The sequence below is a fragment of the Hippopotamus amphibius genome, chromosome 4, assembly GCF_030028045.1.
Source record: "Hippopotamus amphibius kiboko isolate mHipAmp2 chromosome 4, mHipAmp2.hap2, whole genome shotgun sequence".
NCBI classification, from domain to species: domain Eukaryota; kingdom Metazoa; phylum Chordata; class Mammalia; order Artiodactyla; family Hippopotamidae; genus Hippopotamus; species Hippopotamus amphibius.
In genome coordinates, this window is record NC_080189.1 from 110,827,727 (window position 1) to 110,898,720 (window position 70,994).

General features: G+C 45.5%; 3 protein-coding genes across 4 annotated transcripts in view; 2 read left to right on the forward strand and 1 right to left on the reverse strand.

Annotated features, from left to right (window-relative positions):
• Nucleotides 1-7,360, forward strand: part of LOC130851301 (dihydrodiol dehydrogenase 3-like) — a 14,226-nt gene extending 6,866 nt beyond the window's left edge. The window contains exons 6-9 of the mRNA XM_057731414.1: nt 1,819-1,928; nt 2,866-3,031; nt 5,269-5,351; nt 7,318-7,360. Coding sequence (XP_057587397.1) covers nt 1,819-1,928; nt 2,866-3,031; nt 5,269-5,351; nt 7,318-7,360 — 402 coding nt within the window. The remainder of the gene's footprint in view (nt 1-1,818; nt 1,929-2,865; nt 3,032-5,268; nt 5,352-7,317) is intronic.
• A 13,540-nt stretch (nt 7,361-20,900) lies between these two features.
• Nucleotides 20,901-34,628, forward strand: LOC130851343 (dihydrodiol dehydrogenase 3-like). The gene is made up of 9 exons (XM_057731509.1): nt 20,901-20,984; nt 23,155-23,322; nt 24,183-24,299; nt 25,546-25,623; nt 26,038-26,160; nt 29,225-29,334; nt 30,245-30,410; nt 32,655-32,737; nt 34,589-34,628. The coding sequence occupies exons 1-9, from the start codon at nt 20,901-20,903 to the stop codon at nt 34,626-34,628; spliced, it is 969 nt and encodes a 322-aa protein (XP_057587492.1).
• A 7,715-nt stretch (nt 34,629-42,343) lies between these two features.
• LOC130851724 (aldo-keto reductase family 1 member C15-like) lies at nt 42,344-53,939 on the reverse strand. Of its 2 annotated transcripts, XM_057732409.1 has the most exons (9): nt 53,770-53,937; nt 51,526-51,693; nt 50,523-50,639; nt 49,582-49,659; nt 48,686-48,808; nt 48,022-48,131; nt 46,749-46,914; nt 44,527-44,609; nt 42,344-42,687 (listed from the first exon to the last, which is right to left on the reverse strand). In XM_057732409.1, exons 1-9 carry the CDS (start codon nt 53,854-53,856, stop codon nt 42,645-42,647), a joined length of 975 nt encoding a protein of 324 aa, XP_057588392.1. In that variant the 5' UTR covers nt 53,857-53,937; the 3' UTR covers nt 42,344-42,644. The 2 variants fall into 2 exon arrangements, with proteins under 2 accessions (XP_057588392.1, XP_057588393.1); XM_057732410.1 differs by lacking the exon at nt 51,526-51,693 and having other exon boundaries at nt 53,770-53,939.
• Between the last annotated feature and the right edge of the window lie 17,055 nt (nt 53,940-70,994).

Below are 70,994 nucleotides of genomic sequence, written 5' to 3' on the forward strand. Positions count from 1 at the left end.
GTAGTAGGTCCCTGCTGTTGTCTGTTTTATATACAGTAGTGTGTTTCTGTTAATGCCAAACTCCTGATTTATCCTCCCCCCATATTCCCTTTGGTAACCAGCTGTGGGAGTAGAAGCCCCCAGACGTGGCTCTAAGCGGCAGGTGCGCTGGGGGAGCGGCGAGCTCCTGCTGGGAGCGGAGTCTCTGTGTTCCTCCCCAGGAGCTGTCCGAGGGGACACGTGCTCTGCCACCCAGTGTGCACGCGCACCACGCACAGTGCTGGCTGCCCTTGCTTCCCCTTCGCTGCGCAACATGGGTCAGCGGCTCAGATTCCGGCCCTGTTTCCCAATGTGCTGCCCACAAAGGCTGCTGCGGCCGCTGCCGCCAGGCCCGCCTCCGCTACCGGCTCGGACGTCCCTCGGGCACTGAGCTCCCAGAGCTGCTGGCCTGAGGCTGCCAGCGTCGTACCCCCAGCCCCACTGTGGGGTGCAGGGAATCGCTCAGATTTCAGCCCCCCACCCGGGTGTGGGCTCCCCGCCAGAGCTTGTGTGCTCCCAGAGCTCCCAGTGGCGGAGCTGTACTCACTGGGAGCACGCTGACCAGGGGCTGCTATGGCCGGGCCGGGCCCTCCCCTCCGCACACCGTGACAAGGGGGCTCCTAGGGCAGACCCAGCACTGTCCTGTTCACACCCCCACTGAGGCCCAGACCTCTCTGCGGGCGCTTCCCGCTGTCTCTGCACAGGCCGGCAGCATCCTCTCCCCAGCTCTGTGCACACACCAGCAGGCATGCCTCTGGGGCTGGGAAGTGCAGCAAGGTGGCCAGGACCCTCTGTGCTGGTCCCTCTCTGTCCTGCCTGCTGCAGGCCGGCCGCTGCACTCTCCCCTGAGCCTCTGAAGCCCCCCATGTGTCCCAATGGATCTCCAAGCCTGTGAAGGAGGTTCCTAGCGTGAGGGAAGCTGTCCTCTTTCACAGCGTCCTCCGGGGGTGCAGATCACATCCCAATTCCTCTTTTTCTCTTTCTCCTGCCTGGTTACCTGGTGACCTTTCTGGTTTTATGAGATCCTCTGCCAGCATTCAGTTGGGATTTGGCAAGAGCTGTCCCACAGGTAGATGTATTTTTGGTTGATTTAGTTATTGGAGTCGAATTGCTTTCCAGTGTTGTGTTAGTTTCTGCTGTACAACCAAGTGAATCAGCTCTAAGTACACATATATCCCCTCCCTCTTGGGCCTCCCTCCCACTCCCCACGTCCCCCCCCACCCCTCGCCAGGTCACCACAGAGCACCGAGCTGAGCTCCCCGTGCTGTGCAGCAGGTTCCTATTAACTATCTAGTTTACACATGGTAGAGGATGTATGTCAATCCCAATCTCCCCATTCATCCCATGGGAAGAGCAGAACTCCACATTCTTCTATTCTGCCCTCTTGATCTCCACCCTCGCAATTTCTTGCTTTCTACCCAATTCCATGTCCAAGGCTCAAACACTGTGTCATGTCCCAGGTGTGCAATTAGGCATGTCTCCTGGCAATGCGCAATAGCATTTAGGAATCCAGAACTGGTCCCTAGAGATGCTTGTTCTCAGGAATGTCATAACTTTTTACGTTTTCAGGAAACAGAGATAGAAAATGTATCGTTTTCAAAAACAATCATCACTTGATGTTGATATTTCCAGTTCAAAGTTAATGTTACAATTAAATTGTAGCATTTTTTCCTTCAGCATTTTTTAAGCTTTCTTTTTACACTTTTTCCTTTTGCATTTTTTAAACTTTTAATCTTTCTCTGTCATATGAATATCACCTTTTCATGTAATCTGACACTCTTCTATGTTGTGATTCTGCAGGTGGAATGTCACCCTTATCTCAACCAGAGCAAACTGTTGGATTTCTGCAAGTCCAAAGATATTGTTCTTGTTGCCTACGGTGCTCTGGGATCCCAGCGATTACCTCAATGGTAACGAACATTACTGAAGGCAGCAAGGAGTTTACCTAAAACTCCATGTTTGATGACATATGTTCAACCACACCATACTCAGTGCTCTGGAGATAATTCTCAACTTGCTTGGGGGAGAGAGGGGAGGGACGGAAGGTATCCTTCTCTGTTATCTTCCCATCACACAGCCATTTTTGTTTTACGTTGTGTTCATCTTGTACATTATTCAATAACAAATGCCTGCATTAAAAACTATACATAATGCCCCATTTGAGACCAAAGACCTAAGCTTATGTCATGATTTCCTTATTTATTAACTAATGAACACATTTCTAATCAGACACTTTCCAAGCCTCACTTACTTTATGTCTACAATTTGGATAATAATATAATAACATATAACCCCCAGGTCTATCATGATCACAAAAATTACACTTAGAACCGTGTTTGGAAACATCTATAAAAGTACTGCACAATGTAAATAACGATGAAATGAATAGCTCTCATGTTGGGACTACTCAATGTTTATCAATACCTGAGAAAGGTGAAAATTAAAAAATATTTTGCAGTCTTTTCCTTCTCTTTCTCTATCATGGCCTTGTCATTACTTTGGGGCTATGATTATAGAAGAAGAACAGACCCTGAAAAGCAAAAAAGAAAAAGATCCATGCGTTTAGCAGTACTGGTCCCAACTCCAGCATGCATCCAACAGACCTGGAGAGCTTTGTAAACCCAGCCTGGGAGGTCCCGCAGTTGAGTTTCTGATTCGGTGTGTCTGCAGTTAAGCCATGGAGTCTGCATGTCTCACAAGGTCCCAGGTGACACTGAGGCTGCTGGCCCAGGGACCACAGTTTGAGAAGCACTGGTCTGGCGTGGACCTACGTGGTGTCTTTGGGAAGCCAGCTAACAAGCTGAATACTCAGTCTCAGCTCTTCAGCATTTCCGAATTTCCTTGCAGGATGAACCCGAATCTCCCAGTTCTCTTGGACGACCCCGTTCTTTGTGCCATTGCGAAAAAGCACAAGCAAACCCCAGCTCTGGTCGCCCTTCGCTACCAGCTGCAGCGTGGGGTTGTGGTCCTGGCCAAGAGTTACAATACGAAGCGGATCAAAGAGAACATGCAGGTGATGAGTGGGGCTGGGGCACAGGGCTCCCCACCAGGATCCTTCACGAGGATTTGTCCGGCTCTCAAGACCATCTCTGGGCCAAGATGAGTTACCTGTTATTTCCCGTGCCCGTGTGCCTCATGTATATTCCTCGTGGCTGTCTCCTCCTGCTGTGGCAACAGGACAGGTGGCTTGGCTGCGGAGGGTGAAGATGGGACAGAAAACAGAGGTTTTAGTTCCAACTTCACATCTGCAATTTGTTCTGTCACCCTGTGCAAGTGACATCTTCTTTTCTTCATTCTCCAATGAGGAAATTGGATTATGTGGTTTTCTTAGACCCTTTGGGCTGCTACAACCAATAGCACAGATTGGGTGGCTTAGAAACAGCGGAATCTGATTTCTCACTGTTCTAAAAGCCGGAGGTGAGAGATCATGGTGCCCGTGTGGTCAGGTGAGGATGCTCTTCCAGGTCACAGACGTCTCCTTGCCTCCTCACATGGTCGAAGGGGCAACAGAGCCCTCCCAAGTGTCTTATATGATAGATGATGTTATTTAACTCTCATTCATGAGGGCTCCAGCATCATGAGTTACTCACCACTGCAAGGCGGCCCGTTCTAATACCATCTCAGTGGGGGTGAGGTTTCCAACAGCTGGGCAGCACACAGATTCTAGCAGCAATCTTCAACCTCTGAACCATCATGGTTTTATGCTGCATTTCTCTGGATAGTAACACAGTTTCATTTTCATACTTGTAGTCTCCCTGAGTTTCTGCCTCTCCGAAGAAGATCCTGTTCAAGACTAAGTCCACTCTTGCTAGGGTGTCTGGCTTTTGATTTCTGTGTAGGAGACCATGAATACACCGTTACCTCAGCTGTACAGCCAAGTCTCCCCAGTTGAGGGGTCTGATGGAGAGATCATGTATGCATCTCGTGATTCTGTGGTGTGAGAACAGCCTGCACTCAGCTCAGCTGGGCTCCCTCACGTGTGTGCAGTCAATGCCGAGCAGGTTGGCAGTTGTGCTCTAGCCGGTGGGGTGGCTGTTGTCACAGCAGCCCGCACCCTTCTCCACACTGCTTTTCGTGTGTAGCTGATGGACTGTGGCCACTAACCTGGTGTTCATCTGAGCACAGGGGTGAGAGCCCAAGGCAGTGACTGGGAAAAAAACCCTGTCGTGTCTAGGCTCAGAACTGCCTTAGCATTTCCTCTTCCAAATTTCATTCTCCAATGCAGGATACAGGTCAGGCCAATTCAAAGGGCAGGAAAGTATTACTCTGAAAAATTGTTTTTGTCTTTGCATCCAAATTTAACTCCATATTACAGCTGGAACTGACTTTCTAATGTGATATGAAGATGGATATATGTGGGTTTCTGTATGTTTAAGCGGAAATCTAAATGCCCCTATTTCTCACAGATTTTCATGACCAGCTCTGTCATATATCAAGTGTCCAGAAGTGCATTTCTGGCCTCTCTCTTCTATTTAACTATTTACTTTTCTGCACTCTCTTTCTGTAGTGGAAAGTAGTCTTGCTGTTCAGAACGGTACTTTGTTCTTCTCCAAGGTTGTCTTGACTGCTCTGGTTACCTGTTCTTTTATGTAAAACTGAGGATCACCTTACCCTCTTCATACACAGAAGAATGTATGTTTAAGGCTTTGGTTCCTGTTGCTTTGAAACCCTAGAGCACTTTGAAGCAACGTGATTCCTTTACAAAACTGCACTTTCCATTCCGTGACCATGATATGAATGTTTAAGTGTTTGGGTGTTCTTTAATCTTTTCAGCACATTTCATACCTTTCTCCACAAAGGCATTGGAGAGGCTTTCACAGGCGGGTCCTCCTTCCACTACTCGCTTAAGCTAAAAACTGTGTCATGTGTAGGGCTGGTGGGAAGAAAAACGCTGTCTCATGTCAGCTCCAGTGAGGTATTTTCTCCGAATTGTCCACCTGCCCCTTTCCTTGGAAAAAGATGATTCGAGTTTCTTTGTTTCCTGTCACAAGCAATTCACTTAGAAGGCTTTGGGACGGAAGCACTGTAGGCCTTTGTTCTGTGAACTGGAGCAGAGAAGGAGGGGGAGTGGGAAGGAGAGGTGAGAACCCAGCAGAAGGGCTCCCAGGCTGGTCCACTTGGAAGCTGGGGAGAGGCAAGGCTTCCCTGCACCCTCTTCTTGTCCCCATCCAGCTGGAAAGTCCTCCAGTGCCCAGGGGGAGGCCAGCTCCTGGGGGATAAATTAACGTGAAACTTCTTTCCATTCTGCAGGTGTTCAACTTTGAACTGACTTCAGAAGATATGAAAGCAATTGATGGCCTCAACAAAAATTTAAGATATTATGATTTACTCATGTAAGTGACTTGCAGATGTTTCATACACACTGTGTTCTGTAGAGGCAGGTCAGCAGCGGAATTAGCTTTCTGAAAACTTAGTGTCAGGGAGACAAGCCTGATTTCCAGTGTAGAAGGAAACCAGGGCTTCCTGTAGACCTCAGCCCAGAGGTTTCCTCCAGGGCTCAGTCTCTGACGTGAGAGAAATGTGAGCGGGGCCCAGGGCAGCCCTTGAGTAAACTCACCAAAGTGCACATCATGGTGAATTCACTACTTTATGTCCCTAATCTCTGTGGCTGGTGCACTTCCTCTCAGGGCTGATGCACCCGTTAGACACCCAGGCACAGTGCCTCCAGCCCGCTATTCTCTTAGGGCCCTATGACAATGCTTCATCTTTAATTATTTTTACAATCGGGGGAAACGATTAAATTAGTAATGACCGTGTCATCATGAGTCCAGCCTGGATATGTTCTTTCCTATCTGAACACAGCTGTGAATGTGTGGCTGGTGTGTTTTATGGAGGAGGCACCCACGGAGGCCAATGTGCATCGGGGCTGGGAGGGCTCCGGGGGCCGGTTCCACCCACTCCCCTAGATGTGTGTGCCTTTTCTCCCTAATGGCCATGTCCTTCCCAAGACACCATCCATTCCTTTCAAACTTATTTCTTTATTGGCCTTTTCCCCCCATGTTACAACTCCCATTTCCTCATCCCTGTAATCTCACCAAACCGAGTTACAAATGGATCCTGAACTTAACTGACCCTCCAGTGAGTGACTGCTGTTTTCTTAGCGGCACACACCCAGGTTAGATCGCCTGGGTCTCTCTGGTGTGTTGAGTCAAGACTCACCCCACTGCTGCCCTTGTCCATCAGGGGTCCCTCCCCTGGGGGCCCCTCCCTCCTTGTCTTTTTCTTCTTCTCTAACGTGGAATTCAGCTGCTCAGTTACTGCAGGAGGAAGTGAGGACTGAAGAGAAGCAAGACTAGTCAAACAGGGAGAAGTTTGGAAGGGAGTTGAGACAGGAGGGGACACAAAGTAGTGAGGAAATGGACATTCAGTTTCAAATCGAAAATCTCAAGAGTCTCTTTCTTGTTTGTAAAGAAGACATACACACACACACACACGTGCACGTGCGCGAGGGTGAGACAAAAATTATTCGCCCTGTGGCTGTAGAAATATAGAAATGTGTGTGTGTGTGTGTGTGTGTGTGTAATATGATTCTGAGGAAAGACTGGATTAATGAGAAAACGGTGGAAAGTTCCTTTCCTGTGCTCGGCGTCTGTGAAGTGTGTTTCCACCTTCTCCTTCAGTAGGCTGCGGAGGCCCGGACTTACTCATCTTTGTGGACTTAGGTCAGCGGCACAGCTCTTTGCACAAGGAATTGCTCAGAATGCACTCTTTAAGGAATTGAATGGGGAAGGACAGATTTAGAAAGAGAAATCAGAACATGAAAGAAAGGAAAACAACAGTGATACTCATTACTGAATAACGTGTTCTCAAGTAGTATAAATTAAGAAGACAGTAATCACATTGTGCAGGTATGATTATTTAGGTATGTGATATCTCTTCAATAGAATAGAATTTCCTTCACGGAGGCACCCTGTTTTGGGGAGGGTGCTCAATATTTGTTTGTTGAATGGATGTATGAAAAAAAGCCACTAACTCCTCAAGTGCGACCCTTCCCATCATCTACGCTCAGACGTTCCGCCTGGGGCTGACAGGACCTCCATGTGCGGCCGTAGTTCCCGCCCCGTGTCATACATTGTCCTCTGAGCCAGACTGCTGGCCGCGGGGGAGGGAAGGTTGCAGGTGCCGCTGGGGACTGGGCGCAGGCGCCGTTTGCACAGGGACGAGGCGGCTGCGCGTGTGCCTGTCGGGGTGGGAGGAGGCGCGTGTTCCTACACGGGGAGTTCTCCCCCGTCCACAGAGTAACGCTGCCTTTGACGACATGGCAGAGTTAATAAATGAATCCCCCTCCTTCTCCTTCAGTTTCGCGGACCATCCTGAGTACCCCTATTCTGAAGGATATTGACCCTGAGCCATCCACGGTGCCTTCTGCCAGAACTTCTTGCTTCTCGGGCTGTGAGGAGGATTTCTGTATTTGATGGAGGTGTTTAAAAGAAGGGTTTGAACTTCTGAAATTGTGTTTTTCTTTTAAAAAATTTATGAAATAATAAAGACTTCAAATAAGGATACTAGTTCTTCCGGATAAGAAAATAATACATACAAATTGCAGAAAAGTTGGAGAATACAAGGGAAAGGGTAGAAAATAAAGATAACCTGTGATTCACCCATGTAATAACGTTGGTGCATTTTCCTTTGTCGATGAAAAAAGAAACAATCTAAGAAAGACAGGAAAATTTCATTCCAGGCAAATTTGAGAATTATGACCCAGGAAGAGCATGTGAGGAAGCTCTGAGAGCTGCTCTGTGCATTAGAAGTCAAGGCGCAGTTACAGAAGTGTTGAGACAGAGGGCTGTACATTTAATGACATGTCATTGACAGTTTACATGATCCAGATCTGAGTGCCATGATGGTGGGTCACGTGACCGCTGGCAAGAAGAAGAAGGAATGTCATCTTCTAAGCCGCCGTCTTGCTGATGCTAGGAGAACGTTGCTCTGTATGGCTGAGCAGGTGTTCCCGCTGATGGGGGAGCTTTGGTCCACGCGGAATGCAGACACACGATGCACAGTGAGGGGAGAGAGGAGGGCAAAGGGCAGAGAAGAATCTTTTATGTCGAAATGTTCTTGACTTTTCATAAAGTATGTATTTTATTTCACACCTTCATGATATCCCTATAAAAATACATGTTTCTTTACAATTGGAAATAATCTTCAACATACAGGTTGTATACTTATTTTTTTACTTCGCATAAGTATTTTTGTAAGCTATCAAGTATTATCTGGTGGTTGCCAAGGGGAGGGTTGGGAGAGGTTTGGAGTGGGTGGTTGGGGTTAGCAGATGCAAACTGATATATACAGAATGGATTTACAACAAAGTCCTATTGTATAGCATGGGCAACTATATTCAATAGCCTATGGTAAGCCATGCTGCAAAAGAAGATGAAAAAGAATGTATATACTGTATATGTATAACTGAGTCACTTTGCTGTACAGCAGTAATTAACACAACATTGTAATTCAACGATACTTCAATAAAAAATAAACTAAAAAACAATTCCAGTATTATATTTTGCTTGTTGTAAAGCAGTGCATCTTATATATTTATTTTCTTAAAACTATTAGAAGTTCTTTATTAAATTTTTTTATTGAAGTATAGTTGATTTACAATGTTGTGTTAACTTCTGCTGTACAGCAAAGTGATTCAGACACACACACACGAGCACAGGCGCTCCCGCACGTGCTTGAGCGTGGGGCAAAAATTATCCGCACTCCGGTTATGTTAAAATGTCCATAAATTCTACAGCTAGTGTGCGTGAGTGTGTGTGTACATACACGTATATATACACATTCTTTTTCATGCTCAGCATTTTGATGAATTCTTATATATTTTACCACTCATTCACTGATTTACTCAGCCAAAGTTTATTGAACATTTTTTAGTAAGACATTGATCAGTAAGTAAAAGAGACGATTAAATTAAAGTAAGAAATTCTTGAGTTTACAGTCTAGGGGAGGATGAAGACTGTGTATGAAATCAGGAGTGTTTAGCTATTAGAAACGGGTATGTGTCTTTGGGAGGTAATTCTGCATAATCTCTCGCAGTTCTGTACATCTGTTAGGCAGAGGCACTGACTACGCTTCATCCCACACAACTTTTTGTCTGTACAACAAACAGCCTTGCAACATAGAGACAGTGGCTCCCTCCAGAGAAACGGAGAGTGTGTTTACTGTTCAGTAATATGGAGAAAATATCTCCCTCCAGAGACAGGGCAGGGATGCTATAATTGATGCCTGCTATAATTGATCCAGGGCCCTAGACTCAAGGTTTTTCTCCTAGAACTCAACTCACTGCATGTTCAGGTATCACCTGGGCCCCTTTGCTTCAACCTTTAGAAGCGGGGACCCAAGAAACTAGCAGTATGCACCTTCTTGGCGGTGAACACTTTCACATATATACGTACACCAAATCGTCACATTGTAACCCTTAAGACCACACAGTGTCGTGTGTCAGTTATGTCTCAACAAAGCTGGAAAACAAGACTCCTATTTTGGCTACAGCAATTGTTGTGGGTGATAAACACTCCTTCTTCTATCAGCATGTGTGAAACCAGGGCAAGCTGACTTGGTAGCTCCCAAATTAGGCTGAAATCTTATGTTCTCCAAGACTCCCAGCAGTGATATGGAGGAAACAAAGCAGGGAAGGAGAATGGGTAGTACTGGGAGGTGGGAGGGTTGGGTGCTATGACAAGATGGTTAGAAAATATTTCACTGCGATGGATACACTTGAGCAAAGATGAAGGCAAACGGTGAGCTCTGCAGACACGTGGGGCACAGGACAGAAAATGCTAAGGGGGGATGAGTGTTCCTGTAACACTTAAGTGACAGCAAATTGGCTCAGGTGGGTGACGTTCAGTGAGGAGGGAGACAGAAGTTGGAGACAAGGGCCAGATAGTCCCTGTCACGTAGGCTTTTGAAAGGACTTTACTCTGAGAGAAATGGAGAAGGATAGAGGCTTTGAGCTACGTGATCGGACAGGTGCAAAGGACTTTGTAAAGGTGATTAAGATTGAGAGATGGGGGATTTTGTGTATAAAAACAGATGATTGAACTTGGTGTACCCCCCCCCAAAATAATTAATTAATTAATTAATTAATTAAGAAAAAAAGACTGAGAGATGGGGGATTTTCCTGGCTTACCCGGGGAACCCTAGCGTGATCACGAAGTCCTTCTAAGGGGGACCTGGGAAGGTTACAGTCAAAGAGGAGATGGGAAGATAGTATTAGATGAGAGATTCGAAGATGTTATGCAGCTGCCTTTGAGGATGGTGGAATAGTCCCCAAGGCAATGAACGATGGTGTTCTGTAGAAGCTCCAAGAGGCAACGAAATGAGTTTTCCCCGATGAACTCAAGAAGAAATGCAGGCCTGCTGGCATTTTGATTTTAGCCCATTGAACCAGGTTTTTTAAAAATTAATTAAATTATTTATTTATTGGCTGCACGGGGGCTTTCTCTAGTTGCGGAGAGTGGGGGCTACTCTTCATTGAGGTGTGTGGGTTTCTCACTGCAGTGGCTTTTCACATGTGACTCTCGGGCTCTAGGCGCACAGGCTTCAGTAGTTGTGGCGCATGGGCTTCGTTGCTCCGCGCCAGGTGGGATCTTCCCAGACCAGGGATTGAACCTGTGTCCCTTGCATTGGCAGGCGGATTCTTAACCACCGCGCCACCAGGGAAGTCCTTGAACAGGATTTTGAACTCCTGACCTCCTGAAGAGTATGATTATAAATTGGTGTTGTTTCAAGCCACACCGTTTGTGGCAATTTGTTGCAGCAGCCACAGTAACTAACACAGACATGGTGCAAGTCCCCCCACCTCCTCTGCTGTGTCACAGACTCTCCTCCCTCTGCCAGGCTGTTCCCGGAGCACAAGAGGCACGCTATTATTACCCCATCATAGAACATTCGCGAGTGATTCCATTTTCTTCTTGAGCAACTGCCCAATTCTGTGGTCCTCGTTACAGCCAATTCTTTGAAAACTGTGTGTATTCTGTCTCTAATTCCTCTCTTCACACCATTACTTGAACCCACTCTAATCAGGCTTTTGCCTTCTTCACTCCATCAGATATGCACTTGACCTTGCTAAGGTGAATTGCCAAGTCCAATGGTCAATTTTCTGTCCTTGCTTGTCCCATTGGAAGCACTGGACTCTTTCCTCCTTCAAATAGCTCTGTAATTAGCCAAGACAGAACCATCCACCATCTCTCATACCTCACGAGCCTCTTCTTCTTAGCCTCCTCTGCTGGTTTCTCATAAGGCCGGCAGTTCCCCACCCACAAGCCTCTGTCAAGTCCAAGTGCACTCTAGTTGTGTTCACACAGAACACAGCATCCACCCACTCACACCACAGGTAGCTCATTATGAGGCCACTTTCTAGAGACAAATACCACTGGCTTCATCATTCTATTTTTATTTTTTTAAAACAGACCATGTCGATACAACCTTTGATGAGCAAATATCTGCTGTTCTCTGCACACTGGCAAGCCTCTTATATGAATGAGTGAGGAGACATAACAGCAATTTTTTACTTCTGGAGGAGGAGAATGCTTATGTATAATTCAAGATGTCGTCTTCTCTCCCTCCCTTCCTCTTATTCCCCCCCCCCCCCATTTTTTTCTGGAAAGCATTTCTTGTGAAGAGAAATAAAATGAAAATTTACCTACTTTTGCCTCTCATAGTCAACATAGAATTGGCAGTGGCTAAAATAAGAAAACAAACAAAAAAGAAATACTCTACATCAAAATAAGTAAAATTATCTCTGTTCTGAGATGACATGATTGTGTATGTAGAAAACCATAAGATAAAACAAAAAACTCTTAGAGCTAATAAACAGTTTCAGCAAAGGTGTAGGATACAACATCAACACCGAAAATTCAGTTACTTTTCTACATACTGACCATGAACAATTCGAGAAGAAAACTTAAAAAGCATTTCCATTTAAAATAGTGTGGGAAAGTACTTAGAAATAACAACCCAAAAGGCAAAGAATGTATAATTTCATAAATTTGTTTGACGAAAGTAAAGACGCAAATATTGGAAGGTCGACCATGTTCGTGAATGAAAGACTTAATGTTAGGATGACAACACTAACCAAAGTCACCTGCACATTCAACTGAACTTTATATAACCTCAGCATCATTTTTTGCAGACGTAGAAACCTCACCCTAAATTTCGTATGGAATCTCAAGGGACCCTGAATAGCCAAAGCAATCTTGAAAAGAAAGAAACACATCTTGGAAAAGAAAAAGTAAAGTAAAAAGAGAGAACAGATTTGGATTTCTCACACTTCCAGATTTCATAACTTACTACAAAGCTACTATCATCAAAATAGTGTGGGTAATGGCATAAAGATAGGTATAAAGACCAATGAAATAGAACAGAATACAAAAATAAGCGCTCACAAATGTAGCAAATATTTTTTCACAAGGTTGCCAAGACCATTATGAAAAATGCAGTCTTTTCAACAAATAAGGCTGAGAAAACAACATATCAACATGCAAAAGAAGGAAGTTAGACCTCTACCTTGTACCACACACAAGCACACATACACACAACCCTCAAGATACATGAAAGACCTAAACATGCAAGATACAAGTATGAAACCCTTAGAAGAAAACCTCAGGGAAGAGCTTCATGACCTTGAATTTGGCCACAATTTCTTGGGTATGTCACCAAAAGCACAGGCACCAAAAGAAAAACCTGATAAATTAGCAATCGTCAAATTTCAAACTTTTTTCATGTCAAAGGAAACTATCAAGAGAGGGAAAAGTCAACCCACAGAATGAGAAGAAAAATCTTTGCAAATCATATTTCTCACAAAGCTAAATAGAAACACCCTAAAACTTTACCCCAGATTGCTTTTGCTCAACTGCCACAAATAGTGCTTGGTGACCTGGAGTCTTTTTTGCTTATGATTTCCATACCTAAACTTTTGATTATCCCTGCCGACTGATGCAAAATGTAAAGTTTTTATATATCCCCTCTATTTCAGAGTGTGTTTTGACTACCAAATTTCTCTTCACTACTGAATTCAAAGCATTTTCTAAGAGCATTTGCATTCACACCTTGAACTAGTCCCAGTGTCTCCCAACTGGCCGACTTGGACATCATAGAATTTGTCACAGTCTCTAGTTGAGCAACCTACACTTAGGACTGGAAATCCATTGCTTCACAAGCCTCACACCAAACACTTTGGTGTGTTCTCGCCACACCCTTCAGTAGTGACGTTTGTTTTTTTCTGTTTTTCTTTTATTTCTTTGACTCTAATTTTCCATACAGTGCCTCCAAAACCAAAGTGATTGAGTGGACAGGATGTTCCTAAGTTCCACGTGAAGGCAGCCAAGGTGCTTTGGTCACCTCCCCCGGTTCCTGCCTCTGTTCCCTTCCCTTCATGTCTCAGAGCACTACCTAATCTTCTTGGTCTTTGTCTTTTTTGCACTCACAGAATCTCAGAGGTTAAGGGAACTTGAAGACCAGTCACAGTCACAGAATAAGTGAACGCATCAGATCACAACAGGAATAAAGTGTGACATCAATGACCATCTTTATTATACAAGGAATCGATAATAACATAAAAGAAAAGCTCAGATGCTCAAAAATGCTTTCAAAGAGCTCTTCTTAGGTCCCATGCATTCCCACATCTGCTGGGATGTCACCCAGTGTGCCTCCAATGAGAACAGTTTCTTCGTGACCTGGAGCCAGTACGTCTCTTGTTCTTGATCTGGTGACTATATAGTGCCCACGACTTCCCGACATAGTGTTCATGATGCCCTTCCAGAAATTCAGGTGAGTAAGAAGAAAACACGGTTCTTTGTTTTTCTTGGAACTGATCTTTCTTGGGAAATGGTAGCAGAGAGCTTACTGTATTCTAGATACAGAACCACGTCTTGGGGGCCCCCTATCATCAGGGACGGGCTCCACAGAGACAGCCACTGTCCCAGGTGCTTTGGTCCATTCGGGTCCAGCTGCTCTGCAGGGCGGTCCGCCCAGCCCCGGAGGGAAAGGGATGGTTACTGCTTGGAGGTGTCAACATCTAAATGTTGATATGAAAGAGAGACAAGTGAGAAGGCTTAGCAGAATTTCCTCTATGAGTGTGTGGGTGGATGCCAGCTTGGACCTGCACTGGAGAAAAGACCCCACATCAGAAGACTCTTTTCCTGTTCACCAGACCACAGAGGATTTCTCTCAGACAGTATGTGAGAGGTGTCCCGTGTCAATCTGGGCATCCACAACAGAAACAGATATCAAGGACTATTGCTCAGAAATGCAGTGTCATTTATGCTCTTATCTGATCACAAACTGTTGAAGTTGCTTCCAGTCAAGGCTGTGGTCCTCGTCTCTAAAGCGTCTTCTGGTCTCCCTGTTGGCGCAGGACCCTGACCGCGTGGATCCGGCCCCGGTGCACAGCCACGCGCGTTGCCTGCTCACTGACCCGCAGATGCCAGATTCCCTGTCACGTGTGTGCAGCGTGGTAGAAAACAGAGGCCATTTCTATGTATCTCAGCACTTATTTGCCATGGAAACTGTATGTTCTACAGAAGATGAGGAGAAGGGGAATCTTCGATCTTTTTTCGTTTTAGAAATTAATTAAAGTAACAACCAGTGTCCTTTCCCAAAGCATGGAAAACTGACCATGGCTTAGATCTGTTGAAAGAGTAGAGAAGAAAACAGAAATAATATAAGTCACAGACACACTCGAGGGGAAATGTGTTGATTGGAGCAACAGCACCAGTTATACTCCCCAACATTTTGAGTGATTGCTGTACCAGGGAGCTCTCTCAATGAATCAAACACCCTGTGAAGTGATCTCAACTGTTAACTCATATTAGGAATAAAGAAAGCACCCTGGTTATAAACTTGCCTGAGGCCACGTTGAAGGTGATTGGGTCATTTTTGTAAACTTCAAGAGACACCATCTTATGTAGACGTTTGCTCATTTCTCCTCCTTTCCTACTTCCCACTGCCACCCTGAATCTGACAACAGGGTGGGTAAGGTGGATAATTTTGGGGAGGAAAGAGAACCATTGGCAGAAATCTTCTTGCATTACATTTGCACTTTATGGACAATGGGTAGTTATTTGCAAGAAGAGAGATTGTTAGAGCTCTGATTTTCCAGCTCTCCCCAAGAGCGCCTCGTGGTTACGGTGTGCCCACCTGCTCCAGTAGCACACCTGGAGGCACACTGCAGGTGTGCTACTGGAGCAGGTGGGCACACCGTAACCGCTTGGTGTGCCACCCACATCCTGCCCGCCAGGCGCAGCTCCGCTTTTCTCCCAGTGGATCACCTGCTCCAACACGTAACGACCCCATAGAGAGCCGCCAGGTTAGGAGTTCGAAGGATCGTCCCATGTCCTGTGAGGAAGTTATCCAGAATGGGTGGCCCCAGTGAGCACCTCACGTTGAGGACGGTCAGAACTTGCCCCACGATCTCAGCTGTAGAGACCACAGATGGATGTATCTGGGGTCAAGCGTACACTAGTGGGTGTTCCACAGCCTGGCGTGCTCTCTGATTGTGGATGTTATTTGGATTTCGGCTGACGACTTTTCTTCTTTGGTCAGCCCTCTGAGTATTCAACTCCCCTGCCTTCTGCACCACTGAAGTCACTCATTCCAGTGGCAGGTGTCCGATCGGAATGTTGTGGGATTTTAATATCCAGACACACTCAACAGCAATTACAGTGTTGCTGACAGCAGTTTGAGGCACCCAATTCCCAGTTTATGACAGAGTTCACATCCCCAAGGTAATGGGCTATTTTCTAACCTTTGCCGTGTTCTCATCTTTGCTCAGCCATATTGCATTCTGTCAAGAATCATAAAGAACATAAGATGTCAACCTGATCTGTGAGCGAACCAATTGGATTTCCCTGGTTTCACGATGCTGGTCAAGGAAGCACTGTTTAATAGTCCCAACAATTGCTGTAGCCAGAATAAGAGGATCATTTCCCAGCTTTGTTGAGATGTAATTGACATATGGCATTGTATAGCCTTAAGGTTTACAATGTGATGATTCGATGTACCTATGTATTGTGGAAATGTTCACTCCAACAAAGTTTGTTGTGCTAGTTTCTTGGGTCCCCATTTCTAAAGGCTGAAGTGAAGGGGCCCAGGTGATACCTGAACTTGCAGTGAGTTGAGTTCTAGGAGAAAAACCTTGAGTCTAGGGCCCTGCATCCATGACAGTAGGCCCTGCGCATCCCTACCCTTTCTCTGGAGGGAGCAGTAAACACACCCTCCATTTCTCAGGAGGGAGCCACTATCTCTATGTTGCAAGACTGTTCACTGTACGAACATCTCAAAAAAATTAGTGTGGAGTGAAGGGTAGTCAGTGCCTCTGCTCATCAGATGTGCAGAAAACGTGAAAAACTGCTTACCGTTACCTCCCAAGGGGCACTTACCCGCTGCTAACAGCTAGGTACTCCTGATTTCACTCGTAGCCTGCACTGGAATATAAACGCAAGACATTTAAAACTAGTTTAGTTCTTATCTACACTATTTGTTGATCAAACAATGTCTTGTGCACGACGGTTTTTCAATAAAGTTTTGCTGAATGCATCAATGAATGAATGGCAAAATGTGCAAAAACTAAAGAGAATGCTAATGCATAGACAAATGATGGAGAAATTAAGTTGATTAATGTGATACACTACTTAAAACAAGCAAAATGCAATACTGGATGTTTACAATAATATTTGATAGCTTCAGAACATACTTATGAGAAGTCAAAGGAAAGTATTCCATTTGTATGTTGAAGATTATTGTGATTTGTAAATAAAATACAAACACATTATATGCCAATTATGTCTCAACAAAGCTGGAAAACGATGCTCTTATTTTGGCTACAGCAATCGTTGTGAGTGATGTGTAAAGGAAAATCATTCAGGAAAATGTACCCAACGTTAAGTATTTTCTAATGGGCTAATTACAGGTTATCTTTGCTCCCTATCCTTCCCCTTTTCCCCCCAGGTTTCTGGAATTTGTAGGCATGATTTTAATGAGCGGAAAAAGAGACATCCTTACCCTTTTCACCGAAATATAGTTGGCTTACAATATTATATGATTTCAGGTGTACCACCGAGCGATTTGTTGTTTCTATAGGTTACACTCCGTATAAAGCTACTATTCAAGATTGGGTATATTCCCCAGGGTCCTAGGTTGTAGGGTTTTCCCTTTCAGTGTTTTAAATGTATCATGCCACTCCCTTCTGCCTACATAGTTTCTGCAGAAAAATCAGGTGAGAGGGCTTTTCTTTGTATGTGACTCGTTGTTTTTCCCTTGCTGCCTTTAGAATTCTCTCCTTATCTTTAACTTTTGCCATTTTAGTTATGACATGCCTTGTGTGGGCCTCTTCGATGTTATCTAGTTTGGGACTCTCTGTGCTTCCTGCCTCTGGATAGCTTTGCCCTTCTTCAGGTTCAGGAAATTTTTAGCCGTAATTTCATCAAATATGTTTTCTGCCCCTTTCTCTCTCCTCCTTGTGGGACCCCTATAATGTGAGTGTTAGTATACCTGATGTTGTCCCAGAGGTCCTTTAAACTGTTTTCTTTTTTAACATTTGTTTTTCTTTTTGCTATTTTTATTGGATGATTTTCCATAATTGCATCTTTCATCACTTATGCATTCTTCTATATCACCTAGTCTGCTATTAATTCCTTCTAGTGCGTTTTTCATCATAGCAATTGTACTCTTCAGTCCTGACTGGGTTTTTTTGTTGTTTTTTTTTTTTAACATTTTCTAGTTACTTGTTAACAGGCTCACTGTATCCATCAATTCTTTTCCCTAGTTCAGGTATTACTAATGCTTGTTACTAATGCTTTGAACTCTGGTACGTTATATTGGTAAGTTATTTATGTGTTTCATTAGCTATTTTTTTCAGGTGTTTTTCCTTATTCGTTCATTCGAAAAAAAGTCCTTTGCCTTCTCATTTTGCTTAACTTTCTCCATCTCTATGAAATTGTGGGAAACCGTTACCAAGCCCTGTCTTGAAGAGGTGTCCTTGTGTGGAAGCCACCCTATGCAGTCTGTGTGTGCCCAGAGGCTTTGGTGGGAGGGCTGCATGTGACGTGAGCACGGGTCATGCCTTTCCCCAGGTTGTGCTGGCATCTATCACCTTGGTGGGGGGTGGGGGCGGGGGCTAGAGCAAGAGACAAGTCTGAGTGCGCCTCTTCCGGTGCTCAGTGGCTGTCACCATTGTATCGGGCCAGGCGAGGTCCCAACCTGCTGGAGCCGAAGCCCCGGGGGTTGGGTCGAAACGGGTTACATTCCCTTTCAGTGCGCCCTCTCCCCCACCCCCAGCACTGGCACCTTTGCCCACCAGGGGAGCAGCGTTGGAGGAGGATGGGTTGGAACAGGCCCTGGTGTGGGCTCTGTGCGTGCTGGCGCACCTGGCCCACAGTCAGAGCTCCAGAACACTCCTCATCTGTCCCCCTCTAACGCCATCCTTGCCCTGTTCAAGTGTCCTGCAGGTCTGAGCCGGCTCTGTCCCCACAAGGGCCGCTCTCCCAGCACGGGCAGCCCTTGCCCTAGTGCGGGGCTCACCGGCAGCAAGAGGCGCTGACGTGGGTGTCTGGCCCGGGCCAGGGGGCACCCGGGGCTGTCCCATCACCTGGCCAGAGTCCTGAGCAGTTGCGATCTGCCTCCTCCGCCTTGTTCCCAGGAGCAAGGCAGCGTGTGCACCTTGTTCAGGAGGAGAGTCCAGGCTGCTTCCAGGCCTCCTCTTGGTCCCACTGTTATCACACCGGGTCCGGAGACACAACTTCCCAGTGTCGGCCCCAGGTCCGCAGTGCCCAGTGTGTGGTCTGAACTGTCCCCTCTCCAGAGAGGATCTCCGAGCCCCTGTAACCCCCTCCTCTTCTGCGTCCCTCCTCGGGGCACAGGTCCTGATCTGACGGCTCCTCTTCCCTTCCGCCCCGCCCAGCTCTGTGTGGAGGCTTCTTTCCAGCCTCCCCTGTGTGAGACCTTCCTGCTGGTCTGCAGTGTGTTTTCAGGGACAGTGGCTCCCCATGTGGATGTGATGTGATGCGCTCCTGGGGGAGGGCAGCTCAGCATCCTCTTGCTCTGCCATCTGCGTCCCCTCCCCAGACAGTGCTGTTCAGACGCGCTGTGTCCTCAGTGTAATACCTGTGATTGTTCCAGAACAGTTCCTGCCAGTTTATTTTCTTCCTTTCGTGGACTATGTTTTCCTCTCTTTCTTTCTCTTTCTTTTTGCCTTTGTTTATTTCATTTTCTCTTTTTATATGCTGTGTGTGTGTGTGTGTGTGTGTGTGTGTGTGTGTTCATGATTGGGTACTTGAAAGATCCGCCAAATACCCACTCTTGGCGGGTCTGTTCCAGTCCTGACTGTTCTTCAATAACCAGGTCGGCGTGCTCCTGGTCTTGAGATCAGCCCAACAGGAAAGTGAAGGGCTCCTCAGTTCATTTCTGAGTCTGCATCTTGCCTGGCTTGTGTGTGGCTTTTTCATTCCCCTGAATACCTGAATGCCTTCCTATCCCCCAAATTCTCACGCCAGGTCTACTCAGGGTTTTACATGGTCTACTTTATGTGTCCTCCACTCGTCCCTTGTCCCTGGCATCTGAACATATACAGTCTCCCTGCATTTCTAATGAGCTATTCCAGCTGCCCTTGGGTTTAAGCTTGGGGTTGGATGAAGCAGACACCAGTCTTCAGGCAGCCCCCAAATTGCTTGGAACATTACAAATAAGGTTTTCTGTGATCACTGTGGTTTGAGGGAGGCCGCGGGACGCTGAGCTGCTGCTCTTTACACATCAGGACTGCCTGCCCCGGTCGGGGGATGGGTGAGGGTGAGTAAATACACCAGGAAACGTCCTTCCACGCTGTTCTGGATTTTTCGTAACTGCATGTTCACTTTGCTGTTCTAGGCTTTTGTTTGACTGTTTTCCAGAAAGCCTGTGAAGTTTTATAGCAAGTTTTGGGGTTTATCTTTCTCACGTTTCCATGGAGAATTCTACAGTTCCTAGCTCACCATTTAGCTTACCTTTATCTACATGTTCAATTTTCACTGGCTTCACAACATTCCATTGTATCAATCGTTCACGATTTCCCGAACTGCTCCCAAATTTACTATAATTTAACTTGTTTAGATGTTTTTCTTTTATGAATAATGTTGAGCAAGATAAGAAATTATACAAAATATCATTTATGTCATGACAATTTTCCAAGGGCATTTAGCTAGATGAAAGATATGAACAAAGAGTCTGCTAGCATACAGCACAGAGTAGAAACCTTTAATAATTAACCTCTGATAAGCACTTCACCATAATGTCTGATTTTGTATCATTTTTCAGGATTTCACCCCCATCCACAAGCAAAATAATTTTGCTTGTGGGACATGTAATAAGGCACGTTTATTTTCATTTGAACTTTTCATTCCTCATTAAGTGCTAAGATTTTGAAAAATGCTTATTAGTCAGTGCTTTAAGGCGTGTGATTGTGCGCGTGTGTGTACCGTAAGAGAGTTGTTTCAATTAATGTTTGGTCAAGATTGGGCTTCATAATTCGAAAAACAGAAAAGATTGGTATGTGGAGGTTTCTTGTCTAACATACGGTCAACAGTTGTTCAGTAAATCCCATGTAGTAATTTACAGTAATGACAGTGGATCTAGAATTGTAAATTTAGTTATTAAAAATACGAGGTAAAATTTTCCAAGAAATTAATGATTTATAAATCATCACATAATACTTAAGATAATTCTGATAAAAACCAAACAAGTTAATTGGCTGCAATTATTTCTTACTCCATTGGTGATGATTCAATCGCGCGCCTCCTACACTATATCTGCTGACACTGGTCCGTGCAGCTGGAGTGTTACCTTCCTGTTATTCATAACCTGCGAAGGCAGAAGGAACATCAGAGTCCGCTCAGCCAGAGGAGCAGCAGACAATGGATCGCAAGTGCCCCCCTCTGAAACTTAGCGATGGCCACTTCATTCCCGTGCTGGGATTTGGAACCTATGCACCTGAGGAGGTAACAGCCGTGGTCTCGGGGTTGAGGTATAAAAAGAAAAGGGATGTAACATAAGTGAATGGGGACTTGGGTTTTCAGGTGGTTGAGTTCCTGTGTGGCACTGGGAGGCTCATTTTATTCCACTCACCAGGCTAGAACCACTCACTGTGAAAGGGGAGGAAGCTTTCAGTCTTCACCCTGCATCATGCTTTGAAGCTGTGGTCACCACCGATTTTTCTCGCCTCCCACCTGCCCTGCACCAGTCTCCATCTCTTTCCCAGCTTGGCAGAGGAGCTGAAACCCAGCTGTCAGGAACACTGACTGTAGCTGCTTGGCTTTCAGGGTGATTGTAATGGGAGGGTTTCTCTGTATGTTTCATCAATTCAAGGAGCCTTTCCTCCTTCCAAAAAGACAAAACCCAGAGAAATAGTTGACATCCAAGGTCCTGAAGATGAGGTGAATGAAAAATCATGGGAGAGAACTTCTTTTCCGCTATGGGGTGCCTGCTGAATGTCAGGTGAAACTGTGTTTTGCCTTGTACCTCTGTTTCTGGTGGAAACTTGTTCTAATGGAAAATATAAGATCACTTAAGGGGATAAGCTACAGTCTTACGGGGCAAGGTTTCAGTTCTTGGTTTTTGTAACATATTTTTTATCAAACTATAATCTTCAGTGCTTGGGTGGAAGGGGGGTAAAGTGGACAATTTGCTAGACTGGAAGCCAGAAAGTTTTCTGTCCATCTTGTCTTTGGAGTATGTAGTTGTATGAATAGGACCTGGTGCTTAAACTTTGAGTCTCATGTGTTTCATCTATAAAACAAAAGGTAGGTGGTTGGAGGTGTGGGCTTCATCAGCTGCTCAGGAAGAGGAACTAGCTGGCCTCTTGCCCAATTCTCAAACTCGGTCAAGATAGCGTTTTTTTAAAACTTCATTTCAACGCTTCATCACAGACAACCTGGACAACTATTATAAAACTATTAAAAACTAAAAAACAAACAAACAAACAAACAAAAGGAAATATCCAGAGACATTTTGGAGACAGAAGACAGGGCTTGTTTACTTTGTAGTGCACAGTGGGATGAGGGGAGGGAAGGGTCCAGGCGATCGCTGAAGCTCACTTGTTCACTCCTTGGTACATTTCCGAATGCCCGTGTGTTTAAGGAAACGCAGTACCAGACCCAACAGAGGGCAGTTAAGCCAAGTATTTACCTCCTTGAAAAAGAAACGATTCTGAATCAGATAAAAAAAAGTTAAGCAATTATATTCCAATATTAAAAAAAGTGGAATATTATTCAGCCTTATAAAAGAAGTTATCCTACCATTTGCCACAACACAGATGAACCCAGAGAACGTGAAGCTAAGTGAAATAAGCCAATCACAGAAAGACAAATACTGCCTGATCTCTTTGGATAGAATCTTAAAAGAATCAGACTCACAGAAGCAGGGAGTAGAGGTGCCCAGAAGCTAGGAACACAGCTGAGAAAAATGTAAAGATGTTGGTCTAGGGTACAAACCTTCAGCTATAAGATGAAAAATTTCTTGAGATCCAGTGTACAGCATGGTGTTATAGTTAATAATCGTTGGTTCTGTTCTTGAAATTTGCTGAGAGAGTAGATCTTAGGTGTTCTCACCACACTCAAAAGGTAGCTATGTGAGGGGATGGGTCTGTGAAGCAGCTTGGTTGTGGGAAGCGTTTCACAGTGGGTACTTATATGAAAACACCACTTTGTACACCTTGAATAGACACAGCTTGTATTTGGTGTGTTCTGTGTGGCTACACTGGTGGACAGAGGACTCTTAGAAGCTTTCACCTTATTTGTTGATGCTTTGTACCATGGACCTTATCCCTTTGTTGACTTGCTTCAAACACCTCACAAGCATGGATTGTATCCATGACTACAGCTATATGCTGAGTCTTTTTGGATCTTGCAGCAAATCACTGAAGCTGGAGGTGGTCTTGGGGACCTCTGATGCCCGTGGTGAATCAGGGGTTTCCTGGGATTGAAGGGGCTCCTGGATGTGCACTTAACTACCTACCAGGACGTTGAGGGCAACCGTTCTGGGATCCTCAGCACACGTGCAGAACTAACCAGAGGCGTGAAGAAAGGCTGCTGCTGGGGCAGATTAAAGCTTGTGCCTGAGCAATCTCTTCATCCTGTGGATATCCAACGACTCCCTTTGTTGCTTGTGTAGGTTCCTAAGAGTGAAGCCTTGGAGGTCACCAAATTCGCTATAGATGTTGGGTTCCGCCATATCGACTGTGCTCATTTGTACCAAAATGAAGCGCAGGTTGGAGAGGCCATTCGAAGCAAGATTGCAGATGGCACTGTGAAGAGACAAGACATCTTCTACACTTCAAAGGTGCTGTGTGTGGTGTGTGTGCAGATGTGTGCAAGAGGTTGTGTGCAGGTGACAACTATGTAATAGGATCAGTAGTTGTCTGGTGAATGGTGCTTATTGGTGAGACTTGTTTTCCACCCATATTTATATATTAAATCTAGTAACCCCACTCCCCCCGCAAAAGAAGAGCGTGATGGTAACCTTTTCTTCATCGACGTCTTCAAGTTGTGATTGTAGAGTAAAGTCACTTTACTTCACTGAGCCTAGATCAGAGCTGTGTGATTTCGTATGGACTAATGAATCAGATAGAACTGTGCTCACATTATAGCTTTCCTTACCATCTTTGTGACTTTCTAAAATGTCTTCAAATTCTAAATCTCCGTTCTCACTTTCATCAATAAGAGAGGGAAATAGGAGAGGCACTTTGTGTATCATAGAAGATCTAGCCGAAGTGTCTTGAATTACGTACTGCTCATATTAGTATGTTCAAAGCACCTTTCCTATAGTTGTGTAAACAAAGGGATACCAATTATGCATGAGAGGGCTGATGCTTTGATAGAATTAGATGAAGATTGTGCACTGCTTCTCAATTCTATGAAACACAATTCAGGTGATGGGTATGGTAATTATTTGATAATACTTTTTATTTCTTGGATCATTTCCTTCCATTGTGAATGATGTACTGATGATAAAACCAATGAAATAATAAAGAATACATGGGTTAGTTAGATCGGAAATGGAACTGAAAAGGAAACTCACTGGTTTTCCTTTGTGGTCATCCATTTCTAATCGGGAAAAATGTCTACTTTTTAAGTGAAAGAAGAAAAACAAAATCACCTACAGCATTATTTAACACAGTTTCCATTCTTTAACCTCTGCAGCTTTGGTGCACCTCCCTTCGACCAGAGCTGGTGCGACCAGCCTTGGAAAAGTCACTGAAAAATCTGCAACTGGACTATGTGGACCTCTATATTATGCATTTTCCAATGGCTCTGAAGGTGGGCAGTGTGTGTAATCACATCCATGTATTCCTTGTGTGAGAATGTCTGTCTACTTGCCTGGATGGTTGGATTAGGCTTTTCCTCTGTAGGATGTAGCGATGCTTACATGGATGACTACACGATATAGGGCAGAATTCCGAAAATCATAATTTCTGAATATCTTTTTACTGAGTTTCTTTGGAATCCTTAATTTCCTTTCGATGCCTCCAAGAGTAAAGAGTTCAACAATCTCACACGCTCTGTCTCAAACACTTGAGGACATAAACATAGGCGTGTTCAGCACAGGGGACTGGTTATGACTCCGAGCCCCCTGGGGGTTGCATGAACACAGAGTTTGGTGCAGCCGTGCTGAGCAATGAAACTGCCCTGCACTTGAACAGGATGCGTTCATCTCCGCTTTCACCCTTTCACATTGAGCAGATGTGGTGGCGGTCTCTCTGGGAGAGTCTGAACCTAGCAGCCTTTATAGGGACCTGGGAGACCTTGCCTACACTGTTGGCTGTCTCCATGATGAGTTTTATAGACTGCACTTAGCCATTAAGAACTGTATTATGTAGAACTCTTGATTTTAAAAAAATCTACTCAATTTCTAAATTTCTATTTACAGAGATCTACTCAAGCCATCCTGTGCAAAAGAGCTTATTGGACTATGTAGTTGGCAAGTCCCAGCCATGGATAGATTTAAGGATTTGCAGGACTCTTCAGAAATGTCTCCCTTTATTTTTTCTGTCCCTTAAGTTCCTATTACTCTTGGTTTGCTTTATTTTTATCTCAACATTTTCCATCAGTGTCAAATTAACATTGATCAGGTCAAGGTCATGAACATTTGAGAGTATGCCGGGATCTTCCACCTTCCATACTAACTTCAAGGGGATATGTGTATAAAAACAGATGATTGAACTTGGTGTACCCCCCGGAAAAAAAAAAAAGAGAGAGAGAGTCTTGCTGGCTCATATGCCTGCCCTGGTGCTATCAGATGTTCAGAGGTAAAAGGAACACAGCACTGGTTGTTAGGCTTAGGTCAAGATTGCATTGCAATTTTTTCCCGGAAGTAAAGCCATGTAACTCTTTGACATTTTTTACATAAATCACTATGAGTCCACTTTAGGACCTAGGAAAATCCTATTTATTAAAACATATAGTAAGTGTAGGAGATCTAGAATGTTGCAACAGCTGCCTGGCAGCCTGGCTGAGGGTGGGGGATTATTTTGTGACGTCTCTAAGATGACTGCTTCTATTCCAGCCAGGGGAGGAACTTTTGCCAAAAGACGAAAATGGAAAAATGATATTTGACACAGTGGATCTCTGTTGCACGTGGGAGGTGAGTCCGTGGAGGAGAGAGCCCGGGGAGGAAGCCAGGAGAGGGGCGCCTGCTTCACTTCTTGCACCTGTGAGAATGGGCTGTGGGCCATCAGATTCCACACTTCATGAACTCTAAAGAGCTGTTACACTGGGGATGCGGTGGGGGAATCAGTGCTGACATGTTAGAGGAACGCAGGAGAATTTGGGACAATGAAGATGAGCATCTCCTTCCTTCAATGTGATGGATCTTCTCCCAGGTTTTGCTAAGGAGGAGGCAGTACTTCTTATTCTTGCGTCACGACCTTCTTCCCCTTTTTTCTTCTTGATTCAATGCTAATTCTTGACAGGAAACCTTGTTAACAGATTTTTTTTAGGTATTTATTCTTGATCTATAGCCCATTCCAAATCATGTTCACCCCCACTTCCTCCCCAGGCCCTGGAGAAGTGCAAGGATGCAGGACTGGCCAAGTCCATCGGGGTGTCCAACTTTAACCGCAGGCAGCTGGAGAGGATCCTGAGCAAGCCGGGGCTCAAGTACAAGCCCGTCTGCAACCAGGTGAGGGTCTCGGTCTCCTCTCCTTCCTGCTCTTCATAACCTCCATCTCGTGCTACAGTCAGGTGTCTATTTGTCCTCCCCTCTTCTTCATCCTACCTTTGTGGGACAGAAGATTCTAGAGAGCAGAGCCTCTGTCTGGAAGGGTGTGAATTGATCCCATGATGGTAACTGTGTTTGAGAAAGTCTTGGTGGAAAAGGTGAGGAGGGCTTCCTGTTAAGTTGTGGGTAGGAATTTAGGGAAGGGAAAGCAGATGAAAGAGGGTTAGAAGAGTTACCCAGAACGTAGAGCAAGGAGGCATTTCCCTGAGCTCGAAGGATGACCAGTAATTGGATGCTGAAAGTGCCTTGGAAGGAATTGTGTACAGGCAGGTGGACCATGAGAGCATGGAATGGGAAGTAAATAAAGAAAGAGCAAAGATCAGATGAGATAGGTGCTAAGGGTTTGTGTGGGGGGTTGGATGCCCGAATCCTTAGTCTTGGTGTGTCTGCCTTAGGAGTCTTCAACAGGAAGCCTAGTGCGCAGACAAATTTGCTGGAGACTATGAAGGTCATCCAGGTTAGATGGATGACATTAAAGGCTTATGGTGATACTAACAGTAGATGAAATATTCGCTCAGGAATTGGAGCAGATCTTGTGATTTACTCGGTCTTGGTATGGTTCTCCCACTGATTTCTACCGTAAAATTGACTGTTTAAACACATTTTCTCTGTTTGAGTCTGTGCTCTTATATTTCTGTTGTATTTTTACCTTATGGTGGAGAGAAAACTTAGTGTGAGAGTCATCCTCTTACGTTTTAAGTATACCATGCGGTGCAATGCCATGCACTATTGTTAACCTTAGGAACAATGCGGTAGAGCAGACCTCTAGGATTTATTCATCTTGTGTGGTCGAGACTTCACACCCATTCATAGCAACTCCCAGTTTCCCCTTCCTCCAGGCCCTGACAACCACCACTCTACTCTTTACTTCTACCCGTTCACCAATTTAGATATTAATGTTTGTCTTTCTGCGACTCTTGTATTTCATAGAACGTAATGTCCACAAGGTACAACCTGAGGTCAAGCAGTAAGACGCTTCTGCAGAAAATGTAGCGTGTAAAATTCAAGGATTGTGTAGAGATACATAGATAGATAGATAGATAGATAGGATAAGTGGATAGATAGATATGTGCGGTGAATCAAAAATTATCTGCACTCTGGCTGTAGAATTTATAGAACTTTAACACTTCTATAAATTGTGTGTGTGTGTGTGTGTATGGATATACATATGACATCAATGTCTTCGATTATAAAAATTTTTTAAAATTAATGTGATTTTAGCATAAATTTTGCCTCCAAGTTTTCATTGAGAAAATTTTCAGGTATTAGAAATGTTAGGAGTATGATAGAGAACGTCTGTTCTCCTTTTAGTATGCAAAATTTGTCACATTTTGCCACATTGCCAGGGGTATATGAATGCATATATATTTATATATATAATATTTTGTCTACCTTGATCACATTGTGGTTCACATGTCACTGTGAGTCATGCTTCTCGAGCTCTTTTTTTTTTTTCATTTTTTCATGTGTTTATTGGCCATAATGGGTTATTTACTTGCTTTTATACTTTTGCTGTTCTTCTGTTGGCTATTAGAGTTAAAGTACGGTATTTCAGTACAATGAAATAGTATTCCAACATTGAGGAGAATGGGGAAATTACATGAATAAAATAGAAATATTATTATACCATTTCAAGTAAAATAATGCAAATTGCTATGTAGTGTAGGATTTCATTTTTCATTTGGATAATAGATATAGAGAATATGAACATCCACTGCTGAAAGGGCATTTTCTCTCCTAACTCCTGTCTTCTCAAGTTCTTTGAACCTAGCACGGTGGTCACTCCATCATTTATTTTTAACCATGATATCTAGACAGGTTCGCAACAAACATAATAGATGCATTAGACTATCATCTTGTGATGTTAGTTAGTTCTTTTCTTTATTTCCAGTTCCTATAAAAGAGTAGATAGATCGGAGCTCCTCACTACATGAAGGTTAAACATTTTGACAAGATCACGTCCTTCGCAGGCGGAGCCCCTCTGATTTCACCCCAGTGGGAAGCACATAGTGACCAGTGGTCCCGCTGTGAGTGACGGCACTTTGTCCTCCTGGTGACGCTGGTGGCAGCTGGATGTGCTGCTGCGAATGTGGATTTCCCTGCTGAAATCACCTCGTCACCTGTTGCATGATAATTGTTGTCAGGGCAAGTGAGACTCTCCCCAAATTTTCACATAATCGTTGAGAATCCATCAGTGACTTTCACCTGAATGAATTATTTCATTGGGATGTTTTTCAATACTTTCCATGTAAATACTCTTTTTAATCTTCTGACCTAACATTTTATTGTAAAAACATAATTCCGTCATTAAGTCAGCAGAAAATACCTTATTCCTATCAGACAAGGGAAAAGTGTCACTCCTCCCACTAACTGCCAGTTTCTGAGAAGGGGTTTATTGTAATAATCAGCATCCGTGGGGGCAACTATTTTTGTTCTTTTGCTGTCTCATCACTGGGGACTCAGGGATGTTTATTTGCGGAGCCTGTTACGTGCGCTTCTACTCATTACTCCTTTTGATGCTCACATCGGCCCAAACGTCACCAGTGGGATCCCCAGCAAACGGGCTCTTCTAGTCCTTCACACGTTTCTTCATGGCTCTTGGGACAAAGTCTTGCTTCTCGCAAAATGCGATGTCCAGGACTCAGACAGTTGTTTTCCTGTCTCAGATCTGGAATTAGGCTTGTCTCCTGGTAGTGTATTTAGTAACTGAGATCTGGTCCCTAGAATTGCTTTTTCTCAGGATTGTCATTCTTTTTGTTTCTTACTTTTGCAGGGACAGAGGTATAAAATGTGTTTTTTAAAAAATCATAATAAAAAAATCATTACTTGATGTTGACACTTCCAGTTTAAATTTAATGTTACACAGTTTTTTTCTTTAGATTTTTCTTAACTTTTAACCTATGTCTGTCCTATTAACATTACCTTTTCATGGACTCTGGCACTCTTCTCTGTTGTAATTCTACAGGTGGAATGTCATCCTTATCTCAATCAGAGCAAACTGTTGGATTTCTGCAAGTCAAACGATATTGTTCTTGTTGCCTACGGTGCTCTGGGATCCCAGCGATTAAAAGATTGGTAATGAACCCTATTGAAGACAATGGGAAGTTTACCTAAAATTCAGTTTTTGATGAAATATTTGTAGTCATACTGTACTCAGTGCTCTGGAGATAACTCTCAACTTGCTTGGGGGAGAGAGGGGAGGGATGGAAGGAATCCTTCTCTGTTGTCTTCCCATTACCCAGCCAATTTTTTTACATTATATGTGTCTTGTTGTAGTTTAATCAATAACAAGTGTCTGCATTAAAATCTATATATAATCCCCCCGTTGAGACCTGAGACATCAGCTTATTTTTTAACTAATGAACACAATGCTAGTAATAGACTCTCCAAGCCTCCCTTACCTTATGTCCAAAATCAAGACAGCAACATGTAACTCCCAGGTCGTTCATGATTGAGAAAAAATTACAATTTGAATCCTTTTTGTAAACACCTGTAGAAGTATTGCACACTGTAAGTAATGATGAAATGAATAGTTCTCATTTTGAGACTACTCGAATTTTATCAATACCTGAGACAGTTAAACTAAAAAATATCCCAATCTTTTGCTTCTCTTTCTCCTTTCATGCTCCTGTACTTACTTTGGGGCTATGATTGGAGAAGAAAAACAGCCACTGAGATGTAAAATAGAAAAAACACGATTGTGGAAACCTTGATATCAACTCAACCGTGAATCCAAATGACCTGGAGAGCTTTGTAAACCCAGGCTGGGAGGTGCCGCAGTTGAGTTTCTGATTCGGTGTGTCTGCAGTTAAGCCATGGAGTTTGCATGTCTCACAAGGTCCCAGGTGACACTGAGGCTGCTGGCCCAGGGACCACAGTTTGAGAAGCACTGGTCTGGCGTGGACCTACGTGGTGTCTTTGGGAAGCCAGCTAACAAGCTAAATACTCACTCTCAGCTCCTCAGCATTTCTGAATTTCCTTGCAGGATAAACCCGAACCACCCAGTTCTCTTGGACGACCCCGTTCTTTGTGCCATTGCGAAAAAGCACAAGCAAACCCCAGCTCTGGTCGCCCTTCGCTACCAGCTGCAGCGCGGGGTTGTGGTCCTGGCCAAGAGTTACAACACGAAGCGGATCAAAGAGAACATGCAGGTGATGAGTGGGGCTGGGGCACAGGGCTCCCCACCAGGATCCTTCACGAGGGTCCCTCTTTGTCCGGCTCTCAAGACCATCTCTGGGCCAAGATGAGTTGCCTGTTATTTCCCGTGCCCGTGTGCCTCGTGTATATTCCTCGTGGCTGTCTCCTCCTGCTGTGGCAACAGGGCAGGTGGCATGGCTGCGGAGGGTGAAGATGGGACAGAAAACAGAGGTTTTAGTTGCAGCCTCACATCTGCAATTTGTTCTGTCACCCTGTGCAAGTGACATCTTCTTTTCTTCATTCTCCAATGAGGAAATTGGCTTATGTGGTTTTCTTAGACCCCTTGGGCTGCTACAACCAATAGCGCAGATTGGGTGGCTTAGAAAAAAGGTAAACTGATTTCTCACTGTTCTAAAAGCCGGAGGTGAGAGATCATGGTGCCCGTGTGGTCAGGTGAGGATGCTCTTCCAGGTCACAGACGTCTCCTTGCCTCCTCACGTGGTCGAAGCGGCAACAGAGCCCTCCCAAGTGTCTTATATGATAGATGATGTTATTTAACTCTCATTCATGAGGGCTCCAGCATCATGAGCTACTCACGACTGCAAGGCACCCCATTCTAATACCATCACGGGGGGGTGAGGTTTCCAACAGCTGGGCAGCACACAGATTCTAGCAGCAATCTTCATCCTCTGAACCATCATGGTTTTATGCTGCATTTCTCTGGATAGTAACACAGTTTCATTTTCATACTTGTAGTCTCCCTGAGTTTCTGCCTTTCCGAAGAAATTCCTGTTCAAGACTGCACCCAATTTTGCTAGGGTGTTTGCCTTTTGATTTCTGTGTAGGAGACCATGAATACACCATTACCTCAGCTGTACAGCCAAGTCTCCCCAGCTGAGGGGTCTGATGGAGAGATCACGTATGCATCTCGTGATTCTGTGGTGTGAGAACAGCCTGCACTCAGCTCAGCTGGGCTCCCTCACGTGTGTGCAGTCAATGCCGAGCAGGTTGGCAGTTGTGCTCTAGCAGGTGGGGTGGCTGTTGTCACAGCAGCCCGCACCCTTCTCCACGTCCCTTTTCGTGTGTAGCTGATGGACGGTGGCCACTAACCTGGTGATCATCTGAGCACAGGGGTGAGAGCCCAAGGCAGTGACCAGGGAAAAAACCCTGTCGTGTCTAGGCTCAGAACTGCCTTAGCATTTCCTCTTCCAAATTTCATTCTCCAATGCAGGTTACAGGTCAGGCCAATTCAAAGGGCAGGAAAGTATTACCCTGAAAAATTGTTTTTGTCTTTGCATCCAAATTTAACTCCATATTACAGCTGGAACTGACTTTCTAATGTGATATGAAGACGGATATATGTGGGTTTCTGTATGTTTAAGTGGAAATCTAAATGCCCCTATTTCCCACAGATTTTTGTTACCAGCTCTGTCATATATCAAGTGTCCAGAAGTGCATTTCTGGCCTCTCTCTTCTATTTAACTATTTACTTTTCTGCACTCTCTTTCTGTAGTGGAAAGTAGTCTTGCTGTTCAGAACGGTACTTTGTTCTTCTCCAAGGTTGTCCTGGCAGCTTTGGTTACCTGTTCTTTTATGTAAAACTGAGGATCACCTTACCGTCTTCATACACAGAAGAATGTATGTTTAAAGCTTTGGTTCCTGTTGCTTTGAAACCCTAGATCACTTTGGAGCAACGTGATTCCTTTACAAAACTGCACTTTCCATTCCGTGACTATGATATGAATGTTTAAGTGTTTGGGTGTTCTTTAGTCTTTTCAGCACATTTCATACCTTTCTCCACAAAGGCATTGGAGAGGCTTTCACAGGCGGGTCCTCCTTCCACTACTCGCTTAAGCTCAAAGCTGTGTCATGTGTAGGGCTTGTGGGAAGAAAAACGCTGTCTCATGTTAGCTCCAGTGCAGGCATTTTGTCCAAATTGTCCAACTGCCCCTTTGCTTGGAAAAAGATGATTCGAGTTTCTTTGTTTTCTGTCACAAGCAATTCACTTAGAAGGCTTTGGGACGGAAGCACTGTAGGCCTTTGTTCTGTGAACTGGAGCAGAGAAGGAGGGGGAGTGGGAAGGAGAGGTGAGAACCCAGCAGAAGGACTCCCAGGCTGGTCCACTTGGAAGCTGGGGAGAGGCAAGGCTTCCCTGCACCCTCTTCTTGTCCCCATTCGGCTGGAAAGTCCTCCAGTGCCCAGGAGGAGGCCAGCTCCTTGGGGGAGAGTTTCATGTGAAACTTCTTTCCATTCTGCAGGTGTTCAACTTTGAACTGACTTCAGAAGATATGAAAGCAATTGATGGCCTCAACAAAAATTTAAGATATTATGATTTACTCGTGTAAGTGACTTGCAGAGGTTTCACACACACTGTGTTCTGTAGAGGCAGGTCAGCAGCGGAATAAGCTTTCTGAAAGCTTAGTTTCAGGGAGACAAGCCTGATTTCCAGTGTAGAAGGAAACCAGGGCTTCCTGTAGACCTCAGCCCAGAGGTTTCCTCCAGGGCTCAGTCTCTGACGTGAGAGAAATGTGAGCGGGGCCCAGGGCAGCCCTTGAGTAAACTCACCAAAGTGCACATCATGGTGAATTCACTACTTTATGTCCCTAATCTCTGTGGCTGGTGCACTTCCTCTCAGGGCTGATGCACCCGTTAGACACCCAGGCACAGTGCCTCCAGCCCGCTATTCTCTTAGGGCCCTATGACAATGCTTCATCTTTAATTATTTTTACAATTGGAGGAAACAATTAGATTAGTAATGACCGTGTCATCATGAGTCCAGCCTGGACATGTTCTTTCCTATCTGAACACAGCTGTGAATGTGTGGCTGGTGTGTTTTACGGAGGAGGCGCCCACGGAGGCCAATGTGCATCGGGGCTGGGAGGGCTCTGGGGGCCGGTTCCACCCCCTCCCCTAGATGTGTGTGCCTTTTCTCCCTAATGGCCATGTCCTTCCCAAGACACCATCCATTCCTTTCAAACTTATTTCTTTATTGGCCTTTTCCCCCCATGTTACAACTCCCATTTCCTCATCCCTGTAATCTCACCAAACCGAGTTACAAATAGATCCTGAACTTAACTGACCCGCCAGTGAGTGACTACTGTGTCTTAGCAGCACTCACCCAGCTAAGATCGCCTGGGTCTCTCTGCATCTTCAGTCAAGACTCACCCCACTGCTGCCCTTGTCCATCAGGGGTCCCGCCCCTGGGGACCCCCCACCCCGACTTTAACTTCTTCACTAACATGGAATTCAGCTGCTCAGTTACTGCAGGAGGATGTGAGGACTGAAGAGAGGCAACACTAGTCAAACAGAGAGAAGTTTGGAAGGGAGTTTAGACAGGAAGGGACAAAAAGTAGTAAGGAAATGGAGATTTAGTTTCAAATGGAAAATCTCAAAACTCCTTTTCTTGTTTGTAAACCTATACGGAGTCATGATTCTGAGGAAAGGTATGATAAGTGAAAGAAAGAGGGAAAGTTCCTTTCGTGTACTCAGAATCTGTGAAGTATCTTTCCATGTTGTCCTTCTTAGGCTGTGAACGCCTAGACTTACCCATCTTCCAGGCCTTATGCCACGTGCTCTTTGCACGTGGAATTGCTCAGAGCGCAGTCTGGAATGAACTGAATTGGAAAGGACAGATTCAGCAAGAAAATCAAAACATGCAAAAGGGTAAACAACAGTAATGCTGCTTCATGAACAACAGGTGTTGCCATAAATTATAAATGAACAGCACAGTCACCACGTGTGTAAGGATGATTATCCAGAGGCCTGTCGTATCTCTTCAATAGGTGGAAGTTCCTTAACCGAGGCTCCCCTTGTGCAGCGTGTTCAGTGTTCATTTCCTGAACACTGTGTGGGAAAGAGCCACTAACTCCTCAAGAGCGACCCTTCCCATCATCTACGCTCAGACGCTCCGCCTGGGGCTGACACGACCTCCACGTGCGGCCGTAGTTCCCGCCCCGTGTCATACATTGTCCTCTGAGCCAGACTGCTTGCCGCGGGGGAGGGAAGGTTGCAGGTGCCGCTGGGGACTGGGCGCAGGCGCCATTTGCACAGGGACGAGGAGGCTGCGCCTGTGCCTGTCGGGGTGGGAGGAGGCGCGTGTTCCTACACGGGGCGTTCTCCCCCATCCACAGAGTAACGCTGCCTTTGACAACATGGCAGAGTTAATAAATGAATTCCACTCCTTCTCCTTCAGTTTCGCGGACCATCCTGAGTACCCCTATTCTGAAGAATAATGACCTTGAGCCATCCATGGTGACTTCTGCCAGAACCTCTTGCATCTCGGGCTGTGAGGAAGATTTCTGTATTTGATGGAGGTGTTTAAGAGAAGTGTTTGAACTTTTAAAATTGTATTTTTCTTTAAACTTTTTATGAAATAATAAAGACGTCAAATAAGGATACTAGTTCTTCCGGATAAGAAAATAATAAATACAATTTACAGAAAAGTTGGAGAATACAAGGGAAAGGGTAGAAAATAAAGATAACCTGTGATTCACCCATGTAATAACGTTGGTGCCTTTTCCTTTGTCGATGAAAAAAGAAACAATCTAAGAAAGACAGGAAAATTTCATTCCAGGCAAATTTGAGAATTATGACCCAGGAAGAGCATGTGAGGAAGCTCTGAGAGCTGCTCTGTGCATTAGAAGTCAAGGCACAGTCACAGAAGTGTTGAGACAGAGGGCTGTACATTTAATGACATGTCATTGACAGTTTACATGATCCAGATCTGAGTGCCTTGATGGTGGGTCATGTGACCCCCAGCAAGAAGAGGAAGGAAGCTGTCTTGCTGATGCTAGGAGAACGTTGCTCTGTATGGCTGAGCAGGTGTTCCCGCTGATGGGGGAGCTTTGGTCCACGCGGAATGCAGACACACGATGCACAGTGAGGGGAGAGAGGAGGGCAAAGGGCAGAGAAGAATCTTTTATGTCGAAATGTTCTTGACTTTTCATAAAGTATGTACTTTATTTCACATGACATTCCTATAAAATGCATGTTTACTTACATTTGGAAATAATCTTCAGCATACAGGTTGTAGGGTGTAGAGAAATAAATGGTGTGAAGAGAGGAATTAGAGACAGAATACACACTGTTTTCAAAGAATTGGCTGTAACGGGGACCACAGAATTGGCCAATTGCTGAAGAAGAAAATGGAATCACTCGCGAATGTTCCATGATGGGGAAATAACAGCGTGCCTCTTGTGCTCTAGGAACAGCCTGGCAGAGGGAGGAGAGTCTGTGACGCAGCAGAGGAGGTGGGGGGACTCGCACCATGACTGTGTTAGTTACTGGTGCTGCTGCAACAAATCGCCAGAAATGTTGTGGCTTGAAACACCAGTTTATGATCATACTCTTCAGGAGGTGAGGAGTCCAAAATCCTGTTCAATGGCTAAAATCAAAGTGCCAGCAGGCTTGCATTATTTTCTGCAGGTTGTAGGGGACAATCCATTTCGTTGCCTTTTCCAGCTTCTAGAGAACACCTTCATTCATGACCTTGGGGAAGAGTCCACCATCTTCAAAGGCAGCTGCTTAACATCTTCGAATCTCTCAACTAATCGTCTCTCTTCCCATCTCCTCTTTGACTGTGTGACCCTCCCAGGTCCCCACTATAAGGATGCTGTGATTGCACTAGAATGACCCACATAATCCAGGAAGATCCCCAACTCTTGATCTTAATCACCTTTCCAAAGTCCCTTTGACCATCCAAAGTGACATATTCACAGGTTTCAGGGATGCGGGCGTGGACATCATTGGGGCCACTATTCAGTCTACTACACCATCTTTGTGGGTAATTTGGGCAACTAAGCCTTAGTCTCCTAACCGTTCGAATAGGAATAATTGTATCACCAGATGCTAAGGCCTAAATCTCTAGACTTTCATGTCAGATATCAAGTGAAAGCCACATCAATAAAAAAGCTCTTCTTTTAATGCTGAAATCATTGACCCTATTGTGTTACCCACTTTCGAGGCAGCTCTCTTTATGCCCTTAGTTTATAATTCCTTCCCAGAATTCGTTCACAGCATCCTTGCTCGGGGAGACAACTCAAGCATCTCAGTTTTCTGAGGGTCTCCCCTCCCGAGAGTTTCCACTTGTACCTTGACTATGCAAGGTGACTACCCCAGGTGTTCCATTTATAACGGCCTCATCTATGAAGTCTGAACTGTAACATGTCCCACACTGAGCAATTCTCTAACTCCATGGTTTCTGCTTCACCTCAATCCATCAACTGCATGATTCTTCAGGAAGAGCAGTCAGCAAGTCTCTCCCCTTTTCATCATTTCCGTTCCCATAGAGGTTTCCGTATGCGAATTAGCTTGGTAATAAATGGACTTGATGTTGACCACACCCCACTCGTTCCCTCCACATTCCCCTTTAGACAGATGTGCTGCTGGGTGAGGCCTGGTGGCTCTTTCACCTCATGGTCTGTTCTTTTACCCTCAAAGAGGACAAATGTCTCTACAACCAAGATCGTTGCTCTGCTTTGATTTTGTGGACCCTTTCATCGAAAGCTGCGACCCCACAGCCTCCTGAGATGCAGATTCATTTGCTCTGGAGTACAACATAAATATCATTATGTTTTCAAAGCTCATGAGCAGTTTCAAGTGTCTCTAAGGTTCGGAACCACTCAGGTCAAGACCATCCTGTTCTGCTGTGGCTTCAGTGTCAAGGGCTTTGCCTTCCTAACACCCGTTTTACTACAAATAATCTCTTTAGGTTCCTCCTGTTAATTCCGTTTCTCTGGACGTGTAGATGCCTCGGGAAGAGGACTGTGTCCAGTCCTGACCAATGACACTTTGATGGTGGAGGGGTGGGTTCTAAGGGAGTTTCCCTCACTTCCAATTTTCCTCACTTTATACCACTGGCAGCCCCTCTCCTTTGACAGGATACGTCGTCTTGCAAGGCCGTATCCGACTGCTGAGCTGTCTTCACTCAGCCCAAGGACGATGCTGATACACAGGAGATGGAAGAGCAGGGGAGCACAGGGGTCGACCTGCATCTCCCATGGACCACACCCAGCGCTCGTTTCACTCTGTGCTGCATGTTATGGCGGTAACGCACTTCTGTGGGGGTTATGCCAGTTGTGAGATAGGTTTCTTGATTTGGCCTTCTTTAATGCTCCACCGTGGAACTGAATCAGTTATCAGCTCTAACAATTTTCCCTTTACAAGCCCCGTGCACTTTGCATCTAGCCAGGAGCTTCACAACCTGAGAAAACTGCTGAGTCCCCCTTGAGACCATTCCTCCAATGGACTCTAAGCCTTTGATGACAGCGCTGAGTGACCTCAAAGTAAAAAGTGATGCCAGAAAGCATCCTCTTGGCCTTCACTCATCTTGGGGCCACTTTTGAGGCACCTTTTATTCTTCAGTCTGAACCCACTCCATGACACAACAGTGAGGGCAGTGGGTTTTACTGAAAACTCCAGGCTTGCAAATTTCATCAAACACCATAATTAAAACCTCATATCTCTCTGCTGTTTTCCCCCAATTCCTGCCAGGTCGACAACAGTGTCTCCTCTCCTCTCTACACCCTCTCTCCCTTCCCATCCCTCCTCCCATGAACTTTCCTCCACTTTTCAAAGCAATGCCCTTCTGACCATTGGCCAGCACTTCCCTACCCACATGCCTCCATCAAGGTCAAGTGTAGTCCACGTTTGTTCACACAGAACAGAGAACACCCTGCTCACACCACAGATAATTCAGTAAACCAAAGAGACCACTTAAGAGACAAACACTACTGACCTCAATATTTTATTTTTGTAAAACAACCATGTCAATATACCCTTTGATGGGCAAGTAGTTGCTGTTCTCTGTACACTGGTCAGTCTCTTCTAGGGAATGAGTGAGGAGAAAGAAAAGCAATTATTCACTTGTGGCACAAGAGCATGCTTATTTACAATTCAAGATGTCCTCCTCTTGGGACTTCCCTGGTGCTCCCATGGTTAAGACTCCAAGTTTCCATTGCAGGGGCACGTGTTCCATCCCTGGTCTGCGAATTAAGATCCCACATGCTGTGTGGCACAGAAAAAAAAAGATGTCCTCTTCTCTCCCCTTCTTCCCACTACTCCTTCCCTCCTTTTCATCCCTGAGTCCCTACTACCCCCTTCTCCCATCCCCACACACCTTTCCTTCTCCCTCCCCTGCAGGACCTGGAAATCCTGAGTTCTCTTGACCTATGGTTTTCTTGTTCAGCCTGATTGTACACCCTGGGGAAAACTCGCATCCCCACCAACTCCAGTAACCCAGGCTGCTCAGGCAGAAGCTGCCGTGGACCAACCAGTTTCTCTTGTGAACCGTGGGAGGCTGGATGATGGTAACCGGTCACTGGGTTAAGAGGAGAATGTCCAGCCGGGGCCTCTGTCATACATGCTGTAGCCTACATGTCCGAGCCTGCCCCGGGGTCCCTCAAGGGGCAGCACACCCGGGTCCAGGCCCCTTCAGCCCTCCCTCCATGAGTCCGGGTCCAGGGAAGGCAGACGTCACTCAGGCTCCCGGCCCTTTCCTCGTGCGTCCAGTCTGCCACACGCCGCCTTGCTTCCCCCCGACTCACACCCCTTCTCAAAGCCCTGGACGTTCCTGCTTGTTCTTCATCCGCACAGCTGGGACCAGCACGTAACGGAGGGGGTGACATCACATCGTGACGGATCCCATGGTCATAGCATTTGTCAGGACACCTTCCAGACTGCAGACAAAGTAGAGGCTGTAGCTCCTGAGCAAGGGCCTGGCTTGCTGGAGGAGAGCTCAGTGCTGGTGAACATGGGTCCCTCCTATCTCCTTAAACCCCCATCATCTCCTCCAGTTCAAGTCCACAGGGGAGCCAAAGCCACAAACAACAGGGAGGCGGATCAACTCCTTCTTTGCTTCCTCCTTAATCCCCACGTGGGTCCACGAATCTGAATCTTTTTTTTTAACTTTATTTACTTAGTTTTGGCCGTGTTGGGTCTTCATTGCTGCTTGCGGGCTTTCTCTAGTTGCGGAGAGTAGGGGCTACTCTTCAATGCTGTGTGCAGGCTTCTCACTGCAGTGGCCTCTCTTGCTGGGGAGCACAGATTCTAGGCACATTGGCCTCTGTAGTTGTTGCCCGTGGGCTCAGTAGTTGTGGTGCATGGGCTTAGTTGTTCTGCCACATGTGGGATCTTTCCGGATCAGGGATCAAACCCATGTCCCCTGCATTGGCAGGCCTATTCTTAACCACTGTGCCACCAGGGAAGTCCAGGAATCTGAATATTTGTACAAGTTTCCAAAGCCAGTTGAATGTGGCTATTCTGTAGACTGTTATTTAGGAAGACCCTCTTAGAGTTTGAGCAGTGTATGGGTTTTCTTTGGAAACATCCAGTAACACCTAACAGGCATACGTGTAAGCCATTCCCTGCTCCTCTCTTCATAAGGAGTCCAACACACCCCAGTGCAATAGGCTGTTGTTTAACCATTCCTGCGTTCTAACCTTTCCCCCAGTCATTCTGAGTATTAAACGCTAAATAAATATAGAAGTGAAGCACTGGTTGATATGAGTCCAAATCTTACCAAGAAAATGTTACCGTGTCCTCGGCTGTAGAGGGGGGTGAGTGTGCTTTGCTTAATAGGTACAGGCTTTGTGGTTTTGACCTCGGAACTGAACAAGAATTGCACAATCAGCTTTCTACCAGGTACCCCAAAGCCACACCTGCACGCACATGACAAGGAGGCCGGCATCTGCAGGGCAGTGAGCAGGGAACGCGCGTGGCTGTGCACAGGGGCCGGATCCACGCGGTCAGGGTCCTGCCCTGACAGGGAGACCAGAAGACACTTTAGAGACGAGGACCACAGCCTTGACTGGAAGCAACTTTGTTTATGACCAGATAAGAACATAAATGACACTGCATTTCTGAGCAATAGTCCTTGATATCTGTTTCTGTTGTGAATGCCCAGATTCACTCAGGACGCCTCTCACATACTGTCTGCGAGATAGCCTCTGTGATCTGGAGAACAAGAAAAGAGTCTTCTGATGTGGGGTCTTTTCTCCAGCCCAGGCCCAAGCTGGCATGCACCCATCCACTCGTAGAGGCAATTCTGCTAAGCCTTCTCACTTGTCTCTCCTTCATATCAACATTTAGATGTTGACACCTCCAAGCAGTAACCATCCCTTTCCCTCCGGGGCTGGGCGGACCGCCCTGCAGAGCAGCTGGACCCGAATGGACCAAAGCACCTGGGACAGTGGGTGTCTCTGTGGAGCCCGTCCCTGATGATCGGGGCCCCGAAGGCGTGGTGCTGTATCTAGAGTACAGTAGGCTCTCTGCTACCATTTTCGAAGAAAAATCAGTTCCAAGAAAAACAAAGAACCGTGTTTTCTTCTTACTCACCTGAATTTGTGGAAGGGCATCATGAACACTATGTCGGGAAGTCGTGGGCACTATATAATCACCAGATCAAGAACAAGAGACATACTGGCTCCAGGTCATGAAGAAACTGTTCTCATTGGAGACAGATTGGGTGAAATCCCAGCAAATGTGGGAATGCATGGGACCTAAGAAGAGCTCTTTGAAAGCGTTTTTGAGCATCAGAGCTTTTCTTTTACGTTATTATCAATTCCTTGTATAATAAAGATGGTTATTGATGTCACATTTTATTCCTGTTGTGATCTGATGCGTTCACTTATTCTGTGACTGTGACTGGTCTTCAAGTTCCCTCAAACTCTGAGATTCTGTGAGTGCAAAAAAGACAAAGACCAAGAAGACTAGGTAGTGGCCCTGAGACATGAAGGGGAGGGAACAGAGGCAGGAACCAGGGGAGGTGAGCAAAGCACCTTGGCTGCCTTCACGTGGATCTAAGGGTCATCCTGTCCACACAATCACTTGGGTTTTGGATGCACTGTATAGAAAACCGGAGTCAAAGAAAAACAAATATACAACAGAGGCAACTGCTGAAGCGTGTGGAGAGAACACACCAAAGTGCTTGGTGTGAGGCTTGTGAAGCAATGGATTTCCATTCCTATGTGTAGGCTGCTCAACTAGAGGCTGTGACAAATTCTATGATGTCCAAGTAGGCCAGGTGGGAGACTATAGGACTAGTTTAAGATGTAAATGCAACTGCTTTTAGAAAATGCTTTGAATTCAGTAGGGAAGAGAAACGGTGGTAGTCAAGGCAAACTCAGAAGGAAGAGGATATAAAAACCTTAAACATAATACCTTGAGTGATTTTTTTTTTTTTTTACCTCAGCTCATGTAACTACTCTGCTCAAAACCCAAAATCACATTCACCATTTCTCTCAGACTAAAGTCCTTTCAAAAGCCTACGTGACCCAGGCCCCCTGCCCTACTGGCTATCTGGCCCTTATCTTCAACTTCTGTCTCTCTCCACACTAAATCCCACCCACGTTAGCTGACGTGCTGTCACTTACACATTATAGGAACACTCTTCCTGGCCTTAGCATTTTCTGTTCCAGAGAAATGAAGGGTGCTACCATCTCTACGTTGAAAGGCTGTTTGTTGTACAAATGAAAAGTTGTGTGGGATGGAGGGTGGTCGGTGCCTCTGCCTGACAGATGTGCAGAAACGGGAGAGATGGTGCGGCATTATCTCCAAAGGCACGAACCCACATCTGACAGCTACACACTCCTGATTTCATCCACCCTCTTCACCCTCCACTAGACTGTAAACCCAAGACAGTTCTTATTTTAAGTATTGATGGGTATTGACAAAACAATGTCTTACAAAGAATGTTCAGTAAAATTTTGCTGAATGGAGCAGAGACTGAATGGCAAAATATATGAGAACTCCTCAAAACACTGAGCAGAGGCAGGTGACCAAGAAACTACGTGAATGAATGAGGTGCACTGCTTTCCAACGAGCAAAATATAATGCTGGATTCTGTAAAACTGTATTTCTAGCTTACAAAAATGCTTATGCTAAGTAAAAATAAAGTATACAGCCTGTATATTGAAGATTATTTCTATTTCTAAATAAACACGCACACACATTGGTATAGGAAAATCATGAAGGCAAGTGCACCAAAGTTAAGTATTATTAAATGGGTGAATTACAGGTTTTCTTTATTTTCGTTCCTTTCCCTTCTCTTTTCCAAATTTTCTATAATTGGTGTGTATTATTTTAATTGCCAGGAAAAACTAGTATCCTTACTTTGAAGCCTTTATTATTTCATTAATTGTTTAAAGGCAAGCTTTCAAAAGTTCAGACACTTCTTTTAATCACCTCCACCAAGTACAAAAATCCCCCCAGAAGCAAGAAATTCTCGTGGAACCATGGTGGACAGATGAGAGTCAATATTCTTCAGAATAGGGGTACTCAGGATGGTCCGCGAAACTGAAGAAGAAGGAGGGGGATTCATTTATTAACTCTGCCATGTTGTCAAAGGCAGCGTTACTCTGTGGACGGGGGAGAACTCCCCGTGTAGGAACTCGCGCCTCCTCCCACCCCGACAGGCACACGCGCAGCCGCCTCGTCCCTGTGCAAACGGCGCCTGCGCCCAGTCCCCAGCGGCACCTGCAACCTTCCCTCCCCCGCGGCCAGCAGTCTGGCTCAGAGGACAATGTATGACATGGGGCGAGAACTACGGCCGCTCGTGGAGGTCCTGTCAGACCCAGGCGGAACGTCTGAGCGTAGATGATGGGAAGGGTCACACTTGAGGAGTTAGTGGCTCTTTCTCACACAGTGTTCAGGAAATAAACACTGAACATGCTGCACAAGGGGAGCCTCGGTTAAGGAACTTCCACCTATTGAAGAGATACGACGCGCCTCTGGATAATCATCCTTACACACGTGGTGACTGTGCTGTTCATTTATAATTTATGGCAACACCTGTTGTTCATGAAGCAGCATTACTGTTGTTTACCCTTTTGCATGTTTTGATTTTCTTGCTAAATCTGTCCTTTCCAATTCAGTTCATTCCACATTGCGCTCTGAGCAATTCCACGTGCAAAGAGCACTTGGCATAAGGCCTGGAAGATGGGTAAGTCTAGGCGTTCACAGCCTAAGAAGGAGAACGTGGAAATACACTTCACAGATTCTGAGTACACAAAAGGAACTTTCCCTCTTTCTTTCACTTATCATGTCTTTCCTCAGAATCATGACTCCGTATAGATTTACAAAAAAGAGAGTTTTGAGATTTTCCATTTGAAACTAAATCTCCATTTCCTCACTACTTTCTGTCCCCTCCTGTCTCAGCTCCCTTCCAAACTTCTCTCTGTTTGACTAGTCTTCCTTCTCTTCAGTCCTCACATCCTCCTGCAGTAACTGAGCAGCTGAATTCCATGTTAGTGAAGAAGTTAAAGTCGGGGGGGAGTCCCCAGGGGCGGGACCCCTGATGGACAAGGGCAGCAGTGGGGTGAGTCTTGACTGAAGATGCAGAGAGACCCAGGCGATCTTAGCTGGGTGAGTGCTGCTAAGACACAGTAGTCACTCACTGGCGGGTCAGTTAAGTTCAGGATCTATTTGTAACTCGGTTTGGTGAGATTACAGGGATGAGGAAATGGGAGTTGTAACATGGGGGGAAAAGGCCAATAAAGAAATAAGTTTGAAAGGAATGGATGGTGTCTTGGGAAGGACATGGCCATTAGGGAGAAAAGGCACACACATCTAGGGGAGGGGGTGGAACCGGCCCCCAGAGCCCTCCCAGCCCCGATGCACATTGGCCTCCGTGGGCGCCTCCTCCGTAAAACACACCAGCCACACATTCACAGCTGTGTTCAGATAGGAAAGAACATGTCCAGGCTGGACTCATGATGACACGGTCATTACTAATCTAATCGTTTCCCCTGATTGTAAAAATAATTAAAGATGAAGCATTGTCATAGGGCCCTAAGAGAATAGCGGGCTGGAGGCACTGTGCCTCGGTGTCTAACGGGTGCATCAGCCCTGAGAGGAAGTGCACCAGCCACAGAGATTAGGGACATAAAGTAGTGAATTCACCATGATGTGCACTTTGGTGAGTTTACTCAAGGGCTGCCCTGGGCCCCGCTCACATTTCTCTCACGTCAGAGACTGAGCCCTGGAGGAAACCTCTGGGCTGAGGTCTACAGGAAGCCCTGGTTTCCACCTAAATTGGAAATCAGGACTCTCTTCCTGGTTGGAGAAGCTTAGTTCCTCTTCTGACCTGTCTGCTACAGAAAACAACACACGAGAAATAATGGACAAGTCACTTACAATAGTAACTTAAAAAATCGAAAATTTCTGTTGAGGCCATCGATTGCTTTCATGTCTTCTGGAGTCAGTTCAAAGTCAAAAACCTGGAAGAAAGGGAAGAATCACATTGACCTCTCCCCCAAGGAGCTGGTGTCACCCTGGGGACTGGAGGACTTTCCAGCTGGATGGGGACAAGAAAAGGGTGCAGGGAAGCCTTGCCTGCCCCCAGCTTCCAAGTGGACAAGCCTGAGAGCCCTTTTGCTAGGTTCTCACCTCTCCTTCCCACTCCCGCTCCTTCTCTGCTCCACTTCACAAAAGAATGTCTTACTGTGCATCAGTCCCAATGCTTTCTAAGTGAATTGCTTGTGACAGAAAAGAGAAAAATCCTTTTTCTCCAGATAAAGGAACAGTTCAACAGTCTGGGCATAATATTAATACCTGCACTTGACCAAACTTTAAACAGGTTTTTCCTTCCCCATCACCCCCTAGAATTTGGCAAAGCCTTGAACTTAAACAAGTATTGGAAGGAAGATTAACCTCCCTGTAAGGTATCTCCAAGGATCTACCGACCTCAGGATACAGCTTTCCCTGATGAACTGTTCAATCACACCACCTGCTCCTCCCACCCCGCAACCCCGAATACCATCCTCCTCCTAGTTGTGTTTTCTCTTCCCTAGAAAAGAAAAATCTTTCCGATTGATCTTTGAGGCACTTATAGATCTTACATTCAGAGAGTTCTCTCTTTTGAATAAAGTCTCTCTCACTTCCCAATTAGCTTTTATTTTGCGATACATTTCTCCTATCAGAGTCCATTAATACAGCAATGCAGACAGATTGTTGGTAAGAAATATTAAATCTGGAGCCTCATTATTTCATCCAGGGGGCAATTTCATGGAAAATTCAGTGCCTTAATCTATTATCTATCTATCTATCTATCTATCTATCTATCTATCTGTCTTATCCATCCACCTGTCAACAATATACTCCAGAAACGATGTTTGTCATAGAGATATATCTTAACATATTGAGTTGAATTGAAAAATCAAATAGGATTTTTAATTGATTGCTTTAACAGTGAGATTTAGATTTGCCTGCTCTATATTTTCATAAATTGAATGAACTAAATCGATGGCTTCAAGGTTTTGTAACAAATACATTATAAGTAACATGCTCCAAATGCAAATATTAACGCATGATCAAATTTGTAGCTGTCATCTTAAAAAGGGACAAAGCTTAAGTAGTTCTTCACAATTCTCTTGAGGTTCGGAACAAAATAAGTTGAAGACCACTGACTGACTTAAGGGGCCAGGAAACACGTGAAGGTGGGTTTAGGGGAAAGCGTTTCCTGTTAATTATTTGGTCAGTCTATAAACTCATATCTAGCTTCCCACCAGCCAGGAGCTCAGCTGGGGGAAAAGTGCTAAAAGATGACCCAGAAGGAATCACTACATTTAGGGTTTCACGGGCTAGACAGCAATTTTAGCTTAATGAGGGAAAATCTCACTAACAGAGCAGTGCCAAGAGCTATGGTGGCCACGACTGTGCTGGGGTGTCCTGATGGTTTAGCAAAGCAGCTAATCCCCTTTTGATCTGGTATTGAAATACAAATAGGGCTTTGCAGATAGAGAAGTTAAAGGTGATGACCCAGAGTTTTGAAAGTCCTTTCCTAGACTTCCCTGGTGGTGCAGTGATTAAGAATCTGCCTGCCAATGCAGGGGACATGGGTTCAATCCCTGGTCCTGGAAGATTCCACAAGCCACGGAGCAGCTAAGCTCATGCACCACAACTACCAAGCCTGCACTCTAGTGCCCGTGAGCCACAACTACTGAGCCCACGTGCCTAGAGCCCGTGCTCCACAACAAGAGAAGCCACCGCAATGAGAAGCCTGAGCACCACAACGAAGAGTAGCCCCCACTCGCCACAACTAGAGAAAGCCTTTGCGCAGCAACAAAGACCCAATGCAGCCAAAAAAAGGATTTTTTACTGCATGAAACGAACGACTCCTAAAACCAAAGAAAAAACAAAGATGAGATGTGCTCAGCATCACACAGCTAGGAAGTGGCAAAGGCAGACCTTGAGGCCACAAAACCTAGGACTCTGAGGCCTGAGCTCTCCCTTCCACCCTTCGAAGCCTCCCCCAGAGAGCACAAGGGAGAGACGCATAGGAATGAATGGATATGGGCACGTGCTGAAAGGCAGGGCGGACAGCCCCCAATACAGCACCCGTTCTGTCTGCCTTGTACCTGGAAGTTCTCCTTGATCCTCTTCTCGTTGAAGCTCTTGGCCAGGACCACCACCCCCCGCTGCAGGTGGTAGCGCAGGGCAATCTGGGCTGGGCTTCTGTTGTGTCTCTTAGCGATAGCATTCAAGACTGGCTCCTCCAAAACATGTGGGCTATCTTTGTCTATCCTGAAACCAAAACACAAAAAAACACAGGTTTGAAGGGCATAGGACTAAAAATGTAGAGTGTGCTCTTCCTTTTCCCCCCAATTCCCCTGACAACTGAGAGAAATAGGTATAGTACAGTTTGATTTTAAAAGGAGTTTAGTGAATATTCAAAGCGATTTATTCATAATTGCACCAAATTGGAGAAAATTAATATTTCCATCAGCAAGTGAATGGAGAGACAGCGTGTCATATATGTTACTCCAAAGGAATGAACTAGAGACTCAGAACAACACGGATACCTCTCACAGATATTACGTTGCGCCAAAGAAGCCAGGCACAAAAGGGTGTATACTCTATGACTCATTTTATATATGAAGTCCCAGAGCATACCAAACTAATCTAAGTTGAAAAAATAAATCAGAAAAATGTTTGCCTGGGGGTGAGGAAGTACTTTCTGGGAAGGACCACAAAAGAACTCTCTTGGGAGACAGAAAGTTTCTGTATCACGATAGGGTCATGGGTTATACAGTACACCCATTTATCAGAATTGGACAGCTAAGATTTCTGCTTGATGAGCTGTGAAAATTTCACCATAAAATCACTCTTTGAAATATTCGGAGTAGGGTTTGGAGTAGATGAATGTATGGATGAAACAGCAATGAAAGAATGTTGGTGATTGTGAAAGCCCAGTGACAGAGAGTTATTGTATTTACTTTTTGTGCTTGAAACTTTCTATAATAAAAAGTTAAAATTTAATTTTTAAAAAAAAAAGTGTTTCAGGGACTTTCCTGGTGGTGCGGTGGTTAAGACTCTGCCTGCCAATGCAGGGGACACGGGTTCGATCCCTAGTCCTGGAAGATTCCACAAGCCACGGAGCAACTAAGCCCGTGCACCACAACTACTGAGCCTGCACTCTAGAGCCCTCGAGCCACAACTACTGAGCCCATGAGCCACAACTACGGAAGCCCTCATACCTAGAGCCTGTGCTCCGCAACAGAGAAGCCACCGCAATGAGAAGCCCGCACACCTCAACAAAGACCCAATGCAGCCAATAAATTAATTAATTAATGTTTTTTAAGTGTTTCATTATCAGTAGAGTTGCTGATATAGCTCTAATATTCTTATTACCATTTGGAGTCTCTTTGGGATCCCAGAGCACTGTAGGCAACAAGAACGATATCCTTGGACTTGCAGAACTCCAAGAGTTTGCTCTGGTTGAGGTAAGGGTGACATTCCACCTGTAAATGGCCAAGACCAAAAGGTATCAGAATACATATTTCTCCATTCACTTGTTGATGGAAATATTAATTGTTTCCACTTTGGTGCAATTATGAATAAATCTCTGGGAATAATCACTAAACTCCTTTTTAATCAGACCACCTGATCTTTAAATGTCGACTTTCCTGCCTTCTTCCTAGCCGTTCTGTGAACTTGGCCAGGAGAGATGACCCACCCCTGTGAGCCTAGTTACCATCTGCTCCGTAAAGCAACGCCTCCCACATCTGCACCTCTATCCCTGATCGCCTTCGTGAGCTTCAGACCAATATTGTCATCTGCCAACTCAGCACCTCCACTCGGATGTCCCAGAGGAACTCGACACCCATCTCTGAATAATTGAAATCGTACTCTTTCTGCTCCAGCCAACCTGCTCCTCCTTTGGCATGTCCTATTGCAATAAAAGGAATAACCACCTAGACAGCTGTCATCAAGCCAGAAACTTGGGGACTGTTCATTAAGGAAGAAATGTGTGAAGAGCAGAAAGCAAAAAATCCCCCAGTGGCTACAGCCTCACCTGGTTGCAGACGGGCTTGTACTTGAGCCCCGGCTTGTTCAGGATCCTCTCCAGCTGCTTGCGGTTAAAGTTGGACACCCCGATGGACTTGGTTAAACCTGCATCTTTACACTTCTCCAGAGCCTGGGGAGGAGGAAAATGTGCTGCGAGTGTAGTTTGGCCCTTTCATTTGACACTGGACATTTTAAAAACTGGAAATCTGTTTTAATGTATATAACAACTTGGCAGAACCAGCTATATCACTTGAGGACATTATTCCCTAATGGACTTTATTGCTATGAATACATATTTTGTGTCCTTGGGTCTATTCCATGCACACCCAGGAAAACGAATTGCCATTAAGATGCTTCTAAATTCCCCCTCCCCTCCCTGCCCTCTTCCATGGTACCTGTTTTCCTGCTAGGCATGGAATGGTTCTCTAACAAATGGTATCATAGTCAGGGGCAAAGAGAAACTCAGGTTTTCCACTAGCAGAAGGTTTTTCTGCTCCCCCTTTCCTGGAATGATGATAAAGTGTACGAGATGGAGTATACAGAACATGCGTCACTCTCCTTCTGAAGTCCACCCATCTGAGAAGTCAAAGAGCAGCTCTTGCCTCTGTCTCCAGGTGTGTATGTCTGTCCTAGGATAGAGCTCTAACTCCTCTTGAGTTTCCTTTCTATGGGGCTCACAGGCTCAACCAGGTAAATGAGGCAAAGAAAGTTCTACTTAGAACCACAGAAGTTTAGATTAAAAACAGAGCTTCGAGGTCATCTCACTCAACTCCCTTGCTCTGCAGATAAGAACACTGAGGCACAGAGAAATTCAGTGAGGGCAGGCAGTTGATGGAGCCAGCGTCCATCTCTTCTGACTCCCCATCCAGTGATTTCTACCCATGGGTCAGTAGCAGTCCTTACCTCCCATGTTTCAAGCAGGTCCACGGTATCTAAAATCATTTCCCCATTGGCATCCTTTGGCAGAAGCTCCTCCCCAGACTGGAATACAGAGAGGAGAGAGGATGAAGAAGAACTAGAGTTTGGTCACACAACCTTCAAGAGGCTGTGGTTACTAATCAGTGTGTGTGTGTGTGTGTGTGTGTGTGTGTGTGTGTAAGAGAAGAGAGGGGGGAAAGGAAGATCAGAACCATCTGAGAGACTGTAGCAAAGCACCTCTCCCCTGATTACCTCCACCCTCCTACCCACACACACCCTTAAACTTTGAGTTCTCCTACAGTTGGAGTGGACTGTATTTCACTAGGAGTCTGGTTTGGATGATAAGACTTCTGAGTGACTATTAAGTGATGTGTTTTAGCTCCAGTTTATAATAACCCATCTCAAAGATGGTGAGGATGTGCTCAGTGAATAACCACTGTGATGACAGGTTGGATCCTCAAAGCCCAGAAGAGCCCAGCTGTGTAATATTATGGACCATCCCAGTGTACTTCACTCTTGATTGGACGGAGAGGTCCACATGGGAGGGACCCTCTCCGTAAGGAGGGGGGCATTCCCATTGTATCTCTGCAGTCTGTAGTCACTCAACATTCTTGAGGACCCTGATCCCTAAGCACAACAGATAGGAACATGTCACTTAGTAGGGCATGGTCCTCAACTCTCTGAGATGGAGGCAGGGAGATGGTGGAATGTCAATCCTTCTGAAGGCTGTGAGATGAAGCTTAAAAATCTTGATGATGAGGGGACACAACTGTCAAGGAGAGTCCTAAATCACTGAGCAGTTCTTGCCACCACACTCAAACCTACCTCTCTCAGTAAGAACCCAGGAAATCTAGCAGGAATGAGTAATGGAGGTGCAAGAGCAGTGATGACGCACTCAGGTATAACAAGGCAAAGCAGACGCTGACCTTCATGGCGATGGGCACATGAATAATGAAGAGATCCACGTAGTCCAGCTGGAGTTTCTTCAGGGACCTTTCCAGGGCTGGTCGGACCAATTCAGGTCGAAAGAAAGTAGCCCAGAGCTGCAGTGGCCAAAAGAAAGCAAAAATGGCTTATGATCTCACACACTTGGGGACCAAAATTAAACATCATAGTTAAAAGACTGAGAAGTAACACGCCATTGTGGAGTTTCCAAATAAGAAGCGCTGGGGCTACATTTATGTTACTTAAATGTAAGCTGGGTCCTTACTGGAATGCTGAGATTTATTTGAGTGACTAACAGGAAACTGTGAAGGAAACTTAGAAAGACCAGGAGATGCAACCTAAATGTTTCAAGGATTAGAAAAGTCATCTCTGAAAGGAGAATCAAGAAATGTCAGGCAAGGGGAACTGGAGTCTACTGATCTGTATAACGAATGCGTCAAAACAGCTTTGGGAGACATCCAAGGTCTAAAGCAAGTTGTTGTTGATGTGAAAGCAGTAAGATTATTCTGGAGAGACAGCGCTCTCTACACTGGAAGCGGGGTTTTCCACTTAAGAACATTTTACACAATTCCATGAACCCAATGCTGACTTGAAAAAAGTACTTCCTAGTCTGGTTCCCTTTTCTGGGCAATAGGTCAGGCTCGCTTGGGTTTGTCCAGAGAGAATCTCCCAGACAGAAAAAGGAACTGGACCCGCCCTCCAGTAGCTCAGTCGATCTGCTGCACAGACAAGAAGGCAAGGGTCAGTATCTGTGTTTTACACATAAATGTCAACTGATACTCAGGAAAGCTGAGAGACGGTGTCCCACCCTCAACACACTTCAGAACAAAGCAAGCCTTTTCTGTTTTCTGCTTCTCCACAGTGCGCCCCTGCAAGGTTAGGAGGTAAATAAATTATTCAACCCAAGACCAACGTTTGCTTTTGTTTTTTCAAATTAACGCATCTGCTCTGACAGCCAGCCCCTCATCCCTCTCCCCACAGCACCTTGGTGGTGTAGAATATGTCCTCTCTCTTCACGGTACCATCAGCAATCTTCTCTCGGATGGCTTTGCCAACCTCCTCCTCGTTTTGATAGACGTATGCTGCATCAATGTGACGGAAACCCACGTCTATAGCCACTTTTGTGGCCTCACCAGCCTTGCTCTTAGGGACCTATGAAATATGACATGTACACACTGCTCTATTTAAAATAGACAACCAACAAAGACCTACTGTACAGCACAGGGAACTCGGCTCAATATTATGTAACAATCTAAATGGGAAAAGAATTTGAGAAAGAATAGATCCGTGTACACGTGTAACTGCACCATTTTGTTGTGCACCTGAAACTAACACAACGTTGTTAATCAACTATACTCCAATATAAAATAAAAAGTTTAAAAAAAATAAAAGAGATCTCTTTGGAAGTAGAAATGAAAGAAATTTTTTTAAAAAACTAATGTCTGTAGGTCTAAATGTAATGAACATCCATCAGTATAGCACGGTTGACAAAATGAACCTCACAACAGGCCAGTGACACAGATATTCTTATTTTATAAGAAAGAGATATGAATAAGGGGGGTTGGTAATCTGCCCAAGTCAGAGAGAAGCAAGTTATTTCCTTGATAGCATATTCACAGGCTGTTTCTACATCTCCTGTTGATGACGCAAAGCTTTAGTATTCCTTTCTGCCCCTCATCAAACACTAGCTTGTTTATTCCAATATTTTTTCAGCCTCTGAAGTGACTGAGACGCACATGCTGGTTCACAGGCAGGGTCACACGAAGCTGTCTCTCGGTCAGCCCGGGACCCCTGTAAAAGGATTGAGAGGACAGAACATCGGACCCAGATCCAGCAGAAGGTCAGCGAGAGCAGGTGTGTGCAGAAGAAAAGCCCGGAGACCCAACGGCCAATAGCCTGATGAGAGCTGGCTCCAGCGCACCTCACCTCACCAAGCCCCCGTCGCCCTGGGTGCTGCGTATTTATAAGGCTGGCCTCAAATTTCACACTAAGGCCTGAATCTGAGAGAGTGAGCGTGCATGTTTGCAACACACCTGTCTGAACAAAAGAAGACACGTGCACAGACACGAGGGTCAGTGTTTTGCTCCTGCCGTGACCCACAGTAAAGTGTTAAGGGGGTCAGGGGAGTCACATTCAGAGAAAGAACTCAGATTAGGATGTAAGAGAGGCTTCTATTTCATTTTGTACCCTTTGTACTATACTAAGCATGTGCAGACATGACTTTTATTCTTGTAAGTGAGGGGGATTATGGGATATTCCTGTTCTATTCTCCATGGTACTTTTCTGTCTTTAACAGTAATAAAAGTTGGCTATAACAGATGGAAGACATACACTATGCTCGAGCTGTAGTGGTGGATGCAATAGATAATTATGTTATTCATTGCAAACAAACTGGCCTGTCTGCAGCTATCAGCTATTGATACTTCACGCCCCAGCTCTACCAAGATGGAGACTATCGGTCTCTGTCATTTATGGGGGCAACCCCTCCCAAGCGACCCCAAAGCTGCCCCTCCCTCACTGCGACCAGAGTTTGACACTTCAGGCGCAGTGCAATCCACCACGTGGCTGTGTGAATAATCTATTCGATGAGACGTACAATTCTGTCTCCATTATTACTCTTTGCCTCTTAAGTCTTTCTTTCTAAATCCCTCACACTTGGAATAATAGTGGCTTCTTATATGGGAAAAAAAAGTTTTGATGATGGAAGTTCTCTGGCAAATACTTCCAGCCCCAACAAACCTACAGCCAAGCTGCTATGAAGCAGTCCTGTTAGTGGTTTCCTCCTGGGCCCACTGCCCTCGGGAGTTTCTAACACAGAGCAGAGTGGCTCTGGCTAAGGCAGCAGGTGGGTGCTGGGAGAGCAGCCGGAGCCCAGACTCAAACGTGTAAGCAAGAATAGGTAGTACTTACCTGGGATGGGCACTGAGGAATGAGAGAAGGTAGTGCATGTAAGGTACTTAAGATACATGGTGCAAATTCATTGTACGTTAAGTAACCAAGATAATAATAGTTATAAGAAGAAGATAATCCAGCCACAAAATTACCCCCCTCTGAATCCCCAGAGTCCATAGCTTGTCATCCCACGTAGTGCAAAGTTGGACACGGTGAAACAAAAGCCCAAGGGAGTCCTTCCAAGTGACCAGCCTGTACCAGGCACGGGGCAGCTGTCTACCGACTGCCCTTCCAGGGCTGTTCCCATCCTCCCTCCAGTCCCCGGGTTCTGCTTACGCCTTCAGGAACAAGAGTACCAAATCCAAGCACCGGCATGAAGTGCCCATCACTCAGCTTCACGGAACGGCCACACTTCAGGTCCATCCCTGTCCACAGTCCTGGCTGAGCTGACTCTGTCCCCTGTCTTTCCTTCCTTTTCCTAAGTGTGAGCTGAGTAAATGACAAGCCTCCAGTGTTATTTATTTCTACCAACCCAAATAAGATAGGCGGGGCTGGGTTCTAGCTGCCAATGATTCCAAAATGAAACTGGAATCGACCCTCTGACTTCCTTGTAATTTTTTCAAGTCTCTGCAGGCACATCTCACAGGAAGAGCATACAGAAATATCACACATGCTCCAGGAGTTTGAATGTTCTCTTTAGCACTGCTCACCCTTGTCTTTTAAATTAAAAAAAAAAATGGGGAGAGAGGGATAAAGTAGGTATCTGGGATAAACAGATACACACTAGTATACATGAAACAGATGAACAACAAGGACCTACTGGGTAGAACCAATATCTTGTAGTAAACTATAATGGAAAAGAATCTGCAAAAGAATATATATATATATATATATATATATATATATATATGTACACACACACACACACACACACACATATATAAATGAATCACTTTGCTGTACACCTGAAACTTTATAAATCAACTATACTTCAGTTTTTTATTCATTAAAAATATCAATGTGTCCTTGATAATTACATAAGATTTACTTTACTAGGAGCAAAATTATTCTTAGGCTGCTCAATTCTAAACACTAATTCTACTATAGGATCTTAGTTAAGTTCCTTGCCCTTCATTTTGTCAAAAATCCCATCCAAAAAAATGCTATTCAGAATTTCTTGAACAAAGTTCAACCCCTAGTCCCAAGCACACATGTAGCAAAATTCCTTAGAAACCCCCACCCCTATTCATTATTTTTTCCCTCTATCGAGACCTCATTCCACCCTCTGTTCTCTGTGTCTTGTTTCTTTGAGTCTTTGGGGCAGGAAAGAAATTGCCTGAGGTCAAGGATGAATTTGTCTAGTTTTGCCTTGGTTTCAGCCACCCCTCCTCCTGGAATAGCCTCCTGGCATATTCCTGCCTTGTTTCCATCAGCGTTATGAATGTTTATCCTGAAAGCACCAGCTCCTGCGCACATTCTTTAGGGGTCCTGTGACCTCGCCAGGTGGCATTCATTGCTCTCTCCTGTGTGCCCTCACATTCTGATGGGCCCTATTAATACGGGTCAGAAATCCCTCTTAGTGAAATGATGCTCTCAACTAATAAGGAACTCGTGCTAGATATTTAAAGCCTCTGTGGAGTGTTGCTTAATGTTCCTATCATGCCATGCTTCCCCCAGCCAGCATTTTGCACAGTTGGCATTTCAGAGCACACCACAGCGCATAACACTAAATTTAGCTTGTTATTTTTAACCCATCCCTCTGGCTGGTAAAGGTCAGAATTCTGCCTGATTCTATTGTTCCATGTGGTTAGTATTTATTCCAACATCGTGTCAGCTCTGAATTTGATGAGTATACCCTTTGTATTTCCACTGTTAAAAATTAGGAGTAAGTTCTATGTCAGCTCACGAGAAAACTCTCTCCATCAACGTTGATAGCCTGGAGCACACCACATTTGCCGAATACCCCTTGCGATGTTCATCTGTGTTTCACCCTAAATGCTTTGTTGGACGCAGAGGCACTGTTTCTTCCTTAGTTCCCAATTTAGCAGCCTAGGAACATTGTCAGGAAAGGGGACGAGCCAGTCTCCTCCCTGGTAAAGTCATACCAGGCTATCGCACTCCTTCTTCTCTTTTTTTTTTTTTCTTTAGATCTTTATTGGAGTATAATTGCTTCACACCATTGTGCCAGTTTCTGCTGTACAACAAAGTGACTCAGATGCATGTATACATATATCCCCATGTCCCCTCCCTCCCACCCTCCCTATCCCACCCCTCTAGGTCATCACCAAGCATCGCGTTAATCTCCCTGTACTATGCATCTGCTTCTCTTTTAAAAGGTCTCATAAAACTTGCATTTAAACATTATCCTGAAACATTTCTGGAGATTAATATCATGCCTTATGGCTAATGGCTTTCAGAATCCAGCTGCCCTTTGTAATTGAGCAGAAATGTATCCTTTGCTTCAGAGGCCTCTCTCCTTTTCTAAGGTTTCTCAAAGGCTACCACTGAGGTAGGATGCTCTCCAGGAGCTCCTGGTCCACAAAGGGGTATTGGGCACATGGCAAGAAGACCCCCAACGACCTCTACTTCCTGGTAGCCATGCCTTTGTGAAATACCCTCTCCTTGAGGATGGGTAATACTTGTGACTTGCTTCTAACCAATAGAACGTGGTAAGGAAAAGGGATATGATGGCCATTATTAGGTTATACAGTAAACTCTACTGTCCGCTGAAGTCACACACTTTGATAAAAATAAGTGGCCAGGAGAGGCCCACGTGGCCAGGAGTTGAAGGCAGTCTTTGGACACCAGCAACAAGGAACTGAGCCTTCATTCCAACAGCTCACAAGGAACCGAATTCTGCCAATCGCCATGTGAACTTGCAAGCAGATTCTTCCCCGCTGAGCCTCCAGGTGTTGACCCCAGCTTTGGCTGACATCCTGATTGCAGCTCCTTGAAGAATGTGAGCAGAGGGTCTAGCTAAGTTATGCCATCCTGCATGACAAATTACTACACACTTAGGAGCTTGGCGCTAATAACACAGGGGAGACAGGTTAAACGGCGGTTGTGATACTGTACGATACATACAGGGAGAGAAGGACACAGAGAATTCTAGGAGAACACACCGTGGAAGGCAGCTAGCCCAGCCCACGTGCGCCAGAGAAGCTTTTACAACAACCTTGGCATGATTTTACAATGACCTCTGAATAGTCCAGAACTGTGTGAAAGTCTATTTCATTGAAAAATAGATATTTATGGAGCAGCTATGATGGGCAAGACACGGTCACAGGCACGAAGAACAAAACAGCAATGAGAAAAACAGAAAAAAAAAATCTTTGCTCTCATGGAACTTATTTGCCAGTAGTAAGACAAGATGCTGATGAATATATAAAGTGATAGTCCTGCTACATGATGAGAGGGAAGAAAAGCAGGAAATAGGTATCCAAGGAGCTGGGGGCTGGGGGTCAAGTTCAAGCATCATAGTCAGGAAAATCCTCATGGAGAAAGTGATACTTGAGAAAAGACCTGAAGAGGGAGGGAGGCAGGTCTAGCAGATACCTGAGAAAAGAGGGGTCCTAGGGGCAAATTCCCTGAATGAGAGCGTGTCAAGCATATTAGGAAGAGCAGAGTTAGGGAAACAGAACAGAAGGTCATGGGGGCCAACTTGTGTAGGGCCCTTTAATCAAAGACCTGGACTTCTCCTCTGTGTTTTATGGGAAGTGATTAGAAGATGCTGAGCTGCCGCAGAGAAGATAAGGTACATTGGTGAAGGCAGAGGAGGCAAAGCAGGTGAGAGGCTGTTGGAATATGGAGGCCAGAGGTGGAAAGACTAGGACGAGGGTGTCTGTGGAGCAGGTGACAAGGAGTGGTCCAATTCTGACCATTTTGAAGGCGCTGCACACGGCAGAGCTTGACCACAGATTTTTACATGGACATGGGAGAACCAAAGAAAGCAAGGAGCAGTCCAAAGTGTTTGGCCCTTATGACTAGAAGAAAGCAGTAGTCGTGTTGGGGAATGGAGGAAATCGGAGATGGAACAGGATCGCAGGGGGTTAAAGGAGTTTCGTCTGAAACATACTGAGTTTGAGATTCCAGGAGACCCTCAAGTGGATATGTGGAGTAGAGAATTTGATATTCGAGTCTGGATTTCTGGGTGAAGGGCTGAACTGGAGATACTGATTTGGGGTTTACGACCTATCAGTGGTGTTTATTTAATTAATTTTTTTTTCTGCATTGGGTCTTCGTTGCCACACATGGGCTTTCCCTAGTTGCGGCGAGTGGGGGCTACTCTTCACTGTGGTACATGGGCTTCTCATTGCAGTTGCGTCTCTTGTGGAGCACAGGCTCTAGGCATGCAGGCTTCAGTAGTTGTGGCACATGGGCTCAGTAGTTGTGTCACGTGGGCTCAGTAGTTTTGGTTCGCAGGCTCAGTAGTTGTGGCGCATGGGCTTAGTTGCTCTGCGGCATGTGGGATCATTCTGGACCAGGGCTCGAACCCATGTCCCCTGCACTGGCAGGCAGATTCTTAACCACTGAACCACCAGGGAAGTCCCTTAATTGTGTTTAAAGCCATAAGAGTGTCTAAGGTCAGCAGGAGGGTGAGTGAGGTCAGGAAAGATCCCAAGGACCATGCTGTGGGCACTTCGGCACTTAGAGGCGAAGACAAAGAGGAGCAGTAATTAAGGAGATGAGACAGAGGACAAGACAAAGACCAAGAGAGCACAATGTCACGTGCTAACCCTAACTCCCTAACCCATAACCCTAACCCTAAAGATGCCACGGAAGCCAAGGGAAAAGAGTGATTCAAGGAGCAGAAAGTCTCATCAGTGACAGATGCTTCTGGTCAATTAAGTTAGTCAAGGACTGAGAATTAACGATTAAGTTTATCAACACAGAAGCTGCTAGTGACCCTAATAAAGCACTTTTAATGGGATGATGGGGACAAAAACCCCAGTGGGGCATTTAAGAGAAAATGAGAATTGGAGGCAGTGAAGAGAGACAAATCTCTCTGAGAATTTAACTGGGGATGTACAGACACATGGGGCACAGGTTGAAGGATGTCTGAGCGGGAAAGGATTTACATTATAGCGGAGAAGGTCAAGGTCAGGAGTGGTGAGGGCATTCCAATGCAGTATCTGGGGATATTGAAACACAGGAACTCTGAAGAAGTAGTGCTACAAAACGTGCCAGAACCGGAGGGGTAAAATCTTCCAGGGGTTGGTGGCGCAGTGGTTAAGAATCCGCTTGCCAATGCAGGGGACACGGGTTCAAGCCCTGATCCTGGAAGCTCCCACGTGCTGCGGAGCAACTAAGCCCATGCACCACAACTACTGAGCACGCACTGCAGCTACTGAAGCCCATGCACCTAGAGCCCATGCTCTGCAACAAGAGAAGCCACTGCAATGAGAAACCCAGACACCATAACAAAGAGTAGCCCCCACTCACCACAACTAGAGAAAGCCCGTGTGCAGCAACAGAGACCCAATCCAGCCAAAAATAAATAAATAAATAATAAACTAAATCTTAAAAAAAAAAATCTTCCAGGGATGAGAGCAGTGCTCGGGGGCGGGGGGGTGGGGTGGATGACAGGAGTCTGCAACGGGGGCGGGGGGAGTGTTGAAAGGTGGATGTTTACAAGGAGTGGGAGGGAGAGTGGCCAGAAAAGGCCAGGAGGAGAAAGGAATCACCTGTCCCTGCCGCACTCCGCGGGAAGACAGTGTGAGAGATCCAGCAGCCTCCCCTGAAGAGCAGTATGTCTAGCAGAGCTGTGTTTGCACTAGAAGAAAAAGGGAAGAGGAAGGGAACGTTCACAGAAGGATTTAGAGCACAAGTTCCAGAGGGAACATTGGGAGGGTTTCAGAATTGAGGGAAGAGGCGGAAGTGGTTATGCGAGCGCAGGTGCAGAGCTGTAGGGGATGAAGGCTTCGCGGACTGGGAGGAGCTGGGCATCCCAGCCTCTCTTGGAGACTGGAGTAAACAGGGGTAAAGGATATAATGACGCGACCGAGGGATGGATGAAGATGTGGTACACATACGCAACGGAACACCATTCAGCCATTACAAAGCATGACATAATGCCATTTGCAGCTACATGGATGGACCTGGAGATCATCATACTAAGTGAAGTGAGTCAGAAAGAGAAAGACAAACCATATGATACCACTTGTATGTGGAATCTAACCAAAAAAATGATACAAATGAACACATTTACAAACAGAAACAGACTCACAGACACAGAGAGCAAACTTACAGTTACCAGGGGGGCCTGGTGGGGGGGGGGGGGGGGAAGGATAGATTGGGAGTTTGGAATTGACATGTACACACAACTATATATAAAATAGATAACCAACAAGGACCTACTGTATAGCATAGGGAACTTTGCTCAGTACTCTGTAATAACCTAAATGGGGAAAGAATTTGAAAAAGGATATATACATTCAGATGTATAACTGAATGACTTTGATGTACACCTGAAACTAACACAAAATTGTTAATCAACTGAGCCCCGATATAAAATTAAGATTAAAAAAATAAAAATAAAAAATAAATAAAAATTTTTAAAAATAAAATAAAATTGCTGTTTACTAAAAGAACATAATGACATTACCTGAGGTGTCCTGGCAGGAGGCAGGGGCGAGCTGTGAGCACTGGAGGGGACAGTGAAGGAGCTGTGCCTTCCCAGTAGCTGGCAGAGCCCTTTCCTTGACTCTGACCATGCAGAGGCCTCACCCCCACAGAGAAACCCCTCTGTCTAATCCAGACACATCCCAAGAATTGATAGAATGCAGGCTTTTTCCCTCTCACAATGAAGTGTAATGTTCCTGCTCAGTGAAAAAGAAATCCTCCTGTAAGCGTGAGGTGTGGGTGGCAGTGTCTACGTAGCCTCCACTTCCCTCCTACAACTAGAGGACACTGGAAGGAAAAACCCACTGAAAGAAGTAAGACGGACTTCCCTGGTGGCGCAGTGGCTACAAATCCACCTGCCAATGCAGGGGACACGGGTTCAATCCCTGGTCTGCGAAGATCCCACATGCTGCGGAGCAACTAAGCCAGTGAGCCACAGCTGCTGAGCCCTCGTGCTGCAACTACTGAAGCCCGCGCACACCTAGAGCCCGTGCTCTGCAACAAAGAGAAGCCACCACAATGAGAAGCCCATGCACCACAAGGAAGAGTAGCCCCCATTTGCCGCAACTAGAGAAAGCCCGCGCACAGCAATGAAGACCCAACAGAGCCAAAAATTAAATAAATAATAACATAAAATCTTTTAAAAAAAAGAAATAAGAAACCAGAAGCACAAGCTTGTCTTCGTCTCTACTGGCAGGAACCCCCCAGTGCAGGATTGCACGGTACAAGGGAGTGACCCCGGCAGACACCTCTGCCAACCCCAGGAGAAGCTGCCACACCAAGAAGTCAGCCTGGGGAGCAGTCCCGGGAGACACACAAGAAAGGGGACAGGGGACGAGGACTCTCTCTGAACCAGAACCTGGAAAAGAGGCAGAGCCGGGTTTCCTGAGCAGCACGGGGGATGATACAGAGCTGAGAGCTTTGTGGAAGTTGTGGGAAAGTGCTGGGTGGTGACAAGGTTGAAAGAAGCAGTCCTCCCCTGAGTGAACAAAAGCTTTGTTTTACCACAAAATCTATTTCTTCTTCACTCTGAGTGTTTCAGCCAGGTCAGCCAACGGCCCCTAACTGAGCACAGGAACCAGGCAGCTTCCTGCAGGGGGCCTCAAGGTCAGCTCCAGTGGGACAGCTAACCTAGCGCTAAGGAGGACAGCGAGATGGACCCTGACTTAACATCCCTTCAGGGGACCACCACACGTTCCCAACTGCAGGCTCTCAGAGGTCTCACACTTATTAAAGGAAAAATCAATGATTGTGCACATAAATATATTTGCACAAGGGGAGATTTTGCTGAACACAACTCAACTTTCTCACACACACACACAGAAATTTCCAATCTGCCCTCCCTAACCAGCCCTTACTATGGGTGTAGGTCTTGGGCTCTGTCCAGGTGTGTGCCTCTGGGGGAGGGAGGGAAGATGAAGGTTCTACCCTTTCTGACCCTTGATTATCTAAATACATCTCTGTAGGCGGTGCACCCCTTCCTCATGCCATTTTTGGGGCAATGTTTGCCACTTCCAGGACTGCTGTTTATGAATTGCCTTTATCGCATCTGGTTTCCATGCCAAATGCAGACACACCTTATGATAAACCTGAAAAACATAAGTGCACCAAGAGACCCTTGGTCAGTGGCCCCACCCCCACCCCTGGGAATCTGGACACCAGCCGTGGAACCACTGGAAGAGAGATGCAAGAAATAGAATGATTTTTAAAGTAATAGCCCTCATCTCATGAGCTTCTTTCCATCCAGTGGTGCCAAAAGAAAGAAGCTGTTGGCTCAGAGCCTGTGCAGGCAAAACCAGGCTGTGATTTCATCACTTCCATCGTGCTCCAAAAACCCTTGTTCACTGTGAGTCAGCAATATTTTTGAAAGAAGGTGGAGTGGTATTTTTGATAGCAAGGAGGTAGAAATTTCTAGATACTAAAAAAACACAGGCAGGTCCAAGTTTCACTCTTCTCATATCTCCTCAGAGTGCAATGCCAGGTACTAATCACAAACATCCATGGGCTTTGGCCCTCGATAGCAACGTGGGGTTCTTCAGCTGCCCAACGGCTCTGGGGGCCAAGGCTGGCATTGCTCCCTCAGTGAGGGTGAACGTGGGAAGGAGAGAAGGGTCCACATGCCTCGTCACCGGGCACAACTGGACAGCCCCCCAGTGAGGACTCGGGAGGGGGAGGTAGTCCTATGTTCTATGTCACGGAAGCTGGAAATTATGAGCCCATGGTGACATCCAATGGCAATCCTCTTTTACCTTTTGTGGGACACTGTCAACCTCCTCCACAGTTACATTTCAGGGTACATTAAGAAAATCTCCATTTAACCCCAGGAAGGTCCTCTCCACACATGTAGAAAAGAAAAGAAATGGTTTTGTTATAGAATATGCATTAAACCAAACTACAATAGGCTCTACAATAATCTGCTAATGAGATTACAAAGACAGGAAGAAATCTCATCCCTTTATATAGTCAAGCAGATACATCCTCAAGGTAAATGATAATGTCATCCTCCAAGGAGATAATACACATTTGTGATGCATTATTTCATAGTCCACGCCTAAATCTACCTGGCCAAGGGGGCAGGCATCTGTGCTAGTTAACTGCCTTTATCCTAAGGAAAAATGAAACCTCTGTGGCAATAGGCAATAGTACCTTGGATCAAGGTGCCCAGAGAAACAGGAATCGGTCTTCTCCGACGTTTATATTTCAAAGACATGGCTCCCAGTCCTTTAAGAAAAATGTGCAAAACTGATATACCCTTAGCTAGACTAATCAATAAAAAAGAGGGCCCAAATAAATAAAATTATAAATGAGAGAGGCGATATTACAACTGATACCACAGAAATACCAAGGACAGTAAGAGACTGCCATGAATAACGTACATCGACGCACTGGACAAATGGGCAAATTTCCAGAAACATATAACCTACCAAGACTGACTTGTGAAGAAACAAAATCTGATCAGATCGGTAACAAGGAAGGAGACTGAATCAGTCATCAAAAACCTCCCAATAAAGAAAAGCTCAAGACCAGATGGCTTTACGGGTGAATTCTATCAAACATGAACAGAGGAATTAACACCAAGTGTGTGATCTGGGGCTGCTCCCAGCACCTCACTCCTGGGCAGGCCCCCTCCCCAGTGGGGCCCTCATGCTGTGGTCCTCGGGCTACTTCTCCCAGGTCTGTCCCTGCAAGCCGAGGCTCAGGGCTTGGACTCACCTTAGACACACTCCCTCCACTGCAACATAGGATCATGCCCTTGCCACGTTCTGTGCTAGGAGAGCATCTGACTCGTTCCAGGACTTGCACCCCCAGCAGAGGTTCCTCAGGGCTACATGGACCACCTCCTGTTCATCACTTGGGTCTCAGCCCGGTGTCACCTCCTCGGGGAGATCTTCTTGGCAGCATAGCTGTAACCAAAGGAATTCCCACTCCCCACAGCCTCTCCATCTCACGCTCTGTCTTAATTTCTTCTGAAGCATTGCTGCTCTCCGAAATGATCTTATCTGTTCATTTATTTGCTGGTGTGTTTTTAAATGTATCGAATTATTCAACACAATAACCCCTGCACCAAGAAAGGCTCCATAACACGCAGCTGGCACTTAATAAATAGTTGTGGAATGAATGACATTGAGCCAGAGCGTAGCTCAATGTCAAAATGTCAAAAAACATTTAATGCTTTTAAGTTATTCTCTGTTCTGAGAGTCTGTGAGCCTGTCTCTAAATCCCTATCAAAAGTTGTATCCAGGGCTTCCTAGGTGACGCAGTGGTTGAGAATCCGCCTGCCAACGCAGGGGACACGGGTTCGATCCCTGCTCCGGAAAGATCCCACATGCCGCGGAGCAACTAAGACTGTGAGCCACAACTATTGAGCCCATGTGCTGCAGCTACTGAGGCCCATGCGCCTGGAGCCCATGCTCCACAACAAGAGAAGCCACGGAGCCTGTGCACCACAGCGAAGAGCGGCCCCCACTCACCGCAACTAAAAAAAAGAAGAAAGCCTGCACACAGCAAAAAAGACCCCACGCAGCCAATAAAATAAATAAAAAAATAAATTTATAAAAGTTGTATCCAAAACCCTGCTGGGATCTGGGAACCTGGCAGGCCCGTCTCACATGGCGAACAGAGTAGCAAAGCATTTTTCATTGCTCCCCTCAAGGCCAGATTGATAACAGCGGTGACCCTTCCCAGCAGGCATAGCTAGGCACGAGGAAGCAGCAGCACAGCAGGCTGGCGTGGCAGGCGGCCACAAGGAGGAACAAGAGCCAGCTGCTCCCACACGAGAGCCATCAGCAGCCCTCGGAGCCCCGCAGGTGGCTGGAAGCCTGTTGAGGGTGCCCCTTCCGCCAGAATAAGAGAAACCACGCTGATGTCCTAAACAGAGGAAACTGAATGCAGAGGAGCTGGTAACACGTGATGGGAGCACCTGGAAGCCAACCAGGACACAATGAAGCAACCTGGACCTATGATAAAACAGGAAGCCAAAGCTTGCTGTCCATCTAGGTAAAGAAACAAAGGGGGAAATCAATACATTTGTGAATATACCAAAAAAGAAGCAGACTCACAGATACAGAGAATAAACCAGTGTTACCAGTGGGGAGAGGGAAGGAAAGAGGAGCAACATAGGCATAGGAGATTAAGAGATACAAACTATCACGTATAAAATAAGCTACAAAGGAGGGACTCCCCTGGCGGTATAGTGGTTAAGACTCCGAGCTTCCATTGCAGGGAGCACGGGTTCGATCCCTGGTCAGGAAACTAAGATCCTATAAGCCTTGCGTCACAGCCAATAAATAAATAAAAATAAAATGCCAATTTATAAAATAAAAGAAAATAAGCTACAAGGATGTATTGTACAGCACAGGAAATAGAGCCAATACTTTATAAGAATTATAAACAGTATAACTGTTAAAACCTGTGAACCACTATATAGGACACCTGTAACTTACATAATATTATACATGAACTATACTTGAATTTAAAAATCGGCAAAAAATAAAAATAAAAAAAGAAACCAAAAAGAAACAGAGAGGACAGGTATTCAGCACAGAGCTGAAGCAGGGTTCCCCTGGCAGAAGCCGCAGCCTTGGTGGGCCCAGTGGGTAGGCGCTAGGATGGCTGAAAAGATGGAAGCTACAGTTGCATCCCTCAGAAAAGAAGGAAAAAGGAAAAAACACTCCAACATTTCCCTCCATTTCTGGTCTCTCATCAGTGCCTCCCAACACCCAAACTCAGATGGAGACCTGCAGGTTGGGTAGCCCGGCCACAGTCTGCAGAGGTCAGCCCTCCTGGGTGCCGGATACAAGAAAAGGGTGAGAGGAGCTCTGAGGGCCAGCAGTGTAACGTCAGTCACCAGGCTGGCCCTGGCCCAGTGTCCAGAAACTGAGTATTGATGAAATAGGGCCTTCTCCTCTACTGCACGCAGATAAGGCCAAAACATGGGATTATGTAAATGCAAGATGGTGGCCTGAGTAGGATAGCTGGGATGTGTTCAGACTTGTTCCTGGGGAAATGCCAAACTTCTTTAGCATTCAAGATATTCGGGTCACCTTTGCTACAAGTTGGGATGAGCACAGGTGGGGCTCGTATGATATCCTAACTAGACTTCAGTTCAGTGAATGTCTACTGAGTCACTCTTACATGCAGACACTCTTGTTAATTTTTTTTTTCCGGGTCATGCATGTACGAACAAACCTAAGCTCTTTGAAATTTGCTTTTGCAGGGCTATATTCTCAAATCTCGCCCTGGCACAAAAATGACAACCAACCTCTTTGAAACGAGCTCACAGGAGATTTTGAGCTGCTGTGGAAAAGGAGGGTTGGGGGGGCAACTATGTAGCCTCCAATCCTCTCCTGCAGCTCAGGGACATTAAACAGAAAAACCCACAGAAAGAAGTGAGAAACCAGAAGCACAAGCTTGTCTTCGTCTCTACTGGCAGGAACCCCCCAATGCAGGATTGCACGGTACAAGGGAGTGACCCCAGCAGACACCTCTGCCAACCCCAGGAGAAGCTGCCACACCAAGAAGTCAGCCTGGGGAGCAGCCCCGGGAGACACACAAGAAAGGGGACAGGGGACGAGGACTCTCTCTGAACCAGAACCTGGAAAAGAGGCAGAGCCGGGTTTCCTGAGCAGCACGGGGGATGATACAGAGCTGAGAGCTTTGTGGAAGTTGTGGGAAAGTGCTGGGTGGTGACAAGGTTGAAAGAAGCAGTCCTCCCCTGAGTGAACAAAAGCTTTGTTTTACCACAAAATCTATTTCTTCTTCACTCTGAGTGTTTCAGCCAGGTCAGCCAACGGCCCCTAACTGAGCACAGGAACCAGGCAGCTTCCTGCAGGGGACCTCAAGGTCAGCTCCAGTGGGACAGCTAACCTAGCGCTAAGGAGGACAGCGAGATGGACCCTGACTTAACATCCCTTCAGGGGACCACCACACGTTCCCAACTGCAGGCTCTCAGAGGTCTCACACTTATTAAAGGAAAAATCAATGATTGTGCACATAAATATATTTGCACAAGGGGAGATTTTGCTGAACACAACTCAACTTTCTCACACACACACACAGAAATTTCCAATCTGCCCTCCCTAACCAGCCCTTACTATGGGTGTAGGTCTTGGGCTCTGTCCAGGTGTGTGCCTCTGGGGGAGGGAGGGAAGATGAAGGTTCTACCCTTTCTGACCCTTGATTATCTAAATACATCTCTGTAGGCGGTGCACCCCTTCCTCATGCCATTTTTGGGGCAATGTTTGCCACTTCCAGGACTGCTGTTTTATGAATTGCCTTTATTGCATCTGGTTTCCATGCCAAATGCAGACACACCTTATGATAAACCTGAAAAACATAAGTGCACCAAGAGACCCTTGGTCAGTGGCCCCACCCCCACCCCTGGGAATCTGGACACCAGCCGTGGAACCACTGGAAGAGAGATGCAAGAAATAGAATGATTTTTAAAGTAATAGCCCTCATTTTGTGAGCTTCCTTCTACCCAGTGGTACCTGAAAGAGACAAACTGTGAGGCTCAGAGCTTGTGCAGGCAAATCAGGACTGTGCCCTCAACAGTCCTATTGTGCTATCAAAGAGCTTTGTTCACCGTGAGTCAGCAATATTTTTGAAAGAGGGAGGTTGGAGTTAATGGTATGGAAACATTTTTGGATGATCACGCTTGGTGAACGTGAATGCTTTAATGAGGGTTGGTGTAGAAGGGAAGCGTTATCAGGGAGAGTCTTCACAGGCGCCTCTCTGAGCGATTTTAACATTTTATGCAAACGTTAGCTGTTGGTGAAATATAGCCTTCTTCTGTACTCCATGCAAATGGGGCAGAACACTGGCTTACGTGAGTGTAAGAATGTGAACCGAATGGGTAACTAGATAAGTTAAAACTTGCTTCTGGTGAAATGCAAAAATTCTTTAGCACTAACCCCATTTGCGCCACTTTTACTCAATGTTGGGACTGGCACAGAAGGTACTGTAACAAGGATTCAGTTTAGCAAATATTTACAGAGTTCCTCCTATTTGCGAAATACTCTTCCTAATTTTTTTTTTCAGGTCATGCACGTAAGAACAGGCCTAAGAGTTTTGAAATTTGCTTTTGTAGGACTATATCCTCGCATCTTGCCCTGGTTCTAAAAGGACAGCAACGTCTTGGAAACAAGGACATAGGAGTAATTATTGCTGGATCTTGAAGCCCCTACTCCAGAGGTAAACCTCCCAAACCATAACCTAGAAGACCAAGGGTTAGGCCACAGAAAAAGCATCAGGACTTTGAGTGCAGTTGGCTCCGCTATCTGTTGGTTCTAACACACTGGGCCAAGGGAGCCCAAGATACTCAACAGATTGAACATCTGACTTTGCTAAGGGACAAAGTTTGGGCTGGTCTAGGAGCCCATATTCTTCACCCAGATCTTCCTAAGATTCCACGTCAGGGAATTTGTACTAGTTGCTGGGGAATCAGCCCCGAATAAAGACACTGAGATTTCAGACAATGGAGCTGCCCCTTTGACACCAAAAATCTAGCTGATTTCAGCATCCTGAGTTTGCTCCCCTCCCAGACCTTATACGATCCACGAACAGTGGAAAGAGCAGAGGCACGCAGAGTCCAAAAAAGCATAATCAGGAGACACACTCAAGCCTTGAGGAGACCCTGGTCTCTTGCTCCACCCCGAGAGCACCGGTCCAGACCAAGAGCAGAGCCTGCAGGGCAGCTGATTGCACCTAGGGCATCACTGGCTCAGGTTTTCACGCCCAGGAAGGTTAAACCAGTCCTAGAATGATAAAATAGTAATAGCAATAGCAATATTTGTTGATATTTTTCGTCAGCTTTATTGAGGTGTAATTTATATATCATGAAATTCATTTTAAATACATTGTTCAATGGTTTTCAGTAAATTTACAGAGGTTTGCAATCATCGCCACAATCCCATTTCAGAACATTTCCATCACGCCCCAGAAGTTCCCTTGTGCCCGCTGGAAGGCAATCACTGCTGCTAAACCACAGTTCTAAGCAACCTCTAACCTCCTTTCTGTGTAAAGAGTTTTGCCTCTTCCATGAATGTCATATGAATGGAATCATACAATGTGTAGTCTTTTATCTTCTTCTTTCATTTATCAAAATATTTTTGCTGCCTATCCATGTTGTTGCGTGTACCAATATGTTCCTTTTTACTGTTGCAAAGTCTTAATCCCGAGTCTGAATACTTGGGACTAAAAAGAATCAATCTGATCCGATATTCCTCAAAGAGTGGCTCGTAGATAACCCCTTTAAGAATCTCAGGGTTGCCTGTTAAAAAGGCAGATCTGGGGGCTCCATCCCAAACCTCCTGCGCCAGCATTTTGCAGTGATGTGTAGTGTATTACTGGGGTAAGTATATTACACATAACGTATGAGGTGGGGGGTGAGAGGCAGGAATCCATGCACTTAAGAAGCACCTCCAGGTAACTGGGATCTACCCCAAAGCTTGACAAAGCTGCCATCTAACCAGGCTTTTACAGGAAATCTACTAAGATATTTGAATATACCTACTCTGAATAGTTTCTTTTTCTAGCAAAACAACCCCTATTACTTTAGACATTCTTTATACTAAATGTTTAATACTTTCATGGTTCACATTGACTTTTATAGGGTATACTGCATTTCACTAACTGCACATTCTTTCACAGAAAAGGAAATCAAGGTGCATCTTAAAATCGATGGTATGCCATGGTTTAAAGGGCAGTTTTTTCTTTCTTAGGTAGCATGGAAAGTAATAGTGCATCTTACAACTGTCAGCATCCTAGATTTGAATAATGGTGGAACATGAGACTGAGAACCACTAAAGTCTGCAGCATCCAGCTTTGCAGGCACACATGGAAGTTTTATCGGTTGTGACTAAACCCATCCTCATACATAAAAACACATATAAAAGTCTTCAGAGGAGACATAGCGCGGAGCTCCATGCTGCAAAGTGAAGAGGTCTTGGAGTGGATGGAATGGTGCCCTTCAAAAGATATGTCCATCCTGTAAATGAGATATTTGGGAAAAGGGTCTCTGCAGGTGTAAATAGGTCTTGAGATGAAATCATCCTTCATTATCCAGGTGGGCCCCAAATCCAAGGACAGGTGTCCTCATAAGAGACTGAGAAGGGGAAGACATAGAGAGAAGAGGAGGTCTCGAGGAGAGGGAGGCAGAGACGGGAGTGATGGGGCCCCAAGCCCAGGAGCCCCTGGAACCAGCAGGAGCTAGAAGAGGAGGGAAGGAGCCTGTAGAAGGAGTGTGCCCCTCGTTCGCCACAAGTAAAGACAACAGGTATTTCCAAAACGTTGAGCTCCTCCAGCAGATGTGAACGACTCTAAGTATTCCTCAGTGAGAGATCCATCCATCCGTGCTCTACCTTGCATTCACACTCAGAATCTCTGTTAGCAACTTCTCACTTCACAACCAAAGGCAGAACTCAGAGCGTCTTGTGAGGGAAAAGGGGTTTGAATAAAATGAACATTTTCATCCCGAAATAAACAAAGGCGAAATCTTGACAATGAATCATTTTAAGTATTTGAGGTTTTTCGATGATGGGTGATGCTTTAGAGGAGGGTGGGAGGGAGTCGCGGGCAGGAGGGAATCTGGGGATATATGTATAAATACAGCTGATTCACTTTGGTGTACCTCAAAAACTGGTACAAGAGTGTAAAGCAATTATATTCCAATAAAGAGCTTAAAATATATATATATTTGAGGTTTTCTTCTAGGGTCCCCTAATCTGTTATTCCTCCCCACTCGGGATAGGATCAGAAGCGCTTATTTTCAGCCAGAAGGATTTCAGTTGGACTCAAGGAACGTGATCCTGGCCCAGAAATTGCAAAGAGAAGATCAGCATCATTCCTCACAGGGTTGAAGGGTTGTGCCCCGCCCCCTGACTCACGCGCCCCTCTGGGAAGGCTATGGGAGCCTCCTGCCCAGACAAATGATGGCATCAAGCATCCCTCATGCTTTGAAGAGATAAACTGCATTCCCTCTACCGTGATCTTTGTCACCAATGTTTGCTGAAACAAAGCAAAGTAAACTTCCAGGGCAGAGTCTAGCCAAGGTGGGCTTCTCAGCACACTTTAGCCGATGCCTCCCTCTAGTGTGTGGCTGTGACACTGCATGAGTCAAGGATGGGACCATAGACAGACAGGAGTTTGAAGGAAAACGTAGGGACCGTTTCCGAACTTCCATCAACAAGCTTATTTCACGGACAAGGAAACCCAAAAGACCTGAGTTTTGCCCCAGGTCCCAGAGGTGATGGGACTGCAGAGTGCCCGTATCCCGTCTTTGCTGCCTCGTCAGGCAACAGCCAGCAGATGACAGCCGGACAGGGCAGACCGCATAACAAAGGGCTCCAGACAGGTGGCCTGGCTCCACAAACCATACAGCCCAGTGCTCACCCCCCAGGAATGTGTCACCGAACACAGAGGAGAAGATGATGACAGCAGCT

Excerpts from the sequence above, each read along its gene's own strand:
- LOC130851343 (XM_057731509.1), top strand. The coding sequence starts at position 20,901 with ATGGATCGCAAGTGCCCCCCTCTGAAACTTAGCGATGGCCACTTCATT. Across the intron at positions 23,323-24,182 it reads ACATCTTCTACACTTCAAAG|CTTTGGTGCACCTCCCTTCG; the intron begins GTGCTGTGTGTG and ends TAACCTCTGCAG. Across the intron at positions 29,335-30,244 it reads TCCCAGCGATTAAAAGATTG|GATAAACCCGAACCACCCAG; the intron begins GTAATGAACCCT and ends ATTTCCTTGCAG.
- LOC130851724 (XM_057732409.1), bottom strand. The coding sequence starts at position 53,856 with ATGGACCTGAAGTGTGGCCGTTCCGTGAAGCTGAGTGATGGGCACTTC. Across the intron at positions 49,660-50,522 it reads ATGTGCCCATCGCCATGAAG|TCTGGGGAGGAGCTTCTGCC; the intron begins GTCAGCGTCTGC and ends TCTGTATTCCAG. Across the intron at positions 42,688-44,526 it reads CGATTTTTTAAGTTACTATT|TTTCGCGGACCATCCTGAGT; the intron begins GTAAGTGACTTG and ends CTTCTTCTTCAG.